General features: G+C 42.4%; 3 protein-coding genes across 7 annotated transcripts in view; all 3 read left to right on the top strand.

Annotated features, from left to right (window-relative positions):
* The window catches only part of LOC139413141 (lunapark, ER junction formation factor), a 19620-nt gene extending 14999 nt beyond the window's left edge, over nucleotides 1-4621 (top strand). For 2 of the 3 annotated variants that reach the window (XM_071160231.1, XM_071160230.1), the window contains exons 12-13: nucleotides 1593-1760; nucleotides 3755-4621. In XM_071160231.1, coding sequence (XP_071016332.1) covers nucleotides 1593-1760; nucleotides 3755-3936 — 350 coding nt within the window. In that variant the 3' untranslated portion in view covers nucleotides 3937-4621. Of the gene's footprint in view, nucleotides 1-1592; nucleotides 1761-2895; nucleotides 3016-3754 lie in introns of all 3 variants that reach the window. The other variant, XM_071160229.1, reaches the window with a different exon arrangement.
* Nucleotides 4622-28035: 23414 nt separating this feature from the next.
* Nucleotides 28036-30573, top strand: LOC139413139 (ATP synthase membrane subunit c locus 3b). 2 transcript variants are annotated; one of them, XM_071160227.1, is made up of 5 exons: nucleotides 28036-28100; nucleotides 28327-28409; nucleotides 29271-29348; nucleotides 29640-29830; nucleotides 30218-30573. In XM_071160227.1, the coding sequence occupies exons 2-5, from the start codon at nucleotides 28371-28373 to the stop codon at nucleotides 30330-30332; spliced, it is 423 nt and encodes a 140-aa protein (XP_071016328.1). In that variant the 5' UTR covers nucleotides 28036-28100; nucleotides 28327-28370; the 3' UTR covers nucleotides 30333-30573. The 2 variants fall into 2 exon arrangements, with proteins under 2 accessions (XP_071016328.1, XP_071016329.1); XM_071160228.1 differs by lacking the exon at nucleotides 28036-28100 and adding an exon at nucleotides 28103-28205.
* Nucleotides 30574-32061: 1488 nt separating this feature from the next.
* On the top strand, nucleotides 32062-59282 carry LOC139413138 (chimerin 1). Of its 2 annotated transcripts, none has more exons than XM_071160225.1 (14): nucleotides 32062-32302; nucleotides 32459-32530; nucleotides 33878-33916; nucleotides 34003-34058; nucleotides 36165-36196; nucleotides 36304-36417; nucleotides 41088-41376; nucleotides 52476-52553; nucleotides 53585-53669; nucleotides 55774-55947; nucleotides 56156-56233; nucleotides 56560-56697; nucleotides 56815-56920; nucleotides 58395-59282. In XM_071160225.1, exons 2-14 carry the CDS (start codon nucleotides 32512-32514, stop codon nucleotides 58564-58566), a joined length of 1380 nt encoding a protein of 459 aa, XP_071016326.1. In that variant the 5' UTR covers nucleotides 32062-32302; nucleotides 32459-32511; the 3' UTR covers nucleotides 58567-59282. The 2 variants fall into 2 exon arrangements, with proteins under 2 accessions (XP_071016326.1, XP_071016327.1); XM_071160226.1 differs by having other exon boundaries at nucleotides 32073-32251.
* The last annotated feature ends 12807 nt before the right edge of the window (nucleotides 59283-72089 follow it).

The following is a 72089-nucleotide window of genomic DNA, read 5'->3' as shown; positions in this document are numbered from 1 at the left end:
TGCTTCCTGTCACTACCCTTCAAACAATGCATTAACTTTGCCCTTCGGTGCTTGGCTGCCAGCTTTGTATTTTGTATTTATTATGGATCTCCATTAACTGCAGACAAGGCAGTTATACAATTTTAAAAAACATTACAATACATTCATAACATATTTCACAACACACTTTGTGCCCTCAGGCCCCTACTCCACTACCACATATCTACAACACAAAATCCATGTGTACGTGTGTGTATAGTGCGTATGTTATCATGTGTGTGTATGCCTGTCTTTGTTGCTTCACAGTCCCCGCTGTTCCATAAGGTGTAGCTTTATCATTTTTTAAAATCGGATTCTACTGCTTGCATCAGTTACCTGATGTGGAATACCGTTCCATGTAGTCATGGCTCTATGTAGTACTGTGCGCCTCCCATAGTCTGTTCTGGACTTGGACTGTGAAGAGACCTCTGGTGGCATGTCTTGTGGGGTATGCATGGGTGTCTGAGCTGTTTGCTAGTTTAAACAGACAGCTCGGTGCTTTCAACATATCAATACCTCTCACAAAAACAAGTCCATATCTCCTCCATTTTAAGCCAGGAGAGTTTGAAATGCATATTTATTCATTTTAGCTCTCTGTACATACGTGCTGCCCTGTTCTGAGCCAATTGCAAAGTCCCTCTTTATGGCACCTGACCACACGAGTGAACAGTAGTCAAGGTGCGTTTAACGAGAGCCTGTAGGACCTTCCTTGTTGTTAGTGCTGTTAACAAGGCTAGTGCTTTTTTTATGGACAGACTTCTTCCCATCCTAGCTACTGTTGTATCAATATGTTTTGACCATGGCAGTTTACAATCCACAGTTACTGGATTGCAGCTTCGTCATCTCAACTTGCTCAATTTCCACATGACTTATTACAATATTTAGTTGGGGTTTAGTGAATGATTTGTCCCAAATGTAATGCTTTTAGTTTTTGAAATATTTAGGATTAATTTATTCCTTGCCACCCATGTTAAGTATTGCAGCCATTTCAGTCGCTGTAGTAGCTGACATGTATAGTGTTGAGTCATCCGCATGACAATGGCTTTACTCAAAACCAGTGGCATGTCGTTAGTAAAGATTGAATAAAGGGGTCTAGACAGCTGCCCTGTGGAATTCCTGATTCTACCTGGATTATGTTGGAGAGGCATCCATTAAAGAACACCCTCTGTTCTGTTAGACAGGTAACTCTTTATCCAAAATATTGCAGGGATGTAAAGCCATAACACATATATTTTTCCAGCAGTAGACTATGATCAATGTCAAAAGTTGCACTGAAGTCTAATAAAATAGCCCCCACAAGCTTTTCATAATTTCTCTCAGCCAATCATCAGTAATTTGTGAAAGTGCTGTGCTTCTTGAATGTCCTTGTGTTATGTTTTTTTCTAATATGCTTGTGCAACCAACCTTTTGTAACCAAAGTAGCTCACAAGCTATGACATCGAAATAAGGTTAATCCATTGAGCAGATGCAGTTATGCATCTTCAACATGTCTTTAAAAAAAAGTTGTGGGGCAATTGTTGAAGCACATGGCACCTTGCCTTTGAAATAATGTTACTTACATTATGACCGTTTAGCTTTCAGGTGTGCTTACTGTTACGTCCTGAACCATGCAAGGAAGACCCGACCTCAAGCTCCAAGACTCCCAGAATTTAGCTTTGAGCGGAGAATGCGCTCGGAATCACCCACCCCAGAAAAATCTGCAGCATCAGAGGCCACTGATGAGAGCGCACCCCCCTCTGGAGGTATAGTAACTAGAGTTACCTTTGGAAATGAACTAAGCATATATGTAGCACTTGGCCAAATCCAAGGGTCAAAAGATCAGAGGAGTTAAGTGGACCCAAATGTATCAGTGTTGACATTAAGGTAAAAAAAAAAGTTGTTTATTTTATTCGCTCTAAATAACAGGTTGTAAATTAACAGCACTGGTGCTCCCAACTTTTAAAATGTTGTTTACATTTAAGAGGAACCAGAAAATATGTATTTTTTTATCGATTGAGATATATCCAATATGAATTCTAGCTACTTCTGAAGCACATGTTGTGCCCCAGTAAGTCATGTAACCCTGTTGATATAAATACCTGTCATTGAAATTAGTCATTTGTGTAATATTAGGTTTTGACATTATGTAATAGCACTATTTTGCTATTTTTACATCTCTGTAAAACATGTGTAATTTATCAGATGCTCATCCAGAGCCTAAATTAGTAAAAATGTGCTTAATAAACATAATACATTGCATGGACTCACTCTGTATGCAATAATAGTGTTTAACATGATTTTTGAAAGACTACCTCATCTCTGTACCCCACACATACAATTATATAAGGTCCCTCTGTCAAGCAGTGAATGTCAAACACAGATTCAACCACAAAGACCAGGGAGCAAAGACCATGTCTCGCAAAGAAGGGCACCTATTGGTAGATGGGTAAAAAAAAAAAAAAGCATTGAATATCCCTTTGAGCATGGTGAAGTTGTTAATTGCATTTTAGATGCTTTATCAATACACCCAGTTACTACAAAGATATAGGCATCCTTCCTAAACTAATTTGCCAGGGAGGAAGGAAACTGCTCAGGGATTTCACCATGAGTCCAGTGGTGATTTTAAAACGGTTACAGAGTTGAATGGCTGTGATGGGAGAAAACAACTGAGGATGGGTCAACAACATTCTAGTTACTCCACAATACTAACCTAAATGACAGTGACCAACTTGGTTAGTCATGAATTCATAATCTTCAGGTCATTAAAACCACATGGTAAATGTAGCATAGTGTTTGTTGCTATAACAAACTCAATGATCAATTTAGCATTGTCGTCGTTTTGTGCATGTTTGTTTAATCCTAATATTTACCATTGCTTTATACTTTGTCTTTGAATAGCTGATCAAAGTGAAGACAGTGGTCCCAGTCATGTGGCTACCAGGGCGCCCACTGTATCTTTAGCAACTGCTTCATGGAGTTCAGTGCACAGTTTCGCCATTGTCCACCATCACCACAAAGGTCCCCATCTTACCACAGCCTGGTGCTTTGCAGCCCCTTACAAATAATGATTTTAGTCCCACCAATCACTTACCCTGATTAAAGGCTATTTAAATGGACTTCTTGTGGCATCTGGCCCCATAATCATATCACAATCTTAATATGATCAAGCAACTAACAATCAGATTTGGGGTCAATTTATTTTTGATTCAGGAATTGAACTGAAATTTCCGTTTTACCCATCTGTCTGATATCACAGCTACACAAGCTATTGCATGGCATCACACAATGATGTTGATGCATTATTTCACGTTGGACCATCAAATGTCCATTGTACTGATCCCACTCTTTTGACCCTGAAAGTTGTTGATAATTAACTTAATTCTGGAGTAATGTAAAGCTTCAGTGTTCACAGATCAAGTCATTGTATATAATATTAGCAGGCTGGGCATGCTGCAAATTATTATTGTAGTGTAATTACACAAAGTTAGTGATTTAATGGTTTGACTGTTAAAATTATTTAACCCTGTCACTCACTCACCCCCCCCCCCCCTTCTTTCTCTGATATTTTTGTGAATGTTTGATAATAGGCTGCTCTGACAGTTTGACAGTAATACTGTACAGTAAATATATTATAGTGGCTTATGAATGTGTGATTTGTACAAAGTGGCTCAGAGGCGAGTCCTGTTATCAGAAACAAACAAGTGGTAGATATGTATGGTTAATGTAAGCTTTATAAATGTCTGTCTTCTGGTTGTAGATGAGAAGGAGCTGGAGGCCCCTTCTGATGAAGTGGAGCCTGAAGTTGAAAAGGCCCAGTCTACAGAGGAGACCCCAGACGCCAACGTAGAGAACCCAGAGGCCGCAGAGACGGTACACACAGAAGAGGAGCCTGAGAGACCAGGAGAAAAGCAAGAAGTCCCCCAATTGGAAACAGAGTAGAAAACATTGAATTCCTACCCTCCCCTCTGTATATCAGCTGACATGGTGCAGTGTTTGTTTAAAAATCATGTGGTACCCAGCTCCTGGATTTACATAAGATGCTTGTAATGCACAATATTCTTTGGAAGTGAAGTAATAATCTAGAATTTACCACTTTTTTTCTCACTTAAACCATAACTTGGCAGGTGTGAAAGAGCATTTCTTACATTGACTTTGATTACATACTTGCCAAATCCACTTCTTCTTTTGAAAAGATACATTTGCCAAATGCACTGGTCCGGTCTGTCTTTAATGATTTGCTCTGATTGTGTTATTCATTAGGCTACACAATAAATAGTTAAGACATGTTTTACATTTATTTACAGCAGTTCTGGAAATATTGAAACTTATTCAATCGTAAGCCTAGTCGGGCAAAACTTTTGTTTACAGAGTGAAAGTAGAATGAATATTATTTATATTATTTATTCTGGCCAAGAAGCAGTTACACATATCTTCTTTCAAGCCTGTGTTATGTTCAGCCATGAAGTAAATAAAAAAATATATATATTTTGTGTTGGAGCTGAATTTGTATGTCAGGTTTTTGGCATACCAAATCTTTGCAAATGCCTGTTTTTATTAGTATGTAGATGGCACGCCAAATAATGTTTGTTTTTTTTAATAAAATAAAAGACATGTTCTCAATCAATTCATGGTAGACTATTGTAACAAGACAAAGGGTGCTTCTACTTCATATTACTCCAGGTTAGACTGCAGTGCTTTGCAGGCAGTGCCATTGTGGGCAATACCATACAAAATTGGCCCAAAGATATTTATTATGTTTTGGTTCTTACTGACATGAAATTCGTGGGAAGGATGTTTGGCATACCTTTGACTTATGCGAAATGTTTATTGAGAACTAATAAGTTGGGGAATTTGTGACATTTAGGCCTTACCCAGGCCTTAAGACACTACAAAGATGAGTAAAATTGTGCTTAAGTCATAAGTTGCATGGACTCTGCAATAGACTGTATCTGCTGTAAAGACTGTTCTCATTGTGTAGAAACCAGGGTCTGGCCCCCAAAACAAAGTTCCTCTTATCATTATCCATACCGGAGCCATCTCCATCCTGGTACCTCCCAGCACACAAACACCAACTCATGCTATGGAGTGCAGTCTTGTTAGGTTTATCACCGAAGGAATCGTAAATCTTCTGTCAGCATTAAGCCTCCAGAGGCCCAATCTAAGTTCACACAGACAATATAATTCTATTGCATAAAACAACCATTTGATGCAATAACAGCATTTATAACATAATCTTGTAATTTTGCTCTCATAAACATGATTTTTGAATGACTATCTCAACTCTGTAGACCACACATACAATTTAATTGCAAGGTCCCTCAGTCGAGCAGTGAATTTCAACCACAAAGACCAGGAAGGTTTTACAATTCCTCGCAAAGAAAGGCACCCATTGGTAGATGGGTAAAAATTAAAAAGCTGACTTTGAATATCCCTGTGAGCATGGTGAAGCTATTAATTACACTTTGGATGGTGTGTAAATACACCCAGTCACAAAAAAATACAGGCGTCCATCCTAACTCAGTTGCTGGAGAGGCGAATGGTAACTTTAAAACATTTAGAGTTTAATGGCTGTGTTAGGAGAAAAGTGAGGATAGATCAACAACATTGCAGTTACTTCAAAACACGAACCTGACGGATTGAAAAGAAGGAAGGCTGTACAGAATAAAATATTCCAAAACATGCATCCTGTTTGCAAAAAGGCACTAAAGTAAAACTGACAGAAATGTGGCAAATACATTTACTTTATGGCCTGAATACAAAGCATTATGTTTGGGCAAATCCAACGCATCACTGAGTACCACTCTTCATATTTTCTATCATGGTGGTGGCTGAATCATGTTATGGGCATACTTGTCATCTGCAAGGACTAGGGAGTTTTTTTTAGGATAAAAATAAATGGAATAGAGCAAAGCACAGGCAAAATCCTGGAGGAAATCCTGGTTCAGTCTGCTTTCCAACAGAAACTGACTAGGGTACCTCACATCTCAAAATAGGGCTACTTAATGTTAGATCTCTTACTTCAAAGGCAATAATAGTCAATGAACTGATCATAATCTTGATGTGATTGGCCTGACTGAAACATGGCTTAAGCCTGATGAATTTACTGTGTTAAATGAGGCCTCACCTCCTGGCTACACTAGTGACCATATCCCCCATGCATCCCGCAAATGCGGAGGTGTTGCTAACATTTACGATAGCAAATTTCAATTTTGAGCTTCTAGTCATGAAATCTATGCAGCCTACTCAATCACTTTTTATAGCTACTGTTTACAGGCCTCCTGGGCCATATACAGCATTCCTCATTGAGTTCCCTGAATTCCTATCAGACCTTGTAGTCATAGCAGATAATATTCATATTTTTGGTGACTTTAATATTCACATGGAATAGTCCACAGACCCACTCCAAAAGGCTTTCGGAGCCATCATCGACTCAGTGGGTTTTGTCCAACATGTCTCTGGACCTACTCACTGTCACAGTCATATTCTGGACCTAGTTTTGTCCCATGGAATAAATGTTGTGGATCTTAATGTTTTTCCTCATAATCCTGGACTATCGGACCGCTATCGGCTCAGACCCCAACCAAGGAACATCACAAGTCGTGCTATAAATTCACAGACAACATAAAGATTCCTTGATGTCCTTCCAGACTCCCTCTGTCTACCCAAGGACGTCAGAGGACAAAAATCAGTTAACCACCTAACTGAGGAACTCAGTTTAACCCTGCGCAATACCCTAGATGCAGTTTCACCCCTAAAAACTAAAAACATTTCTAATAAGAAACTAGCTCCCTGGTATGCAGAAAATACCCGAGCTCTGAAGCAAGCTTCCAGAAAATTGGAACGGAAATGGCGCCACACCAAACTGGAAGTCTTCTGACTAGCTTGGAAAGACAGTACCGTGCAGTATCGAAGAGCCCTTACTGTTGCTCGATCATCCTATTTTTCCAACTTAAATTGAGGAAAATAAGAACAATCCAAAATGTATTTTTGATACTGTCGCAAAGCTAACTAAAAAGCAGCATTCCCCAAGAGAGGATGGCTTTCACTTCAGCAGTAATAAAATCATGAACTTCTTTGAGGAAAAGATCATGATTATTAGAAAGCAAATTACGGACCCCTCTTTAAATCTGCGTATTCCTTCAAAGCTCAGTTGTCCTGAGTCTGCACAACTTTGCCAGGACCTAGGATCAAGAGAGACACTCAAGTGTTTTAGTACTATATCTCTTGACACAATGATGAAAATAATCATGGCCTCTAAACCTTCAAGCTGCATACTGGACCCCATTCCAACTAAACGACTGAAAGAGCTGCTTTCTGTGCTTGGCCCTCCTATGTTGAACATAATAAATGGCTCTCTATCCACCGGATGTGTACCAAACTCACTAAAAGTGGCAGTAATAAAGCCTCTCTTGAAAAAGCCAAACCTTGACCCAGAAAATATAAAAAACTATCGGCCTATATTGAATCTTCCATTCGTCTCAAAAATTTTAGAAAAGGCTGTCACTGTCTTCCTGAAGACAAACAATGTATACAAAATGCTTCAATCTGGTTTTAGACCCCATCATAGCACTGAGACTGCACTTGTAAAGGTGGTACATTACCTTTTAATGGTGTCAGACCGAGGCTCTGCATCTGTCCTCGTGCTCCTAGACCTTAGTGCTGCTTCTGATACCATCGATCACCACATTCTTTTGGAGAGATTGGAAACCCAAATTGGTCTACACGGACAAGTTCTGGCCTGGTTTAGCTCTTATCTGTCGGAAAGATATCAGTTTGTCTCTGTGAATGGTTTGTCCTCTGACAAATCAACTGTAAATGTCGGTGTTCCGCAAGGTTCCATTTTAGGACCACTATTGTTTTCACTATATATTTTACCTCTTGGGGATGTCATTCGAAAACATAATCTTAACCTTCACTGCTATGCGGATGACACACAGATGTACATTTCAATGAAACATGGTGAAGCCCCAAAATTGCCCCTGCTAGAAGCCTGTGTTTCAGACATAAGGAAGTGGATGGCTGCAAACTTTCTACTTTTAAACTCGGACAAAACAGAGATGCTTGTTCTAGGTCCCAAGAAACAAAGAGATCTTCTGTTGAATCTGACAATTAATCTTAATGGTTGTACTGTCGTCTCAAATAAAACTGTGAAGGACCTCGGCGTTACTCTGAACCCTGATCTCTCTTTTGACGAACATATCAAGACTGTTTCAAGGACAGCTTATTTCCATCTACGTAACATTGCAAAAATCAGAAACTTTCTGTCCAAAAATGATGCAGAAAAATTCATCCATGCTTTTGTTACTTCTTGGTTAGACTACTGCAATGCTCTACTTTCCGGCTACCCGGATAAAGCACTAAATAAACTTCAGTTAGTACTAAATACGGCTGCTAGAATCCTGACTACAACCAAAAAATTTGATCAAATTTCTCCAGTGCTAGCCTCCCTACGCTGGCATACTGTCAAGGCAAGGGCTGATTTGAAGGTTTTCCTGCTAAACTACAAAGCATTACTTGGGCTTGCTCCTATCTATCTCTCTGATTTGGTCCTGCCGTACATACCTACACGTACGCTACGGTCAGAAGACGCAGGCCTCCTAATTATCCCTAGAATTTCTAAGCAAACAGCTGGAAGCAGGACTTTCTCCTATAGAGCTCCATTTTTATGGAATGGTCTGCCTACCCATGTGAGAGACGTAAAATCGGTCTCAAGCATTAAGTCTTAACTGAAGACTCATCTCTTCAGTGGGTCAAATGATTGAGTGTAGTCTGGCCCAGGAGTGTGAAGGTGAACGGAAAGGCTCTGGAGCAACGAACCGCCCTTGCTGTCTCTGCCTGGCCGGTACCCCTCTTTCCACTGGGATTCTCTGCCTCTAACCCTATTACAGGGGCTGAGTCACTGGTTTACTGGTGCTCTTTCATGCGTCCCTAGGAGGGGTGCGTCACTTGAGTGGGTTGAGTCACTGATGTGATCTTCCTGTCTGGGTTGGCGCCCCACCTTGGGTTGTGCCGTGGCGGAGATCTTTGTGGGTTATACTCGGCCTTGTCTCAGGATGGTAAGTTGGTGGTTGAAGATATCCCTCTAGTGGTGTGGGGGCTGTGCTTTGGCAAAGTGGGTGGGGTTATATCCTTCCTGTTTGGCCCTGTCCGTGGGTATCATCGGATGGGGCCACAGTGTCTCCTGACCCCTCCTGTCTCAGCCTCCAGTATTTATGCTGCAGTAGTTTATGTGTCGAGGGGCTAGGGTCAGTTTGTTATATCTGGAGTACTTCTACTGTCTTAACCGGTGTCCTGTGTGAATTTAAGTATGCTCTCTCTAATTCTCTCTTTCTCTCTCTCAGAGGACCTGAGCCCTAGGACCATGCCTCAGGACTACCTGGCATGATGACTCCTTGCTGTCCCCAGTCCACCTGTCCGTGCTGCTGCTCCAGTTTCAACTGTTCTGCCTGTGATTATTATTATTTGACCATGCTGCATTTATGCATTTAAGAACATTTGAACATCTTGGCCATGTTTTGCTGTAATCTCCACCCAGCACAGCCAGAAGAGGACTGACCACCCCTCATAGCCTGGTTCCTCTCTAGGTTTCTTCCTAGGTTTTGGCCTTTCTAGGGAGTTTTTCCTAGCCACCGTGCTTCTACACCTGCATTGCTTGCTGTTTGGGATTTTAGGCTGGGTTTCTGTACAGCACTTTGAGATATCAGCTGATGTACGGAGGGCTATATAAATTGATTTGATGTGATTTGATACCGGAGCACCAAGTCTAGGTTCAAGAGGCTTCTAAACAGCTTCTACCCTCAAGCCATAAGAGTCCTGAAAACCTAATCAAATGGCTACCCAGACCCCCCCCCCCTTCTTTTACAACTCTGCTACTATCTGTTGTTATCATCTATGCATAGTCACTTTAATAACTCTACCTACATGTACATACAGTTGAAGTTGGAAGTTTACATACTGTGGTGGTTAATTTCTGTATTATCAAATGAGGAGAGACAAACGTATCACACAAGTCAGAGTTATACTTAAACTGAATCTTTATTAGTGAGAGCTTGGCAATAGCAATGGCTGGTCGACAAATTACCGAATTAGCCCCGAGACAAAAGTACAAAGGTCTTTTATAGCCAAGATACACCCCTTTCAACATACATGATGATGAACAATATATAGAATTGGTCACAAGGTTAAGATTCGTATGAAAGATACCTATAATACATAGCAGACAGTATCTGCTGTGTCAACAGTTTTCATTGTATAGAGACCAGTTTCTGGCCCTCCGACTCCAAACTGGAACCATATCTCCCTGGTACGGTATAGAACAGAAACATTAACTCATGCTCTGGAATGCTCTTTGGGTTTTATCAAACAAAGATATTCCTTTCTCTGCCTGTTGAACGAGTGAATTACTCAAATTGATGGCGCCAACTAAACAGACTTTTTGGGATATAAAGAAGGATTTTATATTAAAAACGGCACTACATGTTATAGCTGGGACCCTTTGGATGACAAATCAGAGGAAGATTTTCAAAAAGTAAGTGAATATTTAATCGCTACTTGTGAATTTATGAAACCTGTGCCGGTGGAAAAATATTTTGATGTTGGGCCCCGTCCTCAAAAAATCGCATTGGCATGCTTTTTCTGTAATGGCTACTGTAAATCAGACAGTGCAGTTAGATTAACAAGAATTTAAGCTTCAACCGATATAAAACACTTCTATGTACCTAAATGTTTTATATGCATAATTTTTTACAATTAATTATTTGATTTGCTCGCCCTCCAGTTTCACTGGAAGTTATCCCGCTAGCGGGATGCCTAGCCCTAAGCAGTTTTAAAAAGTAACGATATTTTGGAATTTTTGTTTCCATTTAACTTAGAGTGAGTGAGAGAAAGGCAATTCTTGAACATGGTGTGAGACATTATCACTAATTTGTAAATAAATCCAGTTTGTTATTTAGAATGATTTCTTTCTGGAGAAACCTAACTTGATTACAGAATAAAAAACAGTACATCCTGCCAGCACTCCCACAAGTGAGCATCTCAGGCGGAGAATGACACATGGAAGAGAGCGAGGAACGAGATGGGAGTAACAATCCAGGATCATTTGCTCTGAGACTGGCAAAACAATGTAATGAAACAAGCAAGGAGCAGGTTCTGAACCCTCAACATTTTAGCCCGAAGTCCAGCACGCGAAGTCTGAAGATTGTGCCCAAATGTATTCATTGGGGTTGGGGCTGATTGTGGCTAAAAACACTTTATCATTTGGAATCTTTAACATGTGGAAAGGGGAAAAAGTATTAGTATTGGTTTTTCACAGGCATAGCAGGATGGGCTTTTAGATGAACAGTAGACTATTCAACCTTTACAAAATAATTGACTAATAGCCGAGCTAGGTGTGAACCCCCCCAATCCCCAACTTGAGCTAGGTTTGACCCCCTCCCCAACTTGCAAAAAATAATTTGTATCTATCTTTCCAAATCTACCTACACACGGTTGATATTCTGAAAAAACAATATATACAGTTGAAGTCGGACGTTTACATACACTTAGGTTGGAGTCATTAAAACTTGTTTTTCAACCACTCCACACATTTCTTGTTAACAAACTATAGTTTTGGCAAGCCGGTTAGGACATCTATTTTGTGCATGAGACAAGTAATTTTTCCAACAATTGTTTACAGACAGATTATTTCACTTATAATTCACTGTATCACAATTCCAATTGGTCAGAAGTTTACATACACTAAGTTGACTGTGCCTTTTAAACCGCTTGGAAAATTCCATAAAATGATGTCATGGTTTTAGAAGCTTCTGATAGGCTAATTGACATCATTCTAGTCAATTGGAGGTTTACCTGTGGATGTATTTCAAGGCCTACCTTCAAACTCAGTGCCTCTTTGCTTGATATCAGGGGAAAATCAAAAGAAATCAGCCAAGATATAAAATGTATACCTCCACAAGTCTGGTTCATCCTTGGGAGCAATTTCCAAACGTCTGAAGGTACCACGTTCATCTGTACAAACAAAAGTACGCAAGTATAAACACCATGGGACCACGCAGCCATCATACCGCTCAGGAAGGAGACGTGTTTTGTCTCCTAGAGATGAATGTACTTTGGTGCGAAAAGTGAAAATCAATCCCAGAACAACAGCAAAGAACCTTGTGAAGATGCTGGAGGAAACAGGTACAAAAGTATCTATATCCACAGTAAAACGAGTCCTATATCGACATACACTTAAATGCAGCTTGTTAAAGGAATTTGATTCCTATATGTTTATTAACCAATTCAATTAATACACTGGATGTATTTCACCCATTTCTAAGAATTTGTAAGATACTTATTTGCATAAAATGAACAGAGACTAGTCTCAAAATCAATCAATAGCGTTTATTCTCGAGAGTACTGATCATGGTACAATTTACAAGAGGTTATAAACTAAAAATGACGTCATAGGTTTTAAACTGTCCCTCCTCCACTCCGATACAATGGCAGTATAGTTCACAAGCCTTCCCACATCGTCCACCACCTGTTAGATAATTTACTACCAGCCCAAGGTCTCTCCTCTCCCGGTGTAGATAAGATGTCCCGTAAGGAACGCAGGATTCTAGCCAGTCTGACGATAGCTTCATTCGTTTCTACCAAGGAACAGACAGTCTTTGTTCTAATTCTTGATTCTAATTACACACATTATATTCAGTATTATGATTATAATAAGTTTCATACATCCATACAGTAACGTAATAGTATTCTGTTTAGTCATAGTTCTGGTTCAAATGTATACATCATTTAGTAATTATTGATAAAAATCCCTTAACACCTCTCAACAAGGAGGAAGCCACTGCTCCAAAACCGACATAAAAAAGCCAGACTAAAGTTTGCAACTCCACATGGGGACAAATATCATACATTTTGGAGAAATGTCCTCTGGTCTGATGAAACAAAAATAGAACTGTTTGGTAATAATGACCATCGTTATGTTTGGAGGAAAAAGGGGGAAGGCTTGCAAGCCGAAGAACACCATCCCAACTGTGAAGCACGGGGGTGGCAGCATCATGTTGTGGATGTGCTTTGCTACATGAGGGACTGGGGCACTTCACAATATAGATGGCATCATGAGGATGGAAAATTATGTGGATTTATTGAAGCAACATCTCAAGACACTCAAGACATTCCAGTCAGGAAGTTAAGCTTGGTCGTAAATGGGTCTTCCAAATGGACAAGGACCCCAAGCATACTTCCAAAGTTGTGGCAAAATGGCTTAAGGACAACAAAGTCAAGGTATTGGAGTGGCCATCACAAAGCCCTTTTGCGAGTAGAACTAAAAAAGCATGTGCAAGCAAGGAGGCCTAGAAACCTGACTTAGTTACACCAGCTCTGTCCCGAGGAATAGGCCATAATTCACCCAATTTATTGTGGGAAGCTTGTGGAAGGCTACCCAAAATGTTTGACCCAAGTTAAACAATTTAAAGGCAATGCTACCAAATACTAATTGAGTGTATGTAAACTTCTGACACACTGGGAATGTGATGAAAGAAATAAAAGCTGAAATAATTCATTCTCTCTGCTATTATTCTAAGACAGGGAATTTTTACTTGGATTATATGTCAGGAATTGTGAAAAACTGAATTTAAATGTATGTATGTAAACTTCCGACTTCAACTGTATATATATATATATACATATATATATATATATATATATACCGACATTTGTTGTTTCTCTACAATCTGTGATCTTGACACAAGGCACTGCATGATTTACAACTGTCCAGTTGATGGGACGCCAATCCCTAAGAAGATTTATTAATGATGGTGTTGAAGTTGTGCTTGGCCATGCAGTCATGGGTGAACAGGGAGTAAAGAAGGGGACTGAGCATGCACGCCTGAGGGACCCCGTGTTGAGGATCAGTGTGGCAGATGTGTTGTTACCTACCCCTACCACCTGGGGCGGCCCGTCAAGATGTCCATGATCCAGTTGCAGTGTTTAGTCCCAGGGTCCTTAGCTTCGTGATGAGCTTTGAGGGCACTATGGTGTTGAACGCTGAGCTGTAGTCAACGAATAGCATTGTCACGTAAGTGTTCCTTTTGTCCAGGTGGGAAAGGGCAGTGTGGAGTGCAATAGAGATTGCGTCATCTGTGGATCTGTTGGGGCGGTATGCAAGTGGGTCTAGGGTTTCTGGGATAATGGTGTTGATGTGAGCCATGACCAGCCTTTCAAAGCGCTTCATGGTTACAGACGTGAGTTCTAGGCATTTAGGCAGGTTACCTAGCTGTTCTTGGGCACAGGGACTATGGTGGTCTGCTTGAAACATGTTGGTATTACAGAAACGGTCAGGGAGAGGTTGAAAATGTCAGTGAAGACACTTGCTCGTTGGTCACCGCGTACTTGGTGTACTGGTAATCTGACTGGCCCTGTGGCTATGTGAATGTTGATCTGTTTGAAGGTCATACTCACATCAGCTATGGAGAGCGTGATTACACAGCCGTCAGGAACAGCTGGTGCTCTCATGCATGCTTCAGTGTTACTTGCCTCGATGCGCGCATAGAAGTAATTTAGTTCATCTGGTAGGCTTATGTTTCCCTGCATTGAAGTTCCCGGCTCTGGATGAGCATTTTCTTGTTTGGTTATGGCCTAATCAGGAGTAGGCCTAGTGGTATTCTATAAATGCATGTAGCAATGGTAACCACACTGATAGCAAATAGAACGTAAGGGGTACATACAACATTACTCACTAATCCAAACTAACAGTAGAGCTGTAGGCTAGCAAACAACACTGTCACTTAACGTATCTTAACGTATCTTAAATCTGCAAAATTTGGATTTTCTGAAATTGAGGCCACAAATGCTCAAATCAAATCTTTAATATTATCACTGTAGTAAATGATTTGTAATATTTTTTTCACAATGTTATTTCCCTTCATTTAAACTCCTTGTGATACTTTGGATTTAGACTCACCAAACTATTAATGGAATCCTCAAATGTATGACATACTAAAGGGGTGAGATTAGCTAATAATTTTCTTTAATATAGACCCCTCCCCCGATAAGTTTCCCACTGGGGAGAATGCTCAAGGTCCTTGTATGCCTTTGTAATCAGTTATTTTTAAGGTGGTAACACCAATTGCATAAAACTGAGACATACATTATACTACTAAAATGTGTTGTATTTTAATAGCCTTTGAAGTATATATGTTATAGATCAATAAAAACAATCAATCACCTAACCAAACCTACATGTAAATATTATCTTAATCAATCACCCCAACTACCTTGTACCCCAGTACACTGTACTCCTTGTATATAGCCTGATTATAGCCTCATTGTTGTTATTTTATTGTGTTACTATTTTATTTTTTATCTATTTGTTAATTTTGTTACTTTTTAACTCCGTTATTGGGAAAGGGATCGTAAGTAAGCGTTTCACAGTAAAGTCTACACTTGTTGCATTCGGTGCATGTGACAAATACAATTTTATTTTATTTTGTTTTGATAGGCTGGGTTGAGTGAAAAGCAATTTATGTAAGAATGCCTTTTTATCAAAAACGAAAAATGTAAAGTATTCCTGCAAAATGATTTTATATCTACAAATTGAACTTTCTGGAATTTGCTGGTGCAGACATACTGCAGCCCACAGGACCTCCATCAGTGTGACTTTATTGCTCTCCTCTGAGTCAGACTTAGGGTGTAGCTGCACCAGACTGAACCAGTAAAAGCATCCAATTCCAATCACTGTCACATAAGACAAATATAATACATGTTTAAAAACCAAGCAACCTCATTTCCATGAATGTACAAAATGAAATTAGTGATTTATCAAATCACTGTTATAGATTCCTTACAAATCATCGTAGAGTATGATGAAGGTCCTAAATCCTCCCATTTACAGTTTATCTCCAAACAGACGTTGGCACCTCCCCATCTGTCTGTTTATGAAATATGTGCAGTACCAGTCAAAAGTTTGGACACACTTACTCATTCAAGGGTTTTTTCTTTATTTATTTTTTTTACAAATTTCTACATTGTAGAACAATAGTGATGACATCAAAACTATGAAATAACACAAATGGAATCATGTAGTAACCAAAGAAGTGTGAAACAAATCAAAATATATTTTATATCCTTCAAAGTAGCCACCCTTTGATGTGGAACAGAGTTCCATGTAGTTATGGCTCTCTGTAGTACTGTGTGCCTCCCATAGTCTGTTCTGGACTTGGGAACTGTGAAGAGACCTCTGGTGGCATGTCTTGTGGGCAATGCATGGGTGTCCGAGCTGTGTGCCAGTAGTTTAGACAGACAGCTCAGTACAGTCAACATGTCAATACCTCTCATAGATAAAAGTAGTGATGAAGTCAATCTCTCCTCCACTTTCAGCCAGGAGAGATTGACATGCATATTATTAATATTAGCTCTCTGTGTACATCCAAGGGCCAGCCGTGCTGCCCTGTTCTGAGCCAATTGCAATTTTCCTCAGTCCTTTTTTATGGCATCGACACGACTGAACAGTAGTCAGGGTGAGCCAAAACTAAGGCCTGTAGGACCTGCCTTGTTGATAATGTTGTTAAGAAGGCAGAGCATTGCTTTATAATAGACAGACTTCTTCCCATCTCAGCTACTACTGCATCAATATGTTTTGACCATGACAGTTTACAATCTAGGGTTACTCCAAGTAGTTTAGTCATCTCAACATGCTCAATTTACACATTATTTATTACAAGATTTAGTTGATGTTAAGGTTTTAGTGGGTGTTTTGCTCAAAATACAATGCTTTTAGTTTTAGAAATATTTAGGGCTAACTTATTCCTTGCCACCCACTCTGAAACTAACTGCAGCTCCTTGTTGATTGTTGCAGTCATTTCAGTCGCAGTAGTAGCTGACTTGTATAGTGTTGAGTCATCCGCATACATACAGTTGAAGTTGGAAGTTTCCATACACCTTAGACAAACACATTTAAACACAGTTTTTCACAATTCCTGACATTTAATCCTCGTAAAAATTCCCTGTCTCAGGTCAGTTAGGATCACCGCTTTATTTTAAGATAGTGAAATGTCAGAATAATATCAAATCAAATCACATTTATTTATATAGCCCTTCATACATCAGCTGATATCTCAAAGTGCTGTACAGAAACCCAGCCTAAAACCCCAAACAGCAAGCAATGCAGGTGTAGAAGCACGGTGGCTAGGAAAAACTCCCTAGAAAGGCCAAAACCTAGGAAGAAACCGAGAGAGGAACCAGGCTATGTGGGGTGGCCAGTCCTCTTCTGGCTGTGCCGGGGGGAGATTATAACAGAACAAAATATTCAAATGTTCATAAATGACCAGCATGGTCGAATAATAATAATCACAGGCAGAACAGTTGAAACTGGAGCAGCAGCACGGCCAGGTGGACTGGGGACAGCAAGGAGTCATCATGTCAGGTATTCCTGGGGCATGGTCCTAGGGCTCAGGTCCTCCGAGAGAGAGAAAGAAAGAGAGAAAGAGAGAGAATTAGAGAGAGCATACTTAAATTCACACAGGACACTGGATAGGACAGGAGAAGTACTCCAGATATAACAAACTGACCCTAGCCCTCTGACACGTAAACTACTGCAGCATAAATACTGGAGGCTGAGACAGGAGGGGTCTAATGTTAATAATAGTAGAGAGATGTCACGCCCTGACCATAGAGAGCCTGTTATTCTCTATGTTGGTTAGGTCAGAGTGTGACTAGGGTGGGTCATCTAGGTAATTATATATCTATGTTGGCCTGGTATGATTCCCAATCAGAGGCAGCTGTTTATCGTTGTCTCTGATTGGGGATCATATTTAGGCAGCCATTTCCCCTTTTTGTGCTTTGTGGGATCTTGACTATGTTTGTGTGTAGTTTCTTGCACTGCATGTAGCTTCACATTTCGTTTATTCGCTTTACTGTTTTTGTGCTTTAAGTTTCTCCTCTAAGTAAAAGGATGGAAACATACCACGCTGCATCATGGTCCACTCATTTCAACGAGCGTGACAGAAGATCCCACCACAAACGGAGCAAGCAGCGTGGCCAGGAGGAGAAGACATCCTGAACATGGGAGGAGATATTGGCAGGAGACGAAAGTCTTTCTTGGAAGCAGATGCAGGAGGCAGCAAAGGAGGATCAACCGCGACTCCGAAGTTCACTACCACGACAGAAGCCTGAGAGGCAACCCCAGAATGTTTTTGGGAGGGAGCACACGGGATGGTCGGCGAAGCTGAGGTGCGAGTCTGAAAGCGAAGAGGAATATTGGGATAGACTGAGCGGGGAGTATTGTGAGAGAGTTGAGGGGAGTGATGAGGTAGAGTGGATGTTTTGGTGTCTGGAGCAAGACAGTCGCCGTGAGGAGCGTGGGACCAGCACCATGTTTTGTGGAGATACGCAATGTGTCTCCAGTGCGCATCCACAGCCCGGTGCATTCTGTGCCAGCTCCTCGCACTTGCCGTGAGAAAGTGAGCATCCAGCCAGGATGGGTGGTGCTGTCTCAGCGTTCCTGGTCTCCAGTACGCCTCCTCGGTCCAGGATATCCTGCGCCGGCTCTACGCAATGTGTCGCCAGTGCGCCTTCACAGCCCAGTACGTCCTGTGCCAGCGCCCGCACTTGCCGGGACGCGTTGTGCCAGCTCTACGCTCCAGACCTCCAGTGCGCCTCCACGGCCCAGTATATCCTGCGCCGGCCATGCATACTGTGTCTCCAGTGCGCCTTCACAGCCCTACTCCCCACACTCGCCCTGAGGTGCGTGTCATCAGCCCGGTGCCACCTGTTCCGGTCCAACGCATCAGGTCTCCAGTGCGTCTCCACAGCCCAGTATGTCCTGTGATTCCTCCCCGCACTCCTTCTGAGGTGCATGTCATCAGCCCGGTACCACCTGTACCGGTCCCACGCATCAGGCCTCCAGTACGCCTCCACAGTCCAGAGCTTCCGGCGACAGTTCCTAGTACAAAACTTCCGGCGACAGTTCCCAGTCCAGAGCTTCCGGCGACATTTCACAGTCCCGAACCTCCAACGACGGTCTGCGGTCCAGAACCTCTAACGACGGTCCGCGGTCCGGAACCTCCTGAGATGGTCCGCGGTCCGCAACCTCCTGAGGCGGTCTGCGCTCCGTAACCTCCTGAGACGGTCCGTGGTCCGGAACCTCCTGAGACGGTCTGGATGCCCCAGCGACGGTCCGCGGTCCGGAGACTCCAGCGACGGTCGGCGGTCCGGAACCTCCTGAGATGGTCCACGATCCGGAACCTCCTGAGACGGTCCGCGGTTCGGAACCTCCTGATACGGTCCGTGGTCCGGAATCTCCTGAGACGGTCCGCGGTCCGGAACCTCCTGAGACGGTCTGGAGCCTCCATAGACGGTCCGCGGTCCGGAGCCTCCAGCGACGGTCGGCGGTCCTGAACATCCTGAGAGGGACCCGGCTCCGGAGCTTCCAGCGACGGTCAGCGTTCCGGAGTCTCCAGCAACGGTATGCGGTCCGGAGCCTCCAGCTGTTGTTTTGGATTGATTTGCACTTCTCGCACCAAAGGATGTTCATCTCTAGGAGACAGAACACGTCTCCTTCCTGAGCGGTATGGCGGCTGCGTAGTCCCATGGTGTTTATACTTGCGTACTATTGTTTGTACAGATGACCTTCAGGCGTTTGGAAATTGCTCCCAAGGATGAACCAGACTTGTGGAGGTATACAAAATTTTTTCTGAGGTCTTTGCTGATGTCAAGCAAATAGGCACTGAGTTTGAAGGTAGGCCTTGAAATACATCCACAGGTACACCTCCAATTGACTCAAATTATGTCAATTAGCCTATCAGAAGCTTCTAAAGCCATGACATCATTTTCTGGAATTTTCCAAGCTGTTTAAAGCACAGTCAACTTAGTGTATGGAAACTTCTGACCCACTGGAATTGTGATACAGTGAATTATAAGTGAAATAATCTGTCTGCAAACAACTGTTGGAAAAATGACTTGTGTCATGCACAAAGTAAATGTCCTAACTGACATGCCAAAACTATAGTTTGTTAACAAGAAAGTTGTGGAGTTGTTGAAAAATGAGTTTTAACCTTTTATAACTAGGGGGCGCTATTTAAATTTTTGGATGAAAAACGCTCCTGTTTTAAACAAGATATTTTGTCACGAAAAGATGCTCGACTATGCATATAATTGACAGCTTTGGAAAGAAAACACTCTGACGTTTCCAAAACTGCAAAGATATTGTCTGTGAGTGCCACAGAACTGATGTTACAGAAAAAACCCAGATAAAAATCCAATCAGGAAGTGCCGCATTTTTTGAAACCGCCCCATGGCAATGACTCCTTATATGGCTGTGGAGGAGCTAGGAGTCAGCTTACGTTTTCCATGTTTTCCCCAAGGTGTCTGCAGCATTGTGACGTATTTGTAGGCATATCATTGGAAGATTGACCATAAGAGACTACATCTACCAGGTGGTCGCTTGGTGTCCTCCGTCGCAATTATTGCGTAATCTCCAGCTGCAGTATTTTTCCGTTTGCCTCTGATGAGAAACCGACTGCCAGGAATGATTTTTCATCAAATAGAATTGTGCAAAACACCTTGAGGATTGATTCTAAACAACGTTTGCCATGTTTCTGTCGATATTATTGAGCTAATTTGGAAAAAAGTTTGGCGTTGTAAGTGACTGCATTTTCGCTTTTTTTTCTTAGCCAAACGTGATGAACAAAACGGAGCTCACCTCTTACACAAATAATATTTTTGGAAAAAATGTACATTTGCTATCTAACTGAGAGTCTCGTCATTGAAAACATCCGAAGTTCTTCAAAGGTAAATTATTTTATTTGAATGCTTTTCTTGTTTTTGTGAAAATGTTGCCTGCTGAATGCTAGGCTTAATGCTATGCTAGGCTATCAATAATCTTACACAAATGCTTGTGTAGCTTTGGTTAAAGCATATTTTGAAAATCTGAGATGACAGTGTTGTTAACAAAAGGCTAAGCTTGTGTTTCAATATATTTATTTCATTTCATTTGCGATTTTCATGAATAGGAAACGTTGCGTTATGGTAATGAGCTTGAGGCTATGATTACGCTCCCGGATACGGGTTTGGAGTCGCAAGAAGTTTGACTCCAACCTAAGTCTATGTAAACTTCCAACTCCAACTGTATAAACTCACGCTTTACTCAAAGCCAGTGTCATGTCGTTCATAAAACATTTTAAAAGCAAGGGGCCTAAATAGCTACCTAGGGATTTCTTAATTTTAACTGGATTATATTTGATAGGCTTCCACCCTCTGTGTTCTGTTAGACAAGTAACTCTTTATCCACATTATAGCAGGGGGTGTAAATCCATAACAAGTACGTTTTTCCAGCAGCAGACTATGATCTACAGTGAGTTGTCATAATGCTGCATCAAATGTACATTTTCCTTGTGGCGTTTGCGGACACTATGTCATTTATGTCCCCCTAATTGCCCTGAATAACTCTGTTGATCCTGCTACTATTTTATGCAGTAATCAGGAGCGTATGAATCAGAGTTACACCATTAGCAATGAGGTGGCGTGCCCTAGTAGGAAGAGCACTTTGTGCATTTCACCCTGCACTATCAGCTCCAATATAAATAGCATGAGCAAGTCTACTTCAAATCAAATCAAATTTATTTATATAGCCCTTCGTACATCAGCTGATATCTCAAAGTGCTGTACAGAAACCCAGCCTAAAACCCCAAACAGCAAGCAATGCAGGTGTGGAAGCACGGTGGCTAGGAAAAACTCCCTAGAAAGGCCAAAACCTAGGGAGAAACCTAGAGAGGAACCAGGCTATGTGGGGTGGCCAGTCCTCTTCTGGCTGTGCCGGGTGGAGATTATAACAAAACATGGTCAAGATGTTCAAATGTTCATAAATGACCAGCATGGTCGAATAATAACAAGGCAGAACAGTTGAAACTGGAGCAGCAGCACAGTCAGGTGGACTGGGGACAGCAAGGAGTCATCATGTCAGGTATTCCTGGGGCATGGTCCTAGGGCTCAGGTCCTCCGAGAGAGAGAAAGAAAGAGAGAATTAGAGAGAGCATATGTGGGATGGCCAGTCCTCTTCTGGCTGTGCCGGGTGGAGATTATAACAGAACATGGCCAAGATGTTCAAATGTTCATAAATGACCAGCATGGTCAAATAATATTAAGGCAGAACAGTTGAAACTGGAGCACAGCCAGGTGGACTGGGGACAGCAAGGAGTCATCAAATCAAATCAAATCAAATCAAATTTATTTATATAGCCCTTCGTACATCAGCTGATATCTCAAAGTGCTGTACAGAAACCCAGTCTAAAACCCCAAACAGCAAGCAATGCAAGTGTAGAAGCACGTAGAGTAGAGTCATCATTTCAGGTAGTCCTGGGGCATGGTCCTAGGGCTCAGGTCCTCCGAGAGAGAGAAAGAGAGAAGGAGAGAATTAGAGAACGCACACCTAGATTCACACAGGACACCGAATAGGACAGGAGAAGTACTCCAGATATAACAAACTGACCCTAGCCCCCCGACACATAAACTACTACTGCAGCATAAATACTGGAGGCTGAGACAGGAGGGGTCAGGAGACACTGTGGCCCACTCCGAGGACACCCCCGGACAGGGCCAAACAGGAAGGATATAACCCCACCCACTTTGCCAAAGCACAGCCCCCACACCACTAGAGGGATATCTTCAACCACCAACTTACCATCCTGAGACAAGGCTGAGTATAGCCCACAAAGACCTCCGCCACGGCACAACCCAAGGGGGGGGGGGTAGGCAGACATGGGTAGGCAGACCGTTCCATAAAAATGGAGCTCTATAGGAGAAAGCCCTGCCTCCAGCTGTTTGCTTAGAAATTCTAGGGACAATTAGGAGGCCTGCGTCTTGTGACCGTAGCGTACGTGTAGGTATGTACGGCATGACCAAATCAGAGAGATAGGTAGGAGCAAGCCCATGTAATGCTTTGTAGGTTAGCAGTAAAACCTTGAAATCAGCCCTTGCTTTGACAGGAAGCCAGTGTAGAGAGGCTAGCACTGGAGTAATATGATCAAATTTTTTGGTTCTAGTCAGGATTCTAGCAGCCGTATTTAGCACTAACTGAAGTTTATTTAGTGCTTTATCCGGGTAGCCGGAAAGTAGAGCATTGCAGTAGTCTAACCTAGAAGTGACAAAAGCATGGATTAATTTTTCTGCATTTTTGCAATGTTACGTAGATGGAAAAAAGCTGTCCTTGAAACAGTCTTGATATGTTCTTCAAAAGAGAGATCAGGGTCCAGAGTAACGCCGATTCTTCTGATAAGCTTCCCAGTAAAGCATTAAAAACAATCAAGAGTCCCAGAAAAGTGCTAAAATAGCCCATATTAACATATGCAGCCTGAGAAACAAAGTCCATAAAGTCAATAACTTGCTTGTAACAGATTACTTTCATATTCTGACAATCTTTGAAATTCACTTAGATAATACCTTTGATGATACAGTGGTAGCAATACATGGTTATGCATGGCAAAACATGGTTTATATAAAGAACCACATTCCTTTAATGCTTAGAGACGATCTAATGTTAAATACTATTTAGGTAATATGGCTACAGATTAATCTGCCTCACCTAAAGCCCCTTCTTTTGGGAAGCTGCTATAGACCACCAAGTGCTAACAGTCAGTATCTGGATAATATGTATGAAATGCTTGATCATGTATGTGATATCAACAGCGAAGTATATTTTCTGGGTGATTTAAATATTGACTGGCTCTCATCAAGCTGCCCACTCAAGAAAAAATGTCAAACTGTAACCAGTGCCTGCAACCTGGTTCAGGTTTTAGATCAACCAGGGTAGTTACAAACAGCACAGGAAGGAAATCATCAATATGTATTGATCACATCTTTACTAATGCTGCAGAAATTTGCTTTAAAGCATTATCCAAATCCATTGGATGTAGTGATCACAATATAATTGCCATATCTAGGAAAACCTAGCTTCCGAGGGCTGGGCCTAATATAGTGTATAAGAGGTCATACAATAAGTTTTGTAGTGATTCATATGTAAATAGTATTTGCTGTTCTGTGGTGTGTAATGAGGAGCAACCAGACGCTTCACTTGACTCATTTATGAAATTGCTTATTCCAGTTACTAATAAGCACTCACCCATTAAGAAAATTACTGTAAAAACTGTTAAATCCCCTTGGATTGATGAGGAATTGAAAAATTGTATGGTTGAGAGGGATGAGGCAAAAGGTATGGCATAAGTCTGGCAGACCAATTGATTGGCAAATGTACTGCAAATTAAGAAATCATGTGACTAAGCTAAATAAAAACAAAAATAAACTATACTATGAAACAAAGATAAATTATATAAAGAATGATAGTAAAGAGCTTTGGCGCACCTTAAATTACATTTTGGGAAAAATGCCATCTCGGCTCCATCATTCATTGAATCAGATGATGACTCATTTGTCACAAAACCAATTGATATTGCCAGCTACTTTAATTACTTTTTCATTGGCAAGTTTAGCAAATTTAGGGATGACATGCCAGCAACAAACGCTGACACTACACATCCAAGTGTATCTGACCAAATTATGAAAGACAAGAATTGTAGTTATGAATTCTGTAAAGTCAGTGTGGAAGAGGTGAAAAAATGATTGTTGTCTATCAAAACACCGGGGTGACAGAGGATAATAGCAGGTGATATTGCCACTCCTTTTTGCCACATCTTAAATTTAAGCCAACTAGAAAGTGTATGCCCTCAGGCCTGGAAGGAAGCTAAAGTAATTCCTCTACCCAAGAATAGTAAAGCCCCCTTTACTGGCTCAAACAGCCAATCAATCAGTCTGTTATCAACCCCAAAAATGGTGTTTGACCAGATAGAATGCTATTTAACAGAAACAGAAAACAAATTGACAACAGACTTTCAGCACGCATGTAGGAAAGGATACTCAACAAGCACATCACTTACACAAATGATTGATGATTGGCTGAGAGAAATGTATGATAAAATTATTGTGGGGGCTGTCTTGTAGACTTCAGTGCAGCTTTTGACATTATCGATCATAGTCTATTGCTGGAAAAACTTGATGTGTTATGGCTTTACATGCCCTGCTATAATGTGGATAAAGAGTTACTTGTCTAACAGAACTCAGAGGGTGTTCTTTAATGGAAGCATCTCAAACATAATCCAGGTAGAATCAGGAATTCCCCAGGGTAGCTGTTTAGGCCCCTTGCTTTTTTCAATGTTTACTAACGACATTTCACTGTCTTTGAGAAAGGCCAGTGTGTCTATGTATGCGGATGACTCAACACTATACACGTCAGCTACTACAGCGACTGAAATGACTGCAACACTTAACAAAGAGCTGCAGTTAGTTTCGGGATAGGTAGCAAAGAATAAGTTAGTCCTAAATATTTCCAAAACTAAAAGCATTGTATTTGGGACAAATCATTCACTAAACCCTAAACCTCAACTACATCTCGTAATGAATAATGTGGAAATTGAGCAAGTTGAGGTGACTAAACTGCCTGGAGTAACCCTGGATTGTAAACTATCATGGTCAAAACATATTGATACAACAGTAGCTAAGATGGGGTGAAGTCTGTCCATAATAAAGTGCTGCTCTGCCTTCTTAACAACACTATCAACTAGGCAGGTCCTACAGGTCAAAATGTTGTCACACCTAGACTACTGTTCAGTCGTGTGGTCAAGTGCCACAAAGAGGGACTTGGGAAAATTACAGTTGGCTCAGAACAGGGCAGTATGACTGGCCCTTAAAAGTACACGGAGAGCTAACATTAATGCCATGCATGTCAATCTCTCATGGCTCAAAGTGGAAGAGAGATTGACTTCATCATTACTTTTTTTGTAAGAGGTGTTGACAAGCTGAATGTACTGAGCTGTCTGTTTAAAATACTAGCACACAGCTTGGACACCCATGCATGCCCATCAAGGCATGCCACCAGTGGTCTCTTCACAGTTCCAAAGTCCAGAACAAACTATGGGAGGCTCACAGTACTACATAGAGCCATGACTACATGGAACTCTATTCCACACCAGGTAACTGATGCAAGCAGTAGAATCAGAGTTAAAAAGCAGGTAAAAATACAACTTATGGAAGAGTGGGGACTGTGAAGCAACACAAACATAGGCACAGACACATGCATACACACACATGATAACATACGCACTATACACACATGTACACATGGATTTTGCATTGTAGATATGTGGTATTGGAGTAGAGGCCTGAGGGCACACACTTATTGTGTTGTGAATTCTGTAATTATTGTAGAGTAATGTTTTTTAAATTGTATAACTGCCTTAATTTTGAAGGACCCCAGGAAAATGAATGGGGACCCATAATAAATGCAAATACAATTACTGTATATTGTCCACATTTGTGAATTTCCAAGCATGTGTTTAGATATTTAAATGTCATATTGATGTGAAGAAAAGGTCAAGCACAATACATTAATGATACATCTCTCCAAGCCTTTTATTCAGCTTCAGACTGCCGTTATTTAAGAACCTTGGCGATGCAGCATAATATCTTTATTTAAATGTTTCACTCAACCTTTATTTTACCTGGTAAGTTGACTGAGAACACATTCTGATTTACAGCAATGACCTAGGGAACAGTTACAGGGGAGAGGAAGGGTTGATGAATGAGCCAATTGGAAGCTGGGAAAGATTAGGTGGCCATGATGGTATGAGGGTTAGATTGGGAATTTAGCTAGGCTACATCTACATGTCCTTGAAGACATAGGTAGAGACCCTGTCTATGAACCAATCATTGCATGTCTGTTCGCCCCTGTCATTCCCTCACATACCCAGACAAACACACAAAGACAGATCTTTGAGGGAGGTAGGGCATGAAAATAGTACACATCATTATTTTGCTCTCATCTCTAAAATACCATTCATTTAATGGACAAGGAATGTTAATCCAACTCTTTTTTTAAGCTGGTCATATGTTTTTTTTTTGTGTGTGTGTGTGTGTGTGTGTGTGTGTGTGTGCGTGTGTGTGTGTGTGTGTGTGTGTGTGTGTGTGTGTGCGCATGTGTGCATGTGTCTACACAGTGGCCCAATCTCAATTTTAATCATAAGACCCTACGGCCTTTAAAATCAACTCTGGACCTCGAAGCCAGTTCGACTGCATTTTTCCATTTTTCCCCTCTAATCAGGGACTGATGTAGACCTGGGACACTAGGTGTGTGCAATTAATTATCAGGTATAACAGAAAACAAGCAGGCTCCGGACCTCGTAGTGTAAGAGTTGATTACTATGCATTGCTACCACTGCCCTACTCCCTGTGCAGATTGGAGATCTGAAAGGACATGGCATAGGTATGGTAATAGCTCCACCTAGGCTTCAGATAGGCTAGTTGGATTTAATGCCATATTGCTAACACCTGTCAAACCTTCTCAGATCACTGAAGTGCACAGGGCGTTAAGGTTGAGGTTTGACATTGGGATTGGGTCAGTATAGCTGGAATGATACCTTGCCTAGCTGCCACTACATCACACAGGTTTACACCACATCCCCCTCTGCTGGAGATGGATCATGTTGTATATGATCTGCTATAGTGCAAAACCAAACTCAATAAATAAATGAATGGTTTTATATATTTAAAAAAAATGTAATAGACAAGAGAACATTTGAAAAGGATGACACTGTCCATATATGAATACAACAAAAGGCTAAAGAACAGGAAAACTAGAATTCAAAATTATTTGGGGGTTAAAACTGATATGTGGGGTAAAACTGATACATACATTCACAGATAATTTAAAAAATAGCAGTTCAACATCATTGGTGAACAGTGTGGCACTCACACAAGTAGAAATAAACCATTTTGAGTGTGCCCTACTATCACCCTGCGTTTATGAGTTTATTATCACTAGTAGCATGATTAAAATATGTCGCATTGTCATTGAAACGAATACAATAGATATTTGATTGATAAATAGAAACATAGATGGTTGATAGGAACAATATTGAATACGCTGTGATTGTACTATTTTTCTTTCCAATATTCTAACAAAGGTGCTAGCTAAGGAATGAGGTCTGATGTCGTAAACCCGTCATCCGGGAATATGATTAAATACGGTTTCGGGCATGCGCAGTTGTTCCTCAGCGCTTCGACCTCTGCTGCCGGTAAGTGAAGGGGAGGCAAATGGGGATCTACGCTGAAACATTTTAACAATCCATTTTCATCTTCTATCTAAAGTATTTTTGATCCCACACCGACACATAATTTATGTGAATACAGTTGTTTTGCACATAACGTTAATCGTTTTCATGGATTCGTTGTATCTTTGATTTGGAGTGAAATTATCATTGACCTTAGCGACTGTTCTCTTTTTTTTTTTGACAAAACCAGGTGACTCGTCTAGTTGATTTTATCAGTCAACACATTAAACTAATATGTACGCCTGTGCGAAGTTCGTCTCTACGCCTGCACTGGTGAGTTGTGAAAGTAATGATGCATATAAGTTGTCATAGCATAATGTTAACTAGGCAAGTTAGATGGGCCTGCTGAATTTATACTTATTTGTGACTTAGGAACTGCTGTAACGTTTCAGTGCATGCAATTGTGCACACTGAATTGTAAGTAACTTGGCTTGAAATGTAATTGAAATCAACGTAGCTAGCTAACCTTTAAAAATAATTATAATAATTGTTAAACCTGCTCTTAGAAAATAACGTTAACTCTTGTCACCTAAGCTAGGTTGCCAGCTTTAGCTATGCTTACGTTAGGTTGCTAACCATCGCTCATTAGCTTTCGAATGAGCCAATGAGACTTTGTAATTTCAAGGTCATGCAGAAATAAAGCAGCAAAGACTGCTTTCATTTGGCTATGTGCATTTGCTACTAGTAATGTCAGTCCTAGTTGTGCCCTTTGCCAGTTTGGCGTTTGTGTATTTTGGGCCATGGCACTACATATTGATCCACTCCATAATGCCCTCTGAGTAGGTCGTCTAGGACATCTGCAAGGGCTGGTTCAGTAGAGGCAGATATTTGGAACTAAACACTGCAGTGCTTCCATGCATTTGTCATGTTTAACAGCACATTCTCCTCAGTGTGTGTGGGAGGGGGGCTCTGTAGCTTGCTAGTAGTATGTAGCAAGCTACTAGTTACTTGTTGTACTGCCCACATCTTACTTGTACAGTTGGTCAGTGGTGATGTACATATGATTTGGCCATGTGTCCCCTTGCGACTGTTAACAAATGTTATTTATTTTTGTATTGGTGTGTTTATAATCAAGTTACAATAATGTTATGGAAGTTTCATCACTTAACGTATACCATTTTTTTAAATGTGCAGGTCCGTGCTGGATCCAGGGCATTATACAGACCTCTCTCTGCGTCTGTGCTTTCCCGGCCGGATGTCAGAACAGGAGAGGTGAGTGTCTACCTGTCCCCTTTACCCATTAGCGCCCTTACCCTGAGGAACAACAAACTTCTATGGACAACTGATGCTACCTTTTAGTCTAGATTTTTTTCCTTGGGTAAAATGTTGCTGATGGAAGTGATAAGGAAACAGCCCTCTGTTCTCTTCCAAATTTTATTGGACCCCTCTGCAATGATTTAAGTGTTGTCTTAATCATAAATGATTGGAATATTTATCTTCAAGCTGTTTTTATGATCAATTGGTTCATTATTTTTTTGGTGACTTTTTATTTGTTGCTCCCAGGCTAGCACTGACTTTGTGCCACAGAGTGCCTTTTCTCAGGTAGCACTGCGGGGTTTCCAGACTAGTGCTGTGAGCAGAGACATTGACACAGCAGCCAAGTTCATCGGCGCTGGAGCTGCCACAGTTGGAGTGGCTGGTTCTGGTGCTGGAATCGGGACTGTGTTCGGCAGCCTTATCATCGGCTATGCAAGGTAAATATTGCCATTAGTAGATATTGGGGCGGCAGGGTAGCCTAGTTGTTAGCGCGTTGGACTAGTAACCGGAAGGTTCAAATCCCAGAGCTGACAAGGTACAAATCTGTCGTTCTGCAACCTGAACAGGCAGTTAACCCAATGTTCCTAGGCCGTCATTGAAAATAAAAATTTGTTCTTAACTGACTTGCCTAGTTAAATAAAGGTAAAAAAATGTTTTATATATATTTTTATAAATATGGTGCCCTACTTTATGCCCTTTATGTGAATCTTTGTTTGTTTTTTTTTACAATGTTTGTGAAAATGGTAAACAATCGCTATGGCTGCAAGTCTCTCCCACAGTTTTGATTCATGGCACTAGCAATTATTTTATTTTTTTCTCCCCAGGAACCCTTCCCTAAAGCAGCAGCTTTTCTCCTATGCTATCCTGGGATTTGCCCTGTCTGAAGCCATGGGTCTGTTCTGCTTGATGGTTGCTTTCCTGATCCTGTTTGCCATGTAAATAGGTCTACTGCAGATGGTGATCATGATTTTGAAACCACAGCTGTGGCTACCTATTTTACTCGAGCAACCCAAATTGTTCAGTGTTGGTCATAGAATTGTACATTTTCCAAGTTTTTGTTGAAGGCTGACAAAAGAAAAGGCATGTATTGTAAAAATGTAACCAATTACAGAATTAAATGCATGTATTTCACTTTAAAATGGTTTAGTTATTTTGTGTGTAGCCCCACTTCCCTGTAAAACATTTTCAAAGGAACACCAGATTTTGGATTAACAAATGCATTTCTCTAGTGTGTGCCCTTCAGCTCAAAACAAAGCATATAGGTAGGTATGTTAACTGCAGGTTGATTGCAATCAAGTGAGTTTAAGTACATTTTTACTGTACTTTTGGTTATCATATGCTTTTCTTAATTGTAATAAATACTGAAGTCATCTTTCACTGGTGTAATACAATGTCCTCTTTTGCTATTCCATGAAAAATGATCACCTTGACTCTGCTTTGCATTTATTTTTTAGAACAGCCATTTAATATATGTTAAAGTTGCCAATAGATGCTGATATTGGGTCAGTTTTGCGTTAGGATTGGGGAAGCTGATCTGAGCTCTTTACCTAGGGCAAACTTCACCCCAAAAGCCATACATTTCGCTTGATCTTGAAGATATTTTAGATTTGGGGTGAGATTTAGTTCAGCTGTTGGATTACAATTGAATAGACACTTCCAATCTCTTGCATTTTGAGATTATAAACTTCATAGCGCTAAGTAAGCATTTTGGTTGTCATGAGCATATATTATTTATTGATACCGGTAGTTAAAACATTCATAGCAGAGATTATCTAACATTGGCTATTTAATTTAATCTGCATGCTAAATTGAAACAGTTTGGGTCCATTGAATTTCACTTTCTATATTGAATACAAAACACGGAGTTTGGATCCTGTGCAGTGCTTGGGCTTTTGAATTGACCCTCCATTATTTTTCACACTATGCATTGCTTTGTAATAGTGGGATAGCCTTTGTTGGAGCATAGTTGACTTGGTGCTAATGTGAGGAGGATGCTTTAAGAGGGGGGAGGGAATAATGCAACTGGTTCTATGTGAGTGGACAGTGCAGTGTGCTGCTAATGGCTTTGGACCTGTCTGATTCTGACCAATGACCCCCCCCCCCCCCCCCCCCTTGCTGTGACCTTAATTTTTCATTCCTGTGAATGCTGCCTCCCACCGCTCAGCCCATTGACACTACCAAAAACAAACTGCTTCTGCAAAATTAAGGCAGTTGTAAAAAATAAACATTACAATACATTCACAACATATTAGGTATGGGCCATCAGGCCGCTACTCTACTACCACATATCTACAACACACAATCCATGTGTACGTGTGTATGACTAGTGGCACAAGTAGTGGTCTTACCTTTGGACTGCAGGATTTATGAATCGTTAGCTCAAACATTGCCTGCAGAGCCGCATTTGCAGTTAAGATTTCCATTTAGGATGTCCCAAAAAAACGAGAACGAAATTACAAGGACATCTCAACGGTATATTAATCTAATCAGATGTATGGATTCTCTCATCCTTCTAACATGGTGATTTAACTGGATTGCTGCTGCACCGGTCCATGCTTTCCGGGATCCTTGGGACTTCCCAAATTGAAATGTAAAATAGTTACGGGTAGAGACATCCTAAGGATCCCAGATAGCACCAACCCTGCCCCATCCTTTTCTGAGCAGCGTCACATGGTAACCATGGTAAAACTACGGCCATCACAAGATGGCGACTTCGTTATAGAATATAGATACGGTGTTTGTTGGGATCAATTATATTAGCTATATGCATGCATATGCAACCGGATAGATTACATATTGGCTTTACCCTCACTGTAGATAAATGCATGTTTGCATCTACGCCTGTTCCCATTCCTTAGGTTTGTTTATTTTTGTCATGAAGTCGGCGGTACTACTAGCGGTGACTCAGTGTGAGCAAACGCGTTAACTTAAGTGTCCAACGCTATCTAGCCTGGACTGGCTCTGTTATTGTAGTATAAACACTTTGATACAGTTTTCAACATTTTTCCTAGTTGCTGAATGTTTTCTCGCAAAATAATATTTATTCACTGTATTCCCCTTATCAGCTTTCTAACGGCGGTGGAAATAGTCATATTGCGCATCAGTTATCGCACCAAGAATGGCTCTAAATGTCTTTGGTAAGTTAACTAACGTTAGCTAGCTAACTGTTCCTTTCTGTCAGTTTGATACCTCGCTAGTTCCAATACCAGCTCTAACGCCAGCTTCCTAGTAATGCATGTGACAGATATGCAAATGTTTTGCTATAGAAATGTGATCTGTGTTTGTCCATCTAGCCAGCTTTTTTTTTGGCCTTGTCGGGAGGCCTGTAGAGTTCTTTCGCACGGGATAGAAACACCGTATTTTGCGTCATCAGATTTGTAGATACGATGTTCGATAGCTAAAGCTAGTTAACTAACAGTTTATTTAAGTCATTTGTCAACGTTCATGTATTATAGCGTTTTAAGCCATGTTAAAACCCCTTCATCACCAAAGGGTATCACAAGACTTTTCATGAGGTGGAATAGTAGACTACAGTCTATTGCCTTTTTTTGCATTAAACAAAAAACATTTTTTGAACTAGGAGAGGGAGAGAAAATACATACAGAACGGTTAGGGGGCTGGAAATTACGTGCATTTCAAGTTTAAGATCGAGATGACTTCCAGGCTGTGGGGGAAGAGACTGGAAGCTCTGTGCTTTGGGACAGATATCCAGTGTATTCTGTCAGAACACACATGCCATAGTCCTTTCATGGTGTGATTGAAAGCACAGTCTGCAGTCCTATGTAGTGCAATAGCTATTTGAGGGTCAGAACATCCTTGTAGTAGCCGAATTTAAATATTTGTCAGTAGTAAGTAGTAGCTCTCTTTAAAGCTATCCTACACAATGGTGTCGACCCAAACTGCATGTGCTACGGTAGTGGTATGGTTCAGTATAGAACAGTGGTATTTTTTTTTTGTAAGGATATGTTGCTACGAGTGGAGACAGCGACCATATCAACAATGGCGGATGTGTGAAAAGTAAAGTCCTCGTAAAACAGTTTGGCTTGGCACCATAATGTATAAATGTTTTAATGTATTGAGAACTTCTCAAGTACAATAAGCCTAAGCTAATAACAATGTTAGATTTATTCTGAATTTGCATAAAATGCTAATTTTCCCACAGCATTAGTTTGGTATTGTTGATTAGGCTAGTTGCATAGTATCTTGCGTCTAGCCTAAAATGAGTGACCCTGTATTATGCTTCAAGGCAATTCAGATGTGCTGAAGGCCCGCTAATGTAATCATTTGTTTGGGGTCAAAAATATCTTGTCTGTTACTGAATCTGTAGAATATCTAATTTGTCAGGGTGGCTTAATCAACACAGTTTAAGTGTAGTGTGATAGAATGACCACCTGGAGGCACTGTCAATCAGGAAACAAAGATTTTTGGTAGTCTGTCAATGTTAAAGTTTTTTAAGACTTGAAATTATGTTCTTCTTTCCTCAGACCATGATGAATACAGGCCGCCAGTGTGGAAATCTTACCGTGAGTATAAATGTATTCTAATGATGAAAATATTGTAGGGAGCACTGTAATCATGTTTTACTGACTGTGTTCTGTTTTTGCACAAGTGTATCAGCTCCAGCAGGAGGCACCACATCCACGGCGACTGACCTGCACCACTGAGGTAATTGACATGCTTTCAATAATTGACTTGCTTTCAATTTCTCATTGACTTGCTTTCAAAGAGAATAACAGATCTATAACTCACATTTCTATGTGAATTTGTTCTGGTCACAAAAGTTACATATTGCAGCTTTATGTGCTAAATAAGTTGGGTGAATTTTGGCCCATTCCTCCTGACAGAGCTGGTGTAACTGAGTCAGGTTTGTAGGCCTCCTTGCTCTCACACACTTTTTGAATTCTGCCCATACATTTTCTATAGGATTGAGGTCAGGGCTTTGTTTGCCACTCCATTACCTTGACTTTGTTGTCCTTAAGCCATTTTGCCACAACTTTGGAAATATGCTTGGGGTCATTGTCCATTTGGAAGACCCATTTGCAAACAAGCTTAAACTTCCTGACTGATGTCTTGAGATGTTGCTTTAAAATATCCACATCATTTTCCTGCCTCATGATGCCATCTATTTTGTGAAATGCACCAGTCCCTCCTGCAGCAAAGCACCACCACAACATGATGCTGCCACCCCCGTGCTTCACGGTTGGGATGGTGTTCTTCGGCTTCCAAGCCTCACCCTTCTTCCTCTAAACATAACGATGGTCATTATGGCCAAACAGTTCTATTTTTGTTTCATCAAACGATGGTCATTATGGCCAAACAGTTCTATTTTTGTTTCATCATTCCAGAGGACATTTCTCCAAAAAGTACCATCTCTGTCCCCATGTGCAGTTGCAAACCGTGGTCTTGCTTTTTTATGGCGGTTTTGGAGCAGTGGCTTCTTCCTTGCTGAGTGGCCTTTCAGGTTATGTCGATATAGTACTCATTTTACTGTGGATATAGATACTTTTGTATCTGTGTCCTCCAGCATCTTCACAAGGTCCTTTGCTGTTGTTCTGGGATTGATTTGCACTTTTCTCACCAAAGTACGCTCATCTCTAGGAGACAGAACGCGTCTCTTTCCTGAGCGGTATGACGGCTGCGTGGTCCCATGGTGTTTATACTTGTGTACAATTGTTTGCACAGATGAACGTGGTACCTTCATGCGTTTGGAAATTGCTCCCAAGGATGAACCAGACTTGTGGAGGACACATTTTTTTTTTCTGAGGCCTTGGCTGATTTCTTTTGATTTTCCCATGATGTCAAGCAAAGAGGCACCGAGTCTGAAGGTAGGCCTTGAAATACATCCACAGGTACACTTCCAATTGACTCAAATTAGGTCAATTAGCATGTCAAAGCCATGACATCCTTTTCTGGAATTTTCCAAGCTTTTTAAAGGCACAGTCAACTTAGTGTATGTAAACTTCTGACCCACTGGAATTGTGATATAGTGAATTATAAGTGAAATAATCTGTCCGTAAACAATTGTTGGAAAAATTACTTGTGTCATGCACAAAGTAGATGTTCTAGCCGACTTGCCAAATACTTATTTTCCACCATAAATTGCAAATAATTCATAAAAAATCCTACAATGTGATTTTCTGGGATTTTTTTCTCATTTTGTCTGTCATAGTTGAAGTGTACCTATGATGACAATTACAGGTCTCTCTCATCTTTTTAAGTGGCCAATTGGTGGCTGACTAAATACTTTTTTGCCCCACTGTATATGTGTGTGTGTGTGTGTGTATATATATATATATATGCTGCCATTTCACTTCATATCCAGTTGAATATATTAAAGAAAAGGCTTGCAAGAGTGTGATACGGGATGCAAAAAAAATAATTCTAGCTGTCTCACGGAGTATTATTACATTCCGGCTTGGCCAGCCCCTTGATGGACACCTGTGCATGCTAGCATTGTCTCTGACCATGGTGCTTATCCAGTGACCTTCCTCTGAAACACCTAGATGGTGGGCATTAGATCCTATTTAAGTTTGCTATATGTCTTCACAGTAGTCAAGTCGCGTAGCATACGGTGGATAATTCTTTATTTTATCTTCCATGATGTTGAGTTGTGTCCTACGGAATGCATCCCAGTGTTATAGCTGATGCAAGTAAAGTACTATTGCAGTGACTTAGTTCTCCTCTGGTTAACCTTCCAACCTTCACAATCCGAAAACCAGAAGTCTATTTTTCTTGATTTACTTATCAATGGAATATTCTATTTGCTTTCAGGTGGATAACCGGCCCAAATACTATGGGAGAGAGTAAGTTGGATTATTTCAATGTAGAATTTATATACAAAACTAGTCATTGCTGTAGTTTTTTTTATCCAGTCTGCATCTGTATTTCCAATGTTCTGTCTTCTCCCCAGGTACCATGGGATGATCTCCAGAGAGGAGGCTGACCAGCTGCTGAGTGTGGCAGAGGGGAGTTACCTCATCAGAGAGAGCCAGAGGCAGCCTGGGACCTACACACTGGCCCTACGGTTAGGCACACACACACCTTTTCTACTTTTCCAAACAGTGTGATGCATGACTTCTTTTGATTTAGTTTAGAATTTTTTGTAGTTACACCCCTTTTTCCTCCCCAATTTTGAGATTTACAATTGGTAGTTAGTCTTGTTCCATCACTTCAACTCCTCTACGGACTCGGGAGAGTTGAAGGTCGAGAGCCATGCGTCCTCCGAAACACGATCCTGCCAAGCCGCACTGCTTCTTCACACACTGCTGGCTTAACCCGGAAGCCAGCCGCCCCAATGTGTCTGAGGAAGAAACACCTTTCAGCTGGTAACCTCAACATCTAAGCCATTTGGTGGGGGTGGTTCTACTAAGCTAACATATGGAATTGCTTTAAGATGATCATTTATCTATTTGATTTTGAATTTTAAGAACCCTTTAGGTACGCATATATACATATATACTAAAGTATGTGGACACCCCTTCAAATTAGTGGATTAGGCTATTTCCGCCTCACCCGTTGCTGGCAGGTGTATAAAATCGAACACACAGCCATGCAATCTCCTTAGACTAACATTGGCAGTAGAATGGCCTTACTGAAGAGCTCAGTGACATTTACATGGCACCGTCATAGGATGCCACCTTTCCAACGAGTCAGTTCATGAGATTTCTGCCTTGCTAGAGCTGCCCCTGTAAACTGTAAGTGCTGTTATTGTGAGTGGAAACGTCTAGGAGCAACAACGGCTCAGCCGTGAAAAGGTAGGCCACACGCTCACAGAACGTGAAACCACCTGTCCTCGGTTGCAAAGCTCACAACTGAGTTCCAAACTGACTCTGGATGCAACTCCAGCACAAGAACTGTTCATCAGGAGCTTCATGAAATGGGTTTCCGTGGCCAAGCAGCCGCACACCAGCTTAAGATCACCATGCACTATGCCAAGCGTCGGCTGGTGTGCTGTAAAGCTTGCCGCCATTGGACTCTGGAGCAGTGGAAACGGGCTCTGGAGTGATGAATCAAGCTTCACCATCTGGCAGTCCAACAGACAAATCTGAGTTTGGCGGATGCCAGGAGAACGCTACTGGCCCGAATGCATAGTTCCAACTGTAAAGTTTGGTGGAGGAGGAATAATGGTCTGTGGCTGTTTTTCATGGTTTGTTTTAGGCCCCTTAGTTCCAGTGAAGAGAAATCCTAACGCTATGACATACAATGACATTCTAGACAATTCTGTGCTTCTAACTTTGTGGCAACAGTTTGGTGAAGGCCCTTTCCTGTTTCATCATGACAATGCCCTCGTGCACGAAGGGAGGACCACACAGAAATGGTTTGATCTGTGTGGAAGAACTTGTATGGCCTGCACAGAGCCTTGACCTCAACCCTATCAAACACCTTTGGGTTGGAATTGGAACACCGACTGTGAGCCAGGCCTAATCGCCCTAAATCAGTGCCCGACCTCACTAATGCTCTTGTGGCTGAATGGAAGAAAGTCCCCGCAGCAATGTTCCAACATCTAGTAGAAAGCCTTCCCAGAAGAGTGGAAGCTGTTATAGCAGTAAAGGGGGGACCAACTCCATATTAAAATGATTTTTAAACTAGATGTTCGAGTATGTCCACACTGTTGGTCATGTAGTGTATTATTGAATATCGCATTCAGAAATGTCAAAGACGGCTCAGACTCATGTGTGACTCCAAGGCTTGCTGAGTCTTGCACACGTACACACACCGCCTACATATCAAGTCAAACTTTATTTGTCACATGCGCCAAGTACAACAGGTGAAATGCTTACTTACAAGCCCTTAACCAACAATGTAGTCCAAGAAAGAGTTAAGAAAATATTTACCAAGTAGAAAATAATAAAAAGTAACACTATAATAACAATAGCGGGCCTATATACAGGGGGTACCCAGTCAATGTGTGGGGGTAGTTAGTTAGTCGAGGTGATTTGTACATGTAGGTAGGGGTAAAGTGACTATGCATAGATAATACATAGCGAGTAGCAGCAGTGTAATATGAATTTGGGGTGAGGGGGTGGGCATCAATGTAAATAGTGCGGGTGGCCATTTGATTAATTGTTTAGCAGTCTTGTGTCTTGGGGGTAGAAATTGTTAAGCCTTTTGGTCCTAGATTTGGCGCTCCGGTACTGCTTGCCGTGTGGTAGCAGAGAAAACAGTCAATGACTTGGGTGGTTGGAGTCTTTGACAATTTTTTGGCCTTTCCTCTGATACCGCCTAGTACAGTGGGGCAAAAAAAGTATTTAGTCAGCCACCAATTGTGCAAGTTCTCCCACTTAAAAAGATGAGAGGCCTGTAATTTTCATCATAGGTACACTTCAACTATGACAGACAAAATTAGAAAAAAACATTGTAGGATTCTTAATGAATTTATTTGCAAATTATTGTGGAAAATAAGTATTTGGTCACCTACAAACAAGCACAGGGACTATGGTGGTCTGCTTGAAACATGTAGGTATTACAGACTGTCAGGGAGAGGTTCAAAATGTCAGTGAAGCCACTTGCTTTGAGTATATGTCCTGGTAATCGGTCTGGCCCTGTGGTTTTGTGAGTGTTGACCTGTTTAAAGGTCTTGCTCACATTTTCTACCCAGACAGTCGTCTGGAACAGCTGGTGCTCTTATGCATGCTTCAGTGTTGCTTGCCTTGATGCAAGCATGAAAGGTATTTAGCTCGTCTGGTAGGCTCGCGTCACTGGGCAGCTCGCGGCTGTGTTTCCCTTTGTAGTCTGTAATAGTTTTCAAGCCCTGCCACATCATCTGATGAGCGTCAGAACCAGTCTAGTAGAATTCAATCTTAATCCACTCTGCCTGTTTGATGGTTCGTCTAAGGGCGTAATGGGATTTCTTATAAGCGTCCAGATTAGTGTCCCACTCCTTGAAGCGGCAGCTCTAGCCTTTAGCTCGATGCAGCTGTTGCCTGTAATCCATGGCTTCTGGTTGGGATATTTACGTACGGTCACTGTGGGGATGATGTCGTCGAGGCACTTATTGATGAAGCCGGTGACTGAGGTGATATATTCCTCAATGTCATTGGATGAATCCTGAAACATATTCCTGTCTGTGCTAGCAAAACAGTTCTGTAGCGTATTGAGCGAGTCACTGGTACTTCCTGCTTCTTCAGTTTTTGCTTGTAAGCAGGACTCAGGAGGAAAGAATGATGGCCAGATTTTCCAAATGGAGGGTGAGGGAGAGCTTTATGTGTCTGTTACAACCCATAAACAGCAAACTAAAACTACATCAAACTCCATAGATGGCTTTAAAGAGCTCACACACATTAACGTCATATTCTTACTTTGGTGATTAAGAACATTAGGAAGGAAGAGTCCGTTTCTGTCCTACACTGATGATATGAATCACCAGAAAAATAAACATTGAATGATGTAGGGGAGTAGTACAAAATGTTCTTAAAAGTGTATGTGTTCTTTATCTTGAAAGTTCAAATGTAATTCCATTGGGGGAACATAGGTTGTATGAGCAGCATTGATCAGCTTCTCTCAGCTGTCAAGTGCTGTATTGCCTATGCACTGGGGCCTGACTAAATGTAATTATTTATCCAGATAATTTTCCTTGAAGCTGCTGTGATGAAAATGTTGATTTCTTGTATTTATAGAGGTCAGCCAAGTTGTGCTTCTAGTGTCAATCTGCCACTCTGTGCATTGCTTCGCTTATGTGTTTGCCTCTGCGACAGAGGAGTATACCTTCCTCTGTCGCAGATGTCGTTAGCGTGGTAAATATAATGCACAGTGTATTCCCAGGTTTTGAAATGCAAATAAACTGCATTTCTTCCTCCTGTATATCTGAGAGAAAAAACAGAAGTATTTATTTTCTCTCTGCTTAAGTGTCTCACCTCTGCTGATTCTTCGCTATAATTGCTTTCCATAAAAATAATCACCTTTGTAAGGATGGCTGGAAAATGGTTGTCCAACAATGGGCATCCTTGGATCTCAATTTGGAAGGGTTAGGTAATGCACTTTGCGTCTGGTTAGTATTGGAGTAAGGATTCTTAGCTAGTTAGTTTAGGATGTCTCCTGAGTTATTTGTGCTGGTTTGTGTTTTTCTTTTCACACAGGAACACTTTCTTCTCTTCGCCAACTATCTCCCTTTATTTCTCATTGACAGATGAGGTTGAAATATTGGTCTCTTGCATCTACCCAATGATGAAGAATTCCTTGCATTGTTCTGGCTCATGTTGTGCACAGTGATTGGATTTGCTGTCAGTACAGAGTGTAATGGTTGGCGCTTTTGCAGCATGCACATCTGAGAGGCCTTTTTCCTGTGAGATGAGGAATTTTGTTAGCATTCACTATACACTTAATGTATTGATCAGCTCTAATAAAGGTCACCATTATTTATAACCACTATGTGCAGGGAAGAAATTATTTGATCTAGCAGTCATTACTGGATATAAAAACCTTTTTAGCACTTTTGCAAAAATGATTTAATTTGGTTTTCCACTGATCCAGGGTACGAGGAAGGAGAGGCAGGCAAAGTTTTTATTTTTATGCTTTTAAGGTCGGCTCTTCATCCTAGGATTTTCCTTTTCCCCCCCAGCTGTACGGCCTCCTCCTTATGCTTCCCACTTGAGACGATGTAAAAACACTCTCCTACCCAATGGTAGGAATCACTGATTCTCACTGATTTCCCTCCCCCTTCCCTTTTCCTCTTTCCCCCCTATATCCTGAACCCAGATTTGGAAATCAAACCAGGAACTTCCGCCTCTACCGTGATGGGAAACACTTTGTTGGGGAGAAGCGCTTTGAGTCCATTCACGACCTTGTGACAGATGGGCTGATCACGCTCTACATCGAGACCAAGGCAGCAGAGTACATCGCTAAGATGACCATCAACCCAATCTATGAGCACATTGGCTACACAACACTCAACAAGGAGCCCACGCTGAAGAAACACTTGCCTGTGTGCCAGGAGGTTCCTGATGGGCCTGCGCCACAGGGAGAGCTGGGTGACGAGGAGAAAGGGGTAAGGAACACTCTCACTGTCCCAAAAATGTCAGCCTTTTACTGTACTGGAAAAGGAAACAAATGGAGCAGATGCTGAAATGAATGCAATGTGAAAACCAGGCAGAAGTGAATGTTTTCCATGTCAAGAAATTCCAGCTCTACTATTCTAATGTGCAGAAAGTTGGTAGCACTGCTCTTGTTGCTCACCAAAAGAAGATAGCCAGAATTTGTTTAGATGCATCCTGAGATCCATTTTTAACACTTCATACTATTGAACGGAACTTTGTCGTTTTGTGATTCATGGAACCTGGATTTGCTGGCGTGTGGGTGTGTACATTGCGTTCTGAAAGTATTCAGACCCCTTGACTTTTTCCACATTTTGTTACTTTACAGCCTTATTCTAAAATTGATTCAATCATTTTTTCCCTCATCAATCTACACACAATACCACAATATGAAAATGTAAAAACAGGTTTTTATTTATTTATTTGCAAATGTGTTCATACCTCAAAACATACCTTTTTACATAAGTATTCAGACACTTTGCTATGACACTCGAAATTGAGTTCAGGTGCATCCTGTTTCCATTCATCATCCTTGATGTTTCTACAACTTGGAGTCCACCTGTAGATACATTCAACTGGTTACATTATTTGGAAAGGCTCACTCCGGTCTAAATAAGGTCCCACAGTTGACCGTGCATGTCAGAGCAAAAACCAAGCCATGAGGTCAAAGTAATTGTCCGTAGGGCACCGAGACAGGATTGTGTCGAGAGGCACAGATCTGGGGAAGAGTATTAAAAAATGTCAACAACATTGAAGGTCCCCAAGAACACACTGGCCTCCTTTATGCTTAAATGGAGGAAGTTTGGAACCATTAAGACACTTCCTAGAGCTGGCCAAACAGAGCAATTGGGGGAGAAGGGCCTTGGTCAGGTGACCAAGAACCAGATGGTCACTGACTGTGCTCCAGAATTCTTCTGTGGAGATGGAACCTTTCAGAATGACAACCATCTCTGCAGCACTCCACCAGTCAGTCCTTTTTATGGTAGTGCCCAGACAGAAGCCACTCCTTAGTAAAAGACACATGACTGCCACTTGGAGTTTGCCAAAAGGCACCTAAAGGACTCTCAAAACTCCGTTGGAGTTTTTAAAATAAATTAGCAAAAATGTTTAAACCTTTTTTTGCTTTGTCATTATGGGGTATTGTGTATAGATTGAGGAAAAAAACAACTAATCAATTTTAGAATAAGGCTAACGTAACGAGATGTGGAAAAAGTCCAGGGGTCTGAATACTTTCCGAATGCACTGCATGTACACACAAACTGAACAAAAATATAAATGCAATTCTCGTCCAAAAAGTTGACTACATTTAGCTAAAAAACACCTGGATGATCATCAAAACTCTTGGAAGAATGTTCTATGGACAGGAGTCAAAAGTGGTGAAATGGGCCCTATTTATCCCTGGCGCAAGCCAACACTGCATTCCACTGTAAGAATCTTATACAAACGGTCAAGCATGGTTGTGGTAGTGTGACAGTTTGGGGTTGCTTTGCTGCCTCAGCACTTGGACGACTTGCCTTAATAGAAGACATCATGAATTATCCTCTGTATCAGAGAATTCTGAAGGAGAATGTTAGGGCATCAGTCTGTGAACTGAAGCTGAAGCACAGCTGGGTCATGCAGCAAGGCAATGATCCAAAACATACAATCAAGTCTACATGAAAATGGTTAAAAGTAACACATTTTAAGTTTTGGAATGGCCTAGTCAAAGTGGAGATCTAATCCCAATTGAGATATTGTGGCAGGACTTGAAATGAGCAGTTCATTATTGAAAACCCACACATGTCGCTGAGTTAAAGCAGTCCTGGATGCAGGAGTTGGCCAAAATTCCTCCAAAGCGATGTGAGAGACTGATCATCTACTACAGGAAGGATTTGGTTAGTCATTGTTGCTATAGGTGGCACAATCAGTTGAATGTAAGGGGGGAATTATACTGAACAAAAATATAAATGCAACAATTTCATTTTTACAGTTCATATAAGGAAATAATTCAAATAAATTAGTCCCTAATCCATGGGATAAAAAAAAAGGTATGGGCGTGGATCAGAAAACCAGTCAGTATCTGGTGTGACCACCACTTGTGTTGCGCTGCATGAGACATCTCCTTCACAAAGAGTTGATCAGGCTGTTGATTGTGACCTGTGGAATGTTATCCCACTCCTCTTCAATGGCTGTGCGAAGTTTCTGAATATTGTTGGGAACTGGAACACGCTGACGTACTCATCGATCCAGAGCAACCCAAACATGCTCAATGGATGACGTCTGGTGAGTATGCAGACCATGGAAGAACTGGGACATGTTCAGCTTTCAGGAATTGTGTGAAGATCCTTGCAACATGGGGCTATGCATTATTATACTGAAACATGAGGTGATGGTGGCGGATGAATGGCACAACAATCAGGATCTCATCACGGTATTTCTGTGCATTCAAGTTGCCATCGATAAAATGCAATTGTGTTCATCGTCCGTTGCTAATACCATAACCCCACCACCACCATGGGGAAGCGTTGACATCAGTGAACCCCTGATCGTAATTCTTTGGCAAAAGCTCTGGTGAATATTGCTAGTCAGCATACCAATCCCCCCTCTCCTCAAAACTTTAGATGTGTAATGATCATGCTGTTTAATCAGCTTCTTGATATGTTACACCTGTCAGGTGGATGGGTTATCTTGGCAAAGGAAAAATGCTCACTAACAAATATGTAAAAAAAATCTGTGCACAAAATTTGAGAAATAAGCTGTTTGTGTTTGACATTTCAGCTCATGAAACATGAGACCAACATTTCACATGTTATGTTTTATATTATTTTCGTTTATGTGTGTGTGTGTGTACAGACACTTAGGTTGGAGCCATTAAAACTAGTTTTTCAACCACTCCACAAATGTCTTGTTAACAAACTATAGTTTTGGCAAGTCGGTTAGGACATCTACTTTGTGCATGACACATCATTTTTCCAAGAATTGTTTACACAGATTATTTCACTTATAATTCACTGTACCACAATTCCAGTGGGTCAGAGGTTTACATACAAAAAATATGTCATGGCTTTAGAAGCCTTTGATAGGCGAATTGACCTAATTTGAGTCCATTGGAGGTGTACCAGTGGATGTATTTCAAGCCCTACCTTCAAACTCCGTGCCTCTTTGCTTGACATCATGGGAAAATCAAAAGAAATCAGCCAAGACCTCAGACAAATTATTGTAGACCTCCAAGTCTGGTTCATCCTTGGAAGCAATTTCCAAATGCCTGAAGGTACCACGTTCATCTGTACAAACAATAGTATGCAATAGTATGCAAACTCCATGGGACCACACAGGCGCCATACCGCTCAGGAAGGAGATTAATTTACTTTGGTGCGGAAAGTGCAAATCAATCCCAGAAAAACAGCAAAGGACCTTGTGAAGATGCTGGAGGAAACGGGTACAAAAGTATCTATTTCCACAGTAAAACGAGTCCTTTATCAACATAACCTGAAAGGCCGCTTAGCAAGGAAGAAGCCACTGCTCCAAAACCGCCATAAAGCCAGTCTACAGTTTGCAACTGCACATGGGGACAAAGATCGTACTTTTTGGAGAAATGTCCTCTGGTCTGATGAAACAAAAATAGAACTGTTTGGCCGTAATGACCATTGTTATGTTTGGAGGAAAAAGGGGGAGCTTGCAAGCCGAAGAACACCATCCTAACTGTGAAGCATGGGGGTGGCAGCATCATGTTGTGGGGGTGCTTTGCTGCAGGAGGGACTGGTGCACTTCACAAAATAGATGGCTTCATCAAGGAAAATTATGTGGATATAATTGAAGCAATATCATCAGTCAGGAAGTTAAAGCTTGTTTTCCAAATGGACAATGACCCCAAGCATACTTCCAAAGCTGTGGAAAAATGGCTTAAGGACGACAAAGTCAAGGTGGCCATCACAAAGCCCTGACCGCAATCCTATAGAACATTTGTGGGCAGAACTGAAAAGAAACGTGTGCAAGTAAGGAGGCCTACAAACTTGACTCCGTTACACCAGCTATGTGAGGAAGAATGGGCCAAAATTCACCCAACTTATTGTGGGATGCTTGTGGAAGGCTACCCAAAACGTTTGACCCAAGTTTAACAAATTTAAGGCATTGCTACCAAATACTAATTGAGTGTATGTAAACTTCTGACCTACTGGGATTGTGGTGAAAGTAATTAAAGCTGAAATTAAAGCTCTTTGCTATTATTCTGACATTTTCACATTCTTAAAATATAGTGACTTCAGACAGGTGTTTAAAAAAAAAAATAATAATTACATTTAAAAAAAAAACAAATCTCATGCAGCTGTTACAAGTTTGAACACTGCAATGTGTGATGTAATCTACACCTCAATTAGGCTGATATAAATCCATGATTTTACATTTGAGTGTTATTAATTCGATAGCCCACACTTTCTTGTCCTGAACTTCTAAAGCAGGTGGGATATAAGCATGGGTGTGGACAAAATGGAAACAGCATATTCCGAGGTGTGTGTACTCAGCCCCCTTCTGTACTCCGTGACTTTCACAAAATACATTTAAGGACATTGGGACATACGCAAACTAAACGGTGGATAGATGGCAGCATTCGCACAAAACTGAAAGTGTGAACCACCGCATTTAACCACGGTAAAGGGACTGGAAACAGAGGCGAATATAGACAGAGGCAGAAAGACGTTACAGGGACTAAGTGAAGTTGCAGTTCAACTGCTCTGACACGAGACTCATGTGGCAGGGATTTAAAACAATCACCGATTTGTAAAGGGAAAACCAGCCACGTTGCGGACACTGATGCCTCACTTCCAGACCCGTTAACACCTTTTTTGCCTGTTTCGAGGAAAACGACACTGACCCACTGACATATGCCTCCACTGCTTGTGAGGACTGCGGGCTCCCAATCTCTGTAGGTGACGTGAGTAGGATCTTCAAGCATGTTAACACTCGCAAGGCTGCCAGCCCAGATGGCATACCAAGCCGTGTCCTCAGAGCATGCACAGACCAACTGGCTGGAGTGTTAACGGACATTTTCAACCTCTCACCATCCGTCTGTCATCTGCACTTCAACAGGGCCACCATTGTTCATGTACCCAAGCAAGCCAAGGCAACTGCACTAAATTACTATCGCCCCCGTAGCGCTCACTTTTGTCATCATGAGGTGCTTTGAAAGGCTAGTCAAGGACCATATCACCTCCACCTTACCCGACACCCTTGACAGACTACAATTTGCATACCGCCCCAACATTTCTAAGGACGACGCAATCGGCGTTGGACTGCACACTGCCCTATCCCACCTAGACAAGAAAAATGCCTATGCTGTTTGGTGTTAAAAGCTGAGCAGTAGTCATAGTGCCCTAACTGAATTAAAATGTTCTGGACCCCATGAAGAGTACACCCGCTTAATTAGGGATGTATATTAAATATAAATCCCCCCCCTCGCCCCAGGGGTGTGTGCTCAGCCCCCTCCTGTACTCCCGTTTTCACCCCTGACTGTGTGGCAACTCGATCATCAAGTTTGTTGACGACTTGACAGTGGTAGGCCTGATTACCAACAACCACGAGACAGCTTACAGGGAGGAAGTTAGAGCCCTGGTGGAGTGGTGCTAGGAAAATAACCTCTCCCTCAACAAAACAAAGGAGCTTATTGTGGAATACAGGAGACGATGGAGCCGCAGTGGATAGGTTCAAAAGCTTCTAGTTAATTGGCGTGCACATCATAGAGGACCTGAAATTGTCTCGCCACACCAACATTGTGGTGAAGGTGCAACAGCACTTCTAAAACCTCAGGTTGCTGAAGAAAATCTGCATGGCCCCCAAGACCCTAACAAACTTCTGGAGAGGCAGCATTGAGAGCATTATGTCAGGCTGCATCACCGCCTTGTCCGGCAACTGCTCTGCCCTCAACTGCATGACTGTCCAAAGGGTAGGTGTGGACAGCCCTATGCATCACCGGGGCCATGCTGCCTGCCCTTCAGGACTACAGCACCCGGTGTCAAAGGAAGACCAAGAGGATCATCAAGGGCCTCAGCCAGGTGAGCCACAGACTGTTCACTCGTCTATTGTCAGACAGATGGAGACAGTACAGGTGCATTAAAACCGAGACTAAAAAACTGCTTCTATTACTTGGCCTTCAGACGGTTGAACAGTCATCGCCAGCAGTCAGCTAGTAATCTCACACACCTCATACTCACGTGCACTTACACATCACATCAAATTCCTATATTAAGCAAACTAGATGGCACAATTTTATTTTTTACTTACGTGCAGACAGGCACACTCCTTGGTCCATTTGACCAAATTCATATGCCCATGATTTTGGAATGAGATATTCGATGAGCAGGTGTCCATATTCTTTTGTTTTTCTAATATTTGTATCATTCACAACTAAAGTTGCCAAATAACTAACCTAGGGTATAGGACCAGTTTCAAATGATCATATGCGCGCACTCGCTCCAGAATGGGGGAAATATCCTTTCTATTTTATTCAGCTAAGTTCAATTATATGCTTCTTACTATAAAATACTATAAAATAATGGCAGTAGGCTAAATGCCTACGGTTGGACTGTCGTGGTCTGCATATAGATGCCTCATCTCATGATTCAGCCTCAAATGGATGTATGCAATACTTTTTTTGTTTTGTTTTACACCACTGAAGTTATCTAATGGTCATTCACTCGCTGACCTCCCCCAGCCTTCTTCTCCCTCCTCCCACTCTTCTCTCTCTATGTAATTAAATGCCTATAATCATCCCAATGCAGGCTCTTTTTGAAGAGCCTGGACATAATCAACCCGGCAACCCCTCAATACAGACTGATAAGGTGGAGTCATGCGTCCTCCGAAACATGACCCGCCAGCCAGCTGCACCAAGGAGTCGCTAGAGCACGATGAGCCAATTAATCCCCCACCGGACGATGCTGGGCCAATTATGCGCAGTCCTATGGGACTGCCGGCCACAGCATGAACCCGGGTCTGTAGTAAAGCCTCTAGCACTGCGATGCAGCGCCTTAGACCGCTGCGCCACTCGGGAGGCCTGAATTAAAGGTGATTTTATTGAGAATAATAACACAACTCACTCCTTGAGTTGCTATGGTGTGTACTAGTGGCCTCTTTTCTGATACACGATCAATCTTGGCAGTATTTTTCTGTCTATCCCATGGTAGCTTTAACAGGCTATGTATACAGAGGACACTATCAAGATTACTCAATATCCTTTCTGCATTTTCCCTTCAGGGAAGACCGTCTAATCATGATTGTTAGTGCTTTCTATAGAGTGAGGTCAACATATTTAGACGGTGATTTTGGTTAAAGTCAGTACTGTCAACTTGAATTTGATGGTATATTCATCCATATCATATTTTCATCCACTTTAAGTATGTGCCACCTCCCCCATTTTAGGGAACCAAAAGTATTTGGACAAATTCACTTGTGTATTAAAGTATTCAAAGGTTTACTATTTTGTCCCTTATTCCTAGCACACAATCAATCTTGTGACTCTTGTTGGATGCATTTGCAGTTTTTTGGGGGCTTGTTTTAGGTTTTGTGCCCAATAGAAATGAATGCTAAATAATGTATTGTCATTTTGGAGTCACTTTTATTGTAAATAAGGAAAGAATGTTTCTGAACACTTCTGCGTTAATATAGATGCTACCATGATTACAGATAATCCTGAATGAATCTTGAATATTGATGAGTGAGCAAGTTGGAGGCATAAATATCATTCCCCCCCAAAAATGCAAACCTATCCTGTTGTTGGTAATGGCATTTCTTGGGGGTATGATATTTATGCCTCAAACTTTCTCAATCGTAATTTTTCACAATTCATTCAGGATTACCCGTAATCATGGTAGCATCCACATTAATGCATAAGTGTTCAGAAACATTCTATTCTTATTTACAATAAAAGTGACTCAAATGACACAGTACATAATTTACCATTAATTTCTCTTGGGCACAAAATAATCAGAAAAACAACCAAAACAAACTGCAAATGCATCCAAGAAGTTTGTAATGTCACAAGCTTGTTGTTATTGTCATTGCATGCTAGGAATTATGGGACCAAATACGAAGCTTTTGACTACTCAAAGAAGTGAATTTGTCCAAATACTTTTGGTTTTTCCTAAAATGGGCTATGTACCAAAAGTGCTGTAATTTATATTTCTATGTAATTTCTATGGATGAAAATTCCTTCGCCTTCACCTTATTAACCTCATAGTCATTGTATAATTTTAAATCCTAAGTACTGGAGTACAGAGCCAAAACAACAACAAATGTCACTGTCCAAATACTTTTGGACCTCACCACCAAGAGAGTGCTACACACACAGAGGGTTCAAGATGGTGGTGGTGAGAGGGCGATGCAGAGAGTATGAGGGTAAGATGCAATCGGGCAAATTTAGAAGTAAGGATAAAAGGTGAGTGGGAGAGGGAGAAATCTTTCCATTTCTCAGAGCCTCTGTGAACCTCAGGCAAGTCTGGGCCTGATTTTAAGTCCGATGGCTGCTGTTATCTATCCCTTTATGTTCTGTACATATTGTTAACAGTCCTGAGCTGCAGGCAGAGACCAGCTTCTACAATCATGATCTGTACCCCACTTTCTGCTACTTGGATCTATCCACAATCATGCACTCTTCCAGCTTACAGTGCATTCTGAAAGTATTCAGACCCCTTGATTTTTACAAATTTTGTTACGTTACAAATATTACAAATAAAAAAACGAAATACCTTAGTTACATAACTATTCAGACCCTTTGCTATGAGACTCAAAATTGAGCTCAGGTGCATCTTGTTTCCATTCATCATCCTTGATGTTTCTACAGCTTGATTAGAGTCCGCCTGTGGTAAATTCTATTGATTGGACATTATTTGGAAAGGCACACTTCTGTTTATATATAAGGTCCCATAGTTGACCGTGCATGTCAGAGCAAAAACCAAGCCGTGAGTTAGAAGGAATTCTCCGTCGAGCTCCGAGAAAGGATTGTGTAAGGGAACAGATCTGGGGAAAGGTACCAAGAAGTGTCTGCAGCATTGAAGGTCCACAAAAACACAGTGGCCTCCATTATTCTTGAATTGAAGAAGTTTGGAACCACCAAGATTCTTCCTAGAGCTGGCTGGCTGGCCAAACTAAGCAACCAGGGGAGAAGGGCCTCTGTAGAGATGGGATAACCTTCCAGAAGGACAACCACCTCAGTAAAAGGCACATGACAGCCCGCTTGGAGTTTGCCAAAAGGCACCTAAAGGATGAAACCAAGATTGAAATCTTTGGCCTGAATGCCAAGCATCACATCTGGAGGAAACCAGGCACCAACCCTACGGTGAAGCATGGTGGCGGCAGTATCATGCTGTGGGGATGTTTTTCAGCGGCAGGTACTGGGAGACTAGTCAGGATCGAGGGAAAGATGAACGGAGGGGAATACAGAGATCCTTTATGAAGAGTGGTCAGGGCCTCCGACTGGGGCAAAGGTTCACCTTCCAACAGGTCAACGACGCTTAGCACCCAGCCAAGACCGCACATGAGTGGCTTCGGGACAAGTCTCTGAATGTCCTTGAGCGGCCTACCCAGAGCCTGGACTTGATCAAAGATCTCTGGAGAGACCTGAAAATAGCTGTGCGGCGACGCTCCCCATCCAACTTGACAGAGCTTGAGAGGCCCTCTCTGCAGAGAAGAATGAGAGTAACTCCACAAATACAGGTGTGCCAAGCTTGTAACGTCACACCCAAGAAGACTTGAGGCTGTAATCGCTGCCAAAGGTGCTTCAACAAAGTAAAGGGTCTGAATACTTATGAAAATTGTATTTTTTAAAAATATTTATTTTATGCATTTGCAAAAATGTCTTAACCTGTTTTTGCTTTGTCATTATGTGGTATTGTGTGTAGATTGATGAGGGGGAAAAAAATATTGAATACATTTTATAATACGGTTGTAATGTAACAATGTGGAAAAAGTCAAGGGGTCTGAATACTTTCTGAATGCACTGTATTTAACAAGTAATGTGTACTATAATTTTTGTAAATAGCTGTTTTGAAAACATGCAAATCCTATATAGTTTTTTTTTTACTCTGGAAGTTACAACCATGTAGGACTAAGTTGTCTGAAAGTGAAATCAATTGCACCATATCCTAACATTTTGGGAATTGTAATGATTTTTTATTTTCTTCTGTATGTGGTAGATGTGTTTTTATGAGCATTAATCTGAAAGCTAGTCTCTCAACCCTGGAGCTACAGTGACATTGAGCTGTATTGTAGGATTGAGCTCTCTCTCCCTCTGCCTGTGGGGTAATAGGAATATACTATAGCACTGTTGATAAAGCCAAGCCTGTTCTTTTCTCTGATTGGCTTATTCTCAATGTGACATTTAAATTCAGCAGTGACTCCCCAATGCTCCACCTGCTTTCACTCGCTCGCTCGCTCTCTCTCTTGCTTCCCCCCCATGGCTGTCTTCACTCTGGGTTTTGTCTGTGCACCAGTGACAGTATCAGTGTCGACATGGAGAGGATAAACTTAGCAACACACCTCATCTGCATCGATGCACACAGTCAAGCCAGATCTTTTGAGGAGGAATCTCGTTTAGACACCCTGATCAGCACAGGATTAAGGACACAATTCTGTGGCACTGTAATTTTAAAGGAATACTCTTAACTACTTTTTTTTTTCATTTTTTCCCTTTCAGATCTTTAGATTCTTAGTGGATTTTACCTACTGCTTTCGTTGGGTTGTTTTGGTTTACCTGGTGCGTTGATTTTAACGATACAAGCATCGGTGCTGAGTACAGGCTTGCCCTGAGCTGCTCCGAGTTGATCTCTGTGAGCTTTGTCAGTCTTCCACATAGGCATCACAGCTGTTCTGAGAACTGGAGGAATTTCCCTTTTATTACCCACCCATCATACCATCCAGGGAGTTGTCCATAGTCAGGGAAGGGAAGAAGTCTCTGGTACACGAGGCTAAGAAGGATGGGGGTGCAGAAGGACATTATGGCCACAGCCCTGGGTGTGAGGATGGGGTCAGGGACACAGAAGCCCTTGCCACCTTCTGGCAACCTCTCAAACTGTTTGCCTATTCACAGCTCACCTCACTGGTCCGCCGAGCCACCCTGAAGGACAACGACCACGCGACCAAGTATGAGAAAGTCCACAATTTCAAGGTAAGACCTGAACCTGCCTGCTCAGCGCTTCTTACTTTTCCTCTTCTGCTCTTTCTTTTTCACTGCCTTTATGGTTGTTATATCACATTTGAGGTTGTTTGATTGGCATATTTTACATTTTTGGAATGACGGGGGAGAGAATTGCCTGTTTGTAAAATATAAAAATCTATATTCTGTTCGGCTTCTGACTAGTGAGCAGCATTTTGAGTAGTCAGGAGGTGGGATTGTAGTAGTCCTCAGCAACTGATAGTGTAGTCTGACTGGCTTCCGGACCTGTCGTGGGTAGCTCATATAAACTGGGAGAGGGAGACAGAACCTGACAGAACACAACACAACACTTAATCCCATTCTGTCCAGCCAGACGCTTAGGGACCCTCCAGCTGCATCTTGTCAACCACACCTCTTACCAGCCAAACATAGCAACCATCTTGTCCTAAAATAATCTCAGCCAGAATTTTTTTTACTAGAACATGTGAAAATAATACATTTTGTTTTGTGAGATTATTTTTAACAACAAGACTGCTATAACACCAGTCATTTAGGTTTTCTCATTTTGTTGTTTGTCTTGTCATTTGTCAAAAAAAAAAAAAAAATATATATATATATATATTTGCACAAGATGCCTATCCTCCACGTTCCCATTCCCAAAATAACAATCTAAAACAAGGGGTCTGAGTCCACCAAGCTTTTCACAGATAAATGTTGAGCATTTCTGATTGGTCTAGCCATTACCTGGCAGAACTAGGCATTTGTTTGATGTAGTCCCTTTTTAGATATGTGATAATCCTGGCATTGTCAACCATGGTGTACACACACACACACACACACACTCCCACCACCGCCACTCTCCAACCCCCATTAAGGCCTGCCAGTCTGCTTTCTAGTGCTGCTTATCTCTCTCAGGGATAATTCCCAATTGGCTCCTTCCATGTGCGCAGGCTGTGGAGATCCAGACTAGTATGTCCATCTATCCTTCCATCCAGTAAAAAAAAGTGACCATGTTTTCCATCCTCTCTTCCTCACCCTTGCAGGTGCACACCTTCCGGGGACCCCACTGGTGTGAATATTGTGCCAACTTCATGTGGGGCCTCATCGCTCAGGGAGTTAAATGTGCAGGTAAAGGGAGGGTGAGAAGCAAACCGTGGTCTCTGCTTTGTGTTTTGTCTTTTAACACAGCAGGTTTGAACCAGGTTTCGAGGAGATGTCATATACAGCACCATACCAGTGTCTACAGGGCGTTCGTAAATTCAATCTGGTAATCTACTTGAGTTCAGAGCACTCTGGTTTGAGAGTGTCAGAGCAAAGAATATTTTATGAATTTAAGAACGACAAGTTGTGCCTGTTGATATGACAGGTGCCTGTAAATATTGGCTTAAAACAAATTGAAATGTTGCCATTAAGTTAGTCACTAACCCTCTTGATAACATGAAAATAGACTAACCAGCTCAGCAAAGGTGAGTAAAATTAGTCAGTGAGCTGTTCTCTCATTTTTGTCTTTAAAGTAGCTAGTCAATGTTAGCCAGTTAGCTTGACTGCCGTTATTAGACTTTTTTTAATTTAACCATTATTTTAGGAAAAACATTTGAAAACCTACAGTGCTTTTGGAAAGTATTCAGACCCCTTGACTTTTTCCACGTTTTATTACGTTACAGCCTTATTCTAAAATTGATGAAATTGTTTACCCCATAATGTCAAAGAAAAAAATGGTTATTAGAAATGTTTGCAAATGTATTAAATCAAAAACTGACATTTAAATAAGGGTAGGCAACAACACATCTGCCACGCTGATTCTCAACACAGGGGCCCCTTGGGTGCGTGCTTAGTCCCCTCCTGTACTCCCTGTTCACCCACGACTGCGTGGCCAAACACGACTCCAACACCATTTAATTTTGTTGACGATACAACAGTGGTAGGCCTGATTACTGTCAACGATGAGACCGCCTATAGGGATGAGGTCAGTGACCTGGCCGTGTGGTGCCAGGACAACAACCTCTCCCTTAATGTGAGCGAGACCAAGGATCTGATCATGGACTACAGGAAAAGGCGGGCCGAACAGGCCCCCGTGAACATCGACGGGGCTGTAGTGGAGTGGGTCGAGAGTTTCAAGTTCCTTGGACCACTATCATGGTCCAAACACACCAAGACAGTTGTGAAGAGTGCACGACAACACCTTTTCCCCATCAGGAGACTGAAAGTATTTGGCATAGGTCCCCAGATTCTCAAAAAGTTCTACAGCTGCACTATCGAAGCATCCTGACCCGGTTACATCACCGCTCGGCATCTGTCCGAGGCCCAGTACATCACTGGGGCCAAGCTTCCTGCCATCCAGGACCTCTGCCAGGCAGTGTGAGGGGAAAGCCCCTAAAAATTGTCACTCCAGCCACCCTGTTCTCTCTGCTACCGCACGGCAAACGATACTGGAGTGCCAAGTCTAGGTCCAAGAGGCTTCTAAACAGCTTCTACCCCCAAGCCATAAGACTCCTGAACATCTAATCAAATGGCTTCCCAGACTATTTGCTTTGCCCATCTCCCCCTCTTTTACACTGCTGCTACTCTCTGTTATCATCTATGCATAGTCACTTCAGTACCGGTGCCCTCGCACATCGACTCTGTACCTTTACCCCCCTGTATATAGTCTCGCTATTGTTATTTTACTGCTGCTCTTTAATTACTTCTGACTTTTATTTCTTATTCTTATCTGTATTTTTTAAAACTGCGTTGTTGGTTAGGGGCTCGTAAGTAAGCTTGTTGTGTTCGGTGCATGTGACTAATACAATTTGATTTGCTCTATTTTTCAATGCCATTTTATGGGCAAATTGATCAGAGATCACCACTGCAGACCTTAAGAAATTATGTGCATGATCGAGTGGGTTCTTACTATTGTATTTTTTTATTGATTTAAAGTATTTGTCTAACTAATGTGTAATTGCTTTTTGCTCTTGTAGTACAGGGCTCCCTTGCAAACGAGGCTGGTCTCAATTGGACCCCCTGCCTAAATAAAGGTTACATGAAACATGCACAATTCATCTCCAATTGGAAAAGCAATCAGATTGGCATAACATTGAGGATGCGTTTATGCGTTGTAACAGAAGAATCGTTTTTAGTGCTGCCTGCCATTTTAAATTGTGATAAGGATACTTGATTTAGGCAGGACTACCCTGCCTAAATAAAGGTTCAATTAAATGATACAGCATTATTGCGAATCTCTTTTTCTGCCCAGATTGCGGTTTGAATGTCCACAAACAGTGTTCCAAAATGGTGCCAAACGACTGTAAGCCTGACCTCAAGCATGTCAAGAAAGTATACAGTTGTGACCTTACAACCCTGGTAAAAGCCCACCATTCCAAGCGACCCATGGTGGTGGACATGTGCATACAAGAGATTGAGTCTAGAGGTGAGCGGTAGAAAATGACCCACTTGTGATGTTTTTTTTGCTATAGGGTTGTTATGGTTTCAGACATCCTCCAGTAACAATGTTCATGTCACTTTGTTCAGATTTCCTGACAAGTAATGGAGAGGTATGAATTTGCACTGGTGTTAGTTTGATAAATGTAAAGCTGTTTAATTTGTCATTGTCTTTCTCTCCCGTTCTCTAACTGTAGGTGTTCAGTCTGAGGGCCTGTACAGAATCTCAGGCTTCAGTGACCTGATTGAAGATGTGAAGCTGGCTTTTGACAGAGGCAGGGCCCTTTTTCCTTTGCCACTGTATCGCATTCTGCTTTATGGGTGGGGCAGTCAGTGGGTATCAATTGGACTTAGGCCAAGGACTATTGTTGATATTGCTGCAAGATTGCGGGGACTAGGTTGGACAAAAACTGTTTTAATTGGTAATGGCAGTTATCAAGTAAGGCCAACTGAGTTTATAATCTCTAGACCGGCTGCAAAGCCACAAAACAATAGAATTCTTAAGTTCTCTTTTTGGATGCGTGCAACCGTTGTGGCATCTTTTAATTAACTGCCCCGTCTAGAGATAAGTTTTAAAATTCTCCCTCTTGTCTCCCAATAGATGGTGAAAAGGCGGACATTTCTGTGAATGTGTATGAAGACATCAATATAATCACTGGCGCACTGAAACTGTACTTCAGGGATTTACCTATTCCTCTTATCACGTATGAAGCCTACCCAAGGTTCATGGAGGCAGCAAGTTAGTCCTAAACTTAGCCCGTTTAATGAATATTTGTATTTGGACTTTTATTGGGTGTGTGTTATGGTTCCTATCCTGCAGACACTGACTGTGTGTCCATTTTTTTTCGGATTCTAGAGATTACAGATCCAGACAAGCGGTTAGAGGCCCATCATGAAGCTCTGAAGCTGCTGCCACCTGCACACTGTGAATCACTGTGTTATCTCATGGCCCACTTAAAGAGGTGAGACCAGATATTGTAGTATATTATGGTAAAACAGGCGTACCGTGCCTAGTCATTGAGTAGAGACAATGATTAGATTTACAGTCTATTAAAACTTAGGGATTGGCGTTGCAAATCATGCAGTGCCTTGTGTCAAGATCGTAAATTCTTGTTAATATAACTGCACTGTCAATTTACAGTAGCTATTACTGCGAAAAAAATATCATGCTATTGTTTGAGTTCCTAACAACCAAACACTTTTTTTTTCACCGCGATAGGTTTCATAAATTCACCGCTGAAAGTGAAATCTTTACTTAAATCAGAGCAAGATTTCAGAATGTATCATCCAAAGGGTACCAGAGATAACATGAAGTGTCGTTTTGTTAGATAAAATCCTTTTTCATATCTTGGCATGCATGATCGATTTTGTATTTCCTCTTGTTCAATTTTCAAAGAACAGAATCTGTGAAAATCTAACCCTAAATGTTGTTTCAACCAGTCAAATCACATTCATATGTATTCCTCTGAGATCCTAGAACGTAACCAGACCTCACTATATCATTAGGGTTGTAGTATATTCTATAGGACACCAAATTTGGTCCGAGAGCGACGCCTTCATGGCACGCCAATGACACGGGCGGTCTTCACTCGATCAACTTTGTCAAATAAGCACAATCGGGGTCAAACAAAGCTAGCTAGATAGCCAATGAGCTGGGCTTTACGGGAGTATCCGGAAACCCTGTATCTGTCGCAAAATGCAGCTGCTAACCTTGTGTGATAGCATGCCTTTTCCTTTTGGTGGAAGCACCTTTGACAGCCATTAGGATGTTAAAATAGTTTTTTGGCTACAATTAAAAATTTATATTTGTAATTCTCACACCACTTTGCAATGGGCTGGAGGCAGTATGCGTTTTTAAAACATATACTATAGCTAATTAATTGTTTGAAACCTGAGCATTTTACTACATAGTATGAGGCATGTTTTACCTTGTTTCAACATAGCCAAGGCAAAATCTCACCATATCAGGAGGCAATTATTTTATACAGACATTGAAACTAGTAGCTTATTTCTCATTCTATTTTTATTTCAACTTTCTTTCATTTTCCATTAGCCAAATGCAAATTTGCGTGTAGCCTACTGCCTTGTGCGTATTGCTGCGCAAATAATGTTAAGAAATAGTTTATCAACAGTTTAAGCTAAACGGTCTTGATCTGTTGTATCAGATACATTTTCTTTTTAAAAGCAATGAATATCACCTAGGCCTACTGATTTTATGAATGTGGTATCTATCCTCCCACAACTGACTCTGGGCTGTTTATTTCGTTCATATTTTTTACTTGGAATTACATGTTAACAATAGCCAATAATTGGTTTTATGGTAGAAAACTAATTTGGACCTGAATGAGCATGTCAATGGTACCCAAAGGGGTTATGTTTTGTTGTTGTTGCTGTTTCTCTCTCCTTGCCCTGACCCTATCCTGTTCCTCTTTAAAGGGTAATCCAAAATGAGAAAGACAACCTGATGAATGCAGAAAACCTTGGCATTGTTTTTGGGCCCACCCTCATGCGTGCCCCAGACCTGGATGCGATGACGGCGCTCAATGACATCCGCTATCAGAGACAGGTGGTGGAGACGCTTATAAAGAACGAAGACATTCTGTTCTGAAAGGGGATGATTAACAATGAAGGAATCTTAAATCATGAATAAGCGATGTACTCATCATTTAGAAAGGAGGAAGTGACAATGTTTTTAATATTTTCCCTTTTTAAAACTAAGACTTGAATAATAATGCACCATTGTACATTCTCTTCCACTCCCAGTGAGCCCTGTCTGAAGAGATGTCTGTTGGGTTTAAATCACGTACCTTAGACTTGTCTTTTGCATGTTCACCCCCCCCCCCCCCCCATTTGTGTCGGGGGTAATTGATGGAACACACATTCCTTTGGATAGTTAGTATGTGTTTTTTTCAGATATTGGGTCACACCAAAGGGAGAGAGGACTCAACATTATCTCTGACATTATAGTGTCTTTGACAGCATGGGCAGTGCCATTGATGCTACAACCCATAGGAATCCCCATCCAGTTGGCTACTTTTAATAGTTTGAAATGGCGGAGGCAAGATGGAAGCCCTCAATGGCAATGTCCATGTCAAAATGGGTTATATCCATGATGAGTCCTCTCTCTATGGGTCACAATCACTCATTAACTGCTCTCTGATCTTGTAGATGTGGCTCATTTGTTTCATGATGGGTTTATTCTTCCTGTGAATCACTAATGTACCTGGATGTAACATAGAATACTATCGGTTAAAAACCTTGTTTATTATTGTATGTTGTTCTTTTACGTTCATTTAAAATAAATGCAATGGGATATTTATATAATTTCAGCCAGTAGTTCTAAAAGTAGCCTAGCACTCACATGCCATAACGGGTGCCTTAAATGTATTATGTTATATTAGCGGTGTGTCCCATGTACATCTGCACTTCATTTATATTATAATGGCGTGCCACACTATTGGCACTCACTGCCCCTATTGTCAGAGTATCCAATGTGATCAAGCCTCCCACTTTTACCTTGCAGCGTCATTGTATGTGATTGTGCCTTTCAACGGTCCTATCAAAATTGTCCACCCGCTTTGGTTGTTTGAAGTATCCCTTTATTCCTTGGTCAGACTATGGCACAAAACTTTTCTAGTTTAAAAAGTATAAATGGTACCAAATAGCTCAATGGATGCAAAGTTGAGTCAGTCTGGTTTAATTTGAACCTAACTAACCAGTTTTATTACAATGGGATGCCCATCCACAGTGGATGGCCCTTTATCAGGAAATGAAATATGCTAAGCCTGTGACAGGTGTGAGAGAGGGTTTTGTGCAAGCAGGATCAGCCATGTATCCCAATTTTGCAGAATCTTTGTCCCCATGTGCAGTTGCAAACCGTTGTCTGGCTTTTTTTATGGCGGTTGGCATATTCCTTGCTGATCGGCCTTTCAGGTTATGTCGATTATAGGACTCGTTTTACTGTGGATATAGATACTTTTGTACCTGTTTCCTCCAGTATCTTCACAAGGTCCTTTGCTGTTGTTCTGGGAATGATTTGCAATTTTCGCACCAAAGTACGTTCATCTCTCGGAGATAGAACAAGTCTCCTTCCTGAGCGGTATAATGGCTGCGTGGTCCCATGGTGTTTATACTTGCGTACTATTGTTTGCAGAGATGAACGTGGTACCTTCAGGCGTTTGGAAATTGCTCCCAAGGATGAACCAGACTTATTTTCTGAGGTCTTGGCTGATTTATTTTGATTTTCCCCTGATGTCAAGCAAAGAGGCACTGAGTTTGAAGGTAGGCCTTGAAATACATCCACAGGTACACTTCCAATTGACTTCCAATTATGTCAAATAGCCTATCAAATCAAAATCAAATCAAGCGTATTTATATAGCCCTTCGTACATCAGCTGATATCTCAAAGTGCTGTACAGACACCCAGCCTAAAACCCCAAACAGCAAGCAATGCAGGTGTAGCAGCACGGTGGCTAAGAAAAACTCCCTAGAAAGGCCAAAACCTAGGAAGAAACATAGAGAGGAATCAGGCTATTAGGGGTGGCCAGTCCTCTTTTTATCACTATACTCTTCTCTCAGTTGACCCATATATACACGACAAGCTCTAGTATCTCCCATACCTTCCTTCCTATCATTACAAAGACACAGGGCAGGGGTTGACTTCGGGCTTAGGGAGGTCAGTATGGGATTGATACTCAAGCTTCCATTTCCTAACAATTCTATTCACGGGTGCCTGCTGGGATAATTACACCGTAAAGAATGGGTAGTTCTCAATGTGAAGACAGAAGGTAGTTCTCACCTCTCCCGAGGTGAGTTCTAGGCCATAGAGGGATCTGCCTGCTTCCTTCTACCACATTAGGTAAGTTTGCTCCCTTCTTGTGACCACCCTAACATACATGTGTCCCATGATCCCCGGCTAACCTCTCAGTTCTTCTCCCAAAGAAATGTCCTGTGCACTCCCTTCACCTAGTAGATTGTTTCTCATTACCGCTCTGCATAAAGTATAAAAACTCCAAACTCCATCCTTCTCATAGGCTCAACCTGACTCCCGAACAGCTCAGTGGTTGATGTAGGCTTTCTAAATAGCAAAACCTGGGTTCCTGGCCTCTTTGTCTGATTTCCAATTTTTCTCACCATTTGTATCCATTTGTTGTTTTCCTCAGATCCCCCCAGGGTGTCCCGTGGCTGCGCCAACAAGGAGACCCATGGAAAGGATGATGGGGAAAAACAAACCACCAGACCCGGTGTAGTCTCTGTTTCCTAGTTATAGAACCTGAGTGTGAGTGTGAAATGATGTCTCCTTATTCTGCTCGTTGGCTAGAGCCGCCTTCTTCATCTTTCTTTCTGGCCTTTTGGTCTGGGCCCTCTGCTTCTGTCCTTTGGCTCAGACCTTCCTCCTTCAGATGTTCTTGTGGCCCTGCTCTCCCTCCCTCCAGTCGCTCATCCATGGCTTCCACTCTGGGAGGTGCTTGCAGTGGGAGAGATGATGCCAGCCGGACCTCTCGCCACTCGCAGGGCTGTTGGTGTTACCATGGTTACCTGGAATGGACCCATTCATCGTGGATGGTTCCATTTTTGCTTGTGGACTCTGAGTTTCACCCAGTCTCCAACATTTATGGGAAGCTCGTCAGGGTCTTCACCTGGGGGAACCTTGTTTGCTTTCCTGCAGGCAGAGTGGAGAGACCTGACAATAGAGGTTAGTTCTTTCATGTACTCAATGTGATCACACTGCCTCAGTTATGTCTATCTGTCGGTCAGTCACAGGTCGAACACCTGGTGTGTTCATGGGTTGTCTTGTTAAGGTCTCGTGTAAGGTGTACACCCAATACCTTTGTTAAGGCTGCTGCACATTTTCATGAGGACAAGGGGCAAGCATTCCACCCAGCTCATTTTTGTGGAATTGCAGGCTTTTGCGAGCCCCCCTTTGATTGTTTGATTAGCCCTCTCTGTAATCCCGTTACTCTGCGGGTGATAGATGGACACAAACTTCTGGCCAACACCCATCATTTTGGCCACTTGGGCAACCACATCTCCTATGATATGGGCGCCATTGTCTGCAGACAAAACATCAGTCACACTGAACCTGGGTATAACTTCTCTGACTAGCAATTTTGCAACTGTTCGCGTATCACAGTTGGTGGTGGGAAATGCTTCCACCCACCTGGTGAACCTGTCAATTATCAACAATTATCAACAGGCACTATCAACAGGTCTGTTTTTAATAGGTGTGCCTGTGGTATTAGTAAACCCTCTTGCTCTCCAAACCCCACACAAGGTCAGACAACCCCAATAGCATATGTTGAGTCTGAATAAACAGTAAGTGCCTTTCCTGCCCCTAATTCACAAGCTGTTTTCAGAGCCAACAATTCTGCCTGTTGCGCTGATAAATGTTCTGGTAGGGGCTGTATAACACGAACAGTGAGCTCCAGTGTCTATTAGAAATGGTAGGTCATGTCCATTAAGAGTTACCATTGGCTCTTCTCTTCCATCATTGAACTTGTACTGGGGACACTGGAGCAGGGGAGTCGGACGCCTTCATTGTTGATTCTGAGGAAAATAAGAACTGTTGGGGTCCTGATTTCCCATTGGCCATGGTTGTCCTCTGTCATTAACTTGTCCTCCTTGTCCATAGGGCATAGGTGTCCCTTGAAGACCAAGACTTTTCCGCTCTCCCTCCCGAATACTTCGACCTCCGGAAGGCCTTCAGTAAGAGGCAGGCCACCACCCTTCCCCCTCATCGTCCTTACGACTGTGCCATAGAACCCCTACCCGGCACCACATATCCTCGGGGTTGGCTGTATTCCCTCTCAACCCCTGAAGCAGCAGTCATGGATATTTACATCCAGGAGTTGCTGGAGGCAGGTTTCATTCGCCCCTCTTACATCCCCTGCTGGTGCAGGCTTCTTCTTCTGGGGTAAGAAGGATAGAGGCCTGAGTCCCTGCATCGACTACAGAGGGCTGAACCAGATTACAATCAAGAATCATTACCCCCTACCCCTGATGTCCTCCGCATTGGAGTTGGTCCAAGGGACACAATTTTTCACCAAACTGGACTTCCGCAACACTTACAATCTGTTGAGACTCAGGGAGGGAGATGAGTGAAAGCCTGCCTTTAACATTTAGTCATGCCCTTCGGATTATCAAACTAACCGGCAGTCTTTCAAGCATTGGTCAATGACACCCTGAGGGATATGTTCAATTGGTTCGTCTTTGTTTACCTTGATGACATCTTGATCCTCTCCAAGACCCTTCCGGAACACATACTGCGCATCAACCAAGTCCTGAGATGCCTCCTGCAGAGTCAACTATATGTCAAGATAGAGAAGTGTGAGTTCCACGTATCCCAGGTTTCCTTCCTGTGTCACAATATCTCTACCGAAAGGCATCCAAATGGACCCAGTAAAGATTGAGGCAGTCGCCGACTGGCCCCATCCCACCTCACTCAAGCAGGTCCAGCGGTTCCTTGGGTTTGCCATTTTTTACAGGTATATGCAACTTTGGTGCGGTGGCGGGTTTGGACCGTGAGGTGCGCTGCAAGTCCCAGACCCATTTTTGCTGGACCCCCGAGGCTGTCTCCTCCCTGGCAAGAGCTGAAGATAGGAAGTTAATGGTAACAAGACAGATGGCACAGACAACATGTCTCTAGCTACCCTGCTGAAAGGGCCAATAACTGTAGTAGGATCTATGTGTATCCAAATTAGTACCCCAGTATTCTAGACTACTTCTTTATTAAATTTTTTTACCTGGTGAAAAGAAGGGCACTATAAGGAATAGGCTGCCTTTTCAGGCACACCCATACACTGATGAAGGGCAGTTGACTCTGTACAGATTTTAGCGCTCAAGTCATCTCTGTCTTAGCTGATCTAAAACTAGTGTGTGGACCTAAAAACCTGCTACATAACTATTTAGAAAATCCTATGAGCCAAATATCCTGATAACTGAAATGTGTGATTTACTTTTACAATTAAAGTCCCACTTCAGTCTCCTTATCAGCTCATTTATCACCTGATATACTTAGTAAAAGTCACATCTCAATAGGTGGTCCAGGTATCCTCATGACATTGCACAAGTGGGGGACTTTTTTCTTCTGTTCTCATCTGTTGTTCCTGCAAGCAAGGGGGGCATCAGAGGGCAGCATCAGACCAACTCCTTGAGGTTTGAAATTTATTTTTTTTGCTGGAGTGCGTCTTTAAAACTGAAATCCTTAGTTGCATCCAGCCTTCGGAAAGTATTCAGACCATTGAGTTTTTCGACATTTTGTTACGTCACAGCCTTATTCTAAAATGTATATATTTTTTTGAATCTCAGCAATCTACACATAACGACAAAAGCAAAAACAGGTTTGTAGAAATTGGTGCAAATTTATTAAAAATAGAAAACAGAAATACCTTATTTACATAAGAATTCAGACCCTTTGCCATGACACTCAATTGAGCTCAGGTACATCCTGTTTCCATTGATCATTCTAGATGTTTCTACAACCTAATTGGAGTCCACATGCGGTAAATTCAATTGATTGGACATGATTTGGAAAGGGACACACCTGTCTACATAAATGCTCTTAGTGATCGCGAACCGCTAGCGGGACACCTTTCGACAACATTCGGTGAAATCGGAGCGCTCCAAATTCAAAATACAAAGCCGTAATATTAAATATTCATGAAAATACAAGTGTCATACATGATTCTTTAGCTTAGAATCTTGGTAATCCAACTGCGTTGGAAAAAACAAAGGCGTTACGGAAAAAGCATACCATGCGATTATCTGAGGACAGCGCCCCACATCAAAATACTTTTTCAACCAGCATAGGCTTCACAAAAATCACAAATAGTGATAAATTAAATCACTTACCTTTGAAGATCTTCCTCTGTTTGCAATCCCAAGGGTCCCAGCTACACAATGAATGTTTGTTTTGTTCAATAAAGTCCTTCTTAGTATCCAAAAAAGTAAGTTTAGTTGGCGCCATTGATTTCAGTAATCCACTCCTTCAACATGCATATAAAGGAATCCATAAAGCTACCGGTAAACTTCGTCCAAACAAGTCAATGTTTCTAATCAAATCCTCAGGTACCCTAATATGTAAATAAATTATAATATTTTAGACGGAAATGTTCAATAGAAAAGGAAAATAACGAAGAGCGCGCCATCATTCACGCGCGCCAAAAGCCTATCTTTCCTGATGAGCACACCTTGGAAAAACTACAATTACTTGTTCGTTTTTCAAGAAACAAGCCTGAAACCCTTTATAAAGATTGTTGGCATCTAGTGGAAGCCATAGGAACTGCAATCTGGAAGCATTGTCTTTTTATATCCTATAGGCTTGCATTGAAAAGGCCTTTGACCTCCAAATAAATATATTTCCGGATGGATTTTCCTCGGGTTTTCGCCTGCCATATGAGTTCTGTTATACTCACAGACATTATATTAACAGCTTTAGAAACTTCAGAGGGTTTTCTATCCAATGCTACCAATTATATGCATATCCTAGCTTCTGGGCTTAAGTCCCAGGCAGTTTACTTTGGGCAAGTCAGTCAGCCGGAAATTCAGGATACTGCCCCCTAGCCTTAAGAATAAGGTCCCGCAGTTGACAGTGCATGTCATAGCAAAAATCATTCCATGAAGTCGAATGAATTGTCCATAGAGCTCTAAGACAGGATTGTGTCGAGGCACAGATCAGGGTAAGGGTACCAAAACATTTATTCAGCATTGAAGGTCCACAGGAACACAGTGGATCATTCTTAAATGGAAGATGTTTGGAACCACTAAGACTCTTCCTAGAGCTGGCAGCCCGGCCAAACTGAGCAATCGGGGGAGAACGGTCAGGGAGGTGATCAAGAACCCAATGGTCACTCTGACAAAGCTCTAGAGTTCCCCTGTGGAAATGGGAGAACCTTCCAGAAAGACAACCATCTCTGCAGCACTCCACCAATCAGGCCTTTTCTGGTAGAATGGCCAGATGGAAGTCACTCCTCAGTAAAAGGCTAGATGACAGCCCGCTTGTAGATTGCCAAAAGGCACTTAAAGACTCTCAGACCATGAGAAACAAGATTATCTTGTCTGTTGAAACCAAGATGGCCTGAATGCCAAGAGTCACATCTGGAGGAAACCTGGCACCATCCCAGCTCCCGGCTGGCTGACGGCTCTGGCAGCTCCCGGCTGGCTGACGGCTCTGGCAGCTCCCGGCTGGCTGACGGCTCTGGCAGCTCCCGGCTGGCTGACGGCTCTGGCAGCTCCCGGCTGGCTGACGGCTCTGGCAGCTCCCGGCTGGCTGACGGCCCTGGCAGCTCCCGGCTGGCTGACGGCCCTGGCAGCTCCCGGCTGGCTGACGGCCCTGGCAGCTCCCGGCTGGCTGACGGCCCTGGCAGCTCCCGGCTGGCTGACGGCCCTGGCAGCTCCCGGCTGGCTGACGGCCCTGGCAGCTCCCGGCTGGCTGACGGCCCTGGCAGCTCCCGGCTGGCTGACGGCCCTGGCAGCTCCCGGCTGGCTGACGGCCCTGGCAGCTGGCTGGCTGACGGCCCTGGCAGCTCCCGGCTGGCTGACGGCCCTGGCAGCTCCCGGCTGGCTGACGGCCCTGGCAGCTCCCGGCTGGCTGACGGCTCTGGCAGCTCCCGGCTGGCTGACGGCCCTGGCAGCTCCCGGCTGGCTGACGGCCCTGGCAGGTCCCGGCTGACTGACGGCCCTGGCAGCTCCCGGCTGGCTGACGGCCCTGGCAGGTCCCGGCTGGCTGACGGCCCTGGCAGGTCCCGGCTGGCTGACGGCCCTGGCAGCTCCCGGCTGGCTGACGGCCCTGGCAGCTCCCGGCTGGCTGACGGCTCTGGCAGCTCCCGGCTGGCTGACGGCTCTGGCAGGTCCCGGCTGGCTGACGGCTCTGGCAGGTCCCGGCTGGCTGACGGCTCTGGCAGGTCCCGGCTGGTGCGTGGTGCCGGCACTGGTGGTTCTGGGCCGAGGACACGCACCTCAGGGCGAGTGCGGGGAGGAGGAACAGGGAGCACTGGCCTCTGGAGACGCACAGGAAGCCTGGTGCGGGGGGCTGCCACCGGAGGGCTGGTGCGTGGAGATGGCACCGGATAGACCGGACCGTGAAGGCGCACTGGAGATCTTGAGAGCAGGGCTGGCACCATCCGCCCTGGCTGGATCCTCACACTAGCCCGGCAGATGCAGGGAGCTGGGATGTAGCCCACCGGGCTAAGCACGCGTACTGGGGACACCGTGCACTCCACCGCATAACACGGTGCCTGACCAGGACAACGCCCGCCACGGTAAGCACGGTTCGGAGAACTGTAACGCCGAGCTGGCACAGGACGTGCAGGGTTAGGGAGGCGCACAGGAGGCCTGGTGCGGGGGGCTGGCACAGTCTTCACCAGACGGCTAGCACGCACCTCAGGACGAGTATGGAGAGCTGACCCAGGTGACATAAAATCCCCGGGCTGTGCCCAGAGTCCTTCACCATCTAGAATCTCCTCCCAAGTCCATGAGTCCTGCGTTCTTTGCTGCTGCTGCTGCTGGCCTTTACCACGCTGCTTGGTCCATTGTCGGTGGGTTATTCTGTCACCATCGTCGTAGTGAGGAGAATACATTATTTTAATGTAGATGAAAGAACACGACAAACACTAAACAAACAAACAAAATAATAAGACGAACGTGACCGCTATCAATACTGTGTGCAAACATGCAACATCACATAGACAATAACTCACCAACTACAATACAACACAGGTTACCTAAATATGGTTCCCAATCAGAGACAACAACAAACACCTGCCACTGATTGAGAACCATATCAGGCCAAAACACATAGAAATAGACAAACTAGATATACAACATAGAATGCCCACTCCTATCACACCCTGACCAAACAAAACATAGAAACAAACAACGCAAATCATGGTCAGAGTGTGACATCTTCGAAAATCTCATTCCAAAATCAAGGGCAGTAATATGGAGTTGGTCCTCCCTTTGCTGCTATAACTACCTCCACTCTTCTGGGAAGGTTTTTCACTAGCTGTTGGAACATTGCTGCGGGGACTTAATTCCATTCAGCCACAGAAGCAATATTGAGGTCGGGCACTGATGTTGGGCGATTAGGTCTGACTCGCAGTCGGTCAGGGCTCTGTGCAGGCAAGTCAAGTTCTTTCACACCGATCTCAACTATTTCTGTATGGACCTCGCTTTGTGCACACGGGGGCATTGTCATGCTGAAACAGGAAAAAGCCCCAGACCATTATTCCTCCTCTACCAAACTTTACAGTTTGCATAATGCATTGGGGCAGATAGCGTTCTCCCCGCATCCGCCAAACCCAGATTAATCCGTCGGACTGCCAGATGGTGAAACGTGATTCATTACTCCATAAAATGCGTTTCCACTGCTCCAAAGTCCAATGGCGGAAAATTTTACACCACTCCAGCCATTGTGCATGGTGATCTTCGGCTTGTGTGTGGCTGCTTGGCAATGGAAACTCATTTCATGAAGCTTCCGACTAAAAGTTATTGTGCTGATATTGCTTCCAGGGGCAGTTTGGAACTCAGTAGTGAGTGTTGCAACTGAAGACAGACGTTTTTTACGCACTACACGCTTCAGCACTTGGCATTCCCATTCTCTGAGCTTGTATGGCCTAGCACTTCACAGCTGAGCCATTATTGCTTCCAGATGTTTCCACTTCATTATACCATCACTTACAGTTGGCCGGGGCAGCTCTAGTAGGACAGAAATTTGATGAATTGACTTGATGGAAAGGTGACCACCTATGACTGTGCCACATTGAAAGTCACTGAGCTCTTCAGTAAGGCCATTCTACTGCCAATGTTTGTCTATGGAGATTGCATGGCTGTGTGCTCGATTTCATACACCTGTCAGCAACGGGTGCTGCTGAAATAACTGAATCCACTCATTTGAAGGGGTGTCCACATACCTTTCTATATATAGTGTACAAGTCCTTTAAATGTTCAATATTCAATATAACTTTTGTAATACATATATATACTGTATATATAGGTTAAATATGTAATCTAACAAACTAATGTAATATTCGACCTTAAAATAAGTTACACATCCATTGACACATTTTGAGCTTACTCTACAAATGTATTATTATGTAATCATGTTCAAGATGGCATGCATAAGTCGTTGCTGGTCTGTGGAGATTTTCACAATTGCTGTAATAATCTCTGCAGAATCTCAAACGGCATTGATCACCTGCACCCTGTACATTTAATGTAATCTCAACTGCAATCCAGGTAATTTGGTTTTGCAATTAGATGAAGCACAGTGATAACACATGAATCTGTTGTATACAGTGCCTTGCGAAAGTATTCGGCCCCCTTGAACTTTGCGACCTTTTGCCACATTTCAGGCTTCAAACATAAAGATATAAAACTGTATTTTTTTTGTGAAGAATCAACCACAAGTGGGACACAATCATGAAGTGGAACGACATTTATTGGATATTTCAAACTTTTTTAACAAATCAAAAACTTGGGCGTGCAAAATTATTCAGCCCCCTTAAGTTAATACTTTGTAGCGCCACCTTTTGCTGCGATTACAGCTGTAAGTCGCTTGGGGTATGTCTCTATCAGTTTTGCACATCGAGAGACTGAAATGTTTTCCCATTCCTCCTTCCAAAACAGCTCGAGCTCAGTGAGGTTGGATGGAGAGCATTTGTGAACAGCAGTTTTCAGTTCTTTCCACAGATTCTCGATTGGATTCAAGTCTGGACTTTGACTTGGCCATTCTAACACCTGGATATGTTTATTTTTGAACCATTCCATTGTAGATTTTGCTTTATGTTTTGGATCATTGTCTTGTTGGAAGACAAATCTCCGTCCCAGTCTCAGGTCTTTTGCAGACTCCATCAGGTTTTCTTCCAGAATGGTCCTGTATTTGGCTCCATCCATCTTCACATCAATTTTAACCATCTTCCCTGTCCCTGCTGAAGAAAAGCAGGCCCAAACCATGATGCTGCCACCACCATGTTTGACAGTGGGGATGGTGTGTTCAGCTGTGTTGCTTTTACGCCAAACATAACGTTTTGCATTGTTGCCAAAAAGTTCAATTTTGGTTTCATCTGACCAGAGCACCTTCTTCCACATGTTTGGTGTGTCTCCCAGGTAGCTTGTGGCAAACTTTAAACGACACTTTTTATGGATATCTTTAAGAAATGGCTTTCTTCTTGCCACTCTTCCATAAAGGCCAGATTTGTGCAATATACGACTGATTGTTGTCCTATGGACAGAGTCTCCCACCTCAGCTGTAGATCTCTGCAGTTCATCCAGAGTGATCATGGGCCTCTTGGCTGCATCTCTGATCAGTCTTTTCCTTGTATGAGCTGAAAGTTTAGAGGGACGGCCAGGTCTTGGTAGATTTGCAGTGGTCTGATACTCCTTCCATTTCAATATTATCGCTTGCACAGTGCTCCTTGGGATGTTTAAAGCTTGGGAAATCTTTTTGTATCCAAATCCAGCTTTAAACTTCTTCACAACAGTATCTCGGACCTGCCTGGTGTGTTCCTTGTTCTTCATGATGCTCTCTGCGCTTTTGACGGACCTCTGAGACTATCACAGTGCAGGTGCATTTATACGGAGACTTGATTACACACAGGTGGATTGTATTTATCATCCTTAGTCATTTAGGTCAACATTGGATCATTCAGAGATCCTCACTGAACTTCTGGAGAGAGTTTGCTGCACTGAAAGTAAAGGGGCTGAATAATTTTGCACGCCCAATTTTTCAGTTTTTGATTTGTTAAAAAAGTTTGAAATATCCAATAAATGTCGTTCCACTTCATGATTGTGTCCCACTTGTTGTTGATTCTTCACAAAAAAATACAGTTGTATATCTTTATGTTTGAAGCCTGAAATGTGGCAAAAGGTCGCAAAGTTCAAGGGGGCCGAATACTTTCGCAAGGCACTGTAGATCTCTGCAGTTCATCCAGAGTGATCATGGGCCTCTTGGCTGCATCTCTGATCAGTCTTCTCCTTGTATGAGCTGAAAGTTTAGAGGGACGGCCAGGTCTTGGTAGATTTGCAGTGGTCTGATACTCCTTCCATTTCAATATTATCGCTTGCACAGTGCTCCTTGGGATGTTTAAAGCTTGGGAAATATTTTTGTATCCAAATCCGGCTTTAAACTTCTTCACAACAGTATCTCGGACCTGCCTGGTGTGTTCCTTGTTCTTCATGATGCTCTCTGCACTTTTGACGGACCTCTGAGACTATCACAGTGCAGGTGCATTTGTACAGAGACTTGATTACACACAGGTGGATTGTATTTATCATCATTAGTCATTTAGGTCAACATTGGATCATTCAGAGAATACTGGGCCGAATACTTTCGCAAGGCACTGTAAATAAATACAAAATCGGACATTGTATTTCCATTTGATCTTGCTGTGCTTTTAAATGATTGAGAGTGCAGTGATAGACATTTTGGTGACAGCTAAACCAAAAAATCAGACATTGTGGTTGAATATAGGGTGTAATGTCATTGATCAACATCTCAACCAAATATTACCCAATTATCCACATTGAAATGACGTGGTGTGCCCAGTGGGCTGTTCATCTCCCAGTCCTGGGCCCATTGCTCGGAAAGCCTACTAAGAGGCCAGCCGTGGTAATTACCCTGTGGTTAGCCAATCACAACACCATTAGTGCACATTTGCAGAGCCATGGCTGGAGAGCTGAGGGCGGAGAATATTCTTGATGATGTTTCATCCATAGAAATACATTTACTGGAAGCACCTGCCCTTTTACCCTCCTATGAAAACGTGCCTTCGCAGCTCGGTAGAACTGCACATCAAACTAGATCATTTCATAAGCTCTTGAGCCTCAGAAAATTCCCAGTCCCACGCCCTCCTGCCCCAAAAGTGCACTCATCTGACTTGCATGCAGTGGCCACTGGCTGCAGGCGCCGGGCAGGGGGACTTGAGTACTGGTAGGCTTCTTTTGTGGTGGATCTCTCATCAGTGTTTCTCACTGTTAGGGACAAACAATTGGGCAATTTGGCTGCTTGTTAGTAAGAGTCAGATGTCAGCAGCAGAACAAAATCAAATTAAGTAAAAACAGGATTGTTTCGACAGCATAGCTAACTAGCTAGCTCCATTATTTGTTCTGATCAGCTGATAGTCAATCATCTCTCGT

The sequence above is a fragment of the Oncorhynchus clarkii genome, chromosome 7 (assembly GCF_045791955.1).
Source record: "Oncorhynchus clarkii lewisi isolate Uvic-CL-2024 chromosome 7, UVic_Ocla_1.0, whole genome shotgun sequence".
NCBI classification, from domain to species: Eukaryota; Metazoa; Chordata; class Actinopteri; order Salmoniformes; family Salmonidae; genus Oncorhynchus; species Oncorhynchus clarkii.
This window is presented reverse-complemented; position numbering and strand designations above follow the sequence as displayed.

What these genes read in the sequence shown, in the direction of transcription:
- LOC139413139 (XM_071160227.1), top strand. Translation starts at nt 28,371, where the DNA reads ATGTACGCCTGTGCGAAGTTCGTCTCTACGCCTGCACTG. An exon ending in TCGTCTCTACGCCTGCACTG is followed by an intron (nt 28,410 to 29,270) that starts GTGAGTTGTGAA and finishes TTAAATGTGCAG; the next exon opens with GTCCGTGCTGGATCCAGGGC. An exon ending in CTTATCATCGGCTATGCAAG is followed by an intron (nt 29,831 to 30,217) that starts GTAAATATTGCC and finishes TTTTCTCCCCAG; the next exon opens with GAACCCTTCCCTAAAGCAGC.
- LOC139413138 (XM_071160225.1), top strand. An exon ending in TGGGTGACGAGGAGAAAGGG is followed by an intron (nt 41,377 to 52,475) that starts GTAAGGAACACT and finishes GCCTATTCACAG; the next exon opens with CTCACCTCACTGGTCCGCCG. An exon ending in AAGGTTCATGGAGGCAGCAA is followed by an intron (nt 56,698 to 56,814) that starts GTTAGTCCTAAA and finishes TTCGGATTCTAG; the next exon opens with AGATTACAGATCCAGACAAG.